We start from the raw sequence: 61,240 nt of genomic DNA on the forward strand, positions 1-61,240 counted from the left end.
CTCCCCACTTTCTGAAATGGATACATCAAAAAGAAATGGAGGGAGTACCTAACTAGATTAAATAAATAAAATTTTCCCTCAAAACAAAATAAAATTGTAAATTTTTTATTTTATAAGGAGCTAATGACATTGTTTCTAAGTTTATCAGTATCTCTTAAACTGATTTTTTTTTTAATATGGGAAAGTCGTGCACTTTAAACTAGATTAAACAACATTTTTAACTTTTTCATCAATCTTTTTTATTCAAGAATATTTATTTTTACATGATTATTATTATTCCGTACTTGATTATTTCCTAATGTAATTTCAATATAAAATTATGGCATTCACTTACTTTGAAAAGACATTGACGACAAACTATAATGAACTTTAATTATTAACTATGATTTTTTTTTACTATACTAGTACTCCAGTTTCAAAATGATCTTATAAGAAATTAGGCTCTGTACAGTTCACCTTATCATCACTTATTTCAGGAAAATAAGTTTATATAAGTTCAATTCAGTTGAGATAAGTTCCAAAAATAAGGGTTTGACAAGTACAATTTATAACTAAAATAAGTTTGTATAAGTTTTATAAGAGGTAGCAATCAGGTAGTTCATTCATTTTACTAATGGGTTATTCATATAAAGATATACGAATATTTGTAACTCGGGAAAAATTCTGAATGGTTTCGTTCGAGTGAGAAGACTTTTCGATTTGAGTATAAGTTAAAATATGTCCATTTGAATCAATTCAATTTCAGAACAATAAAAATTTTGGGAGCTAGTTTTTGTGGGAGACAAATAAAATTATTTTGGCTATATTTGATTTCGAATAGGTCAATTCTACCGAGCCACTTTCGTTTCGGCAAGCCATTTTCGTTTCCGTAATTTTGGGGTTACCCAAGTTTGAAGCTGTTCGCTTGTTACTCAGGTCGATTCTGGTCACTGGCCATCCGCCGGGAGTTTCGGGATTCATATTTTATAGTCATAAACGGGTAAGGGATTGAGTTATCCGGGTTCAATAATTTTTGGCAAGATCTACATACAACAACAATAATAATAATTGATACTTCAAATATCATTTATAATTATTAACCATAAATCACTTGTTATTTTAATATGAAAATATAAAAAAAATCAATATAATACTGTAAATAGATGTAAAATATATAATAATAAATAAAATATTAATAATGTAATAGTTATAATCATAATGGTAATAATAATCATATTAATTATTTTATTCATTGGAACTTATTAGACCAAATTGAAACTTAGTAGACCTTATTATAACTTATAAGACCATAATGGACCTTATTACTTATTGCAGGTTTAATCAGATCAGATCAGGAAAAATAAGTTCAGATCAGATCAGATCAGAAAAAATAAGTTCAGATCAGACCAGATCAGACCAGATTATTATTATTATTATTATTATTATTATTATTATTATTATTATTATTATTATTATTTATTATTATTATTTTTTTTATTATTATTATTATTATTATTATTATATATTTATATCATTTTTATTATATTTAATATTGTTTTGCTATTATTGCTTTAATAAAAAAGAATGTTGTTGTCGGTGCAATTAAAATCTATTACTTAAGAAATAAAAAAACATTAGCAAAACATTCAAATTCATCATGTCCAAATTAAAATCATTAAGTCCAGATCAGAAATGATATGATCAGGTCATGTCCATATCAGAACTGATTTTTATAGATCAGACCCATTTTATATCTAGACCAGAACTTATTGGATCAGATAATATCAAGATCATAACTGATCTGTACAGATCATGTCCAGATCATGTTCAAATCTGCAAAGATTTTGTCTACATCAGAATCGATCCTTACAGAACCAATATGTTCAGATCAAAACCGATTTGTACAGATCATGTCTAGATCAGAATCGATATGTCCAGATTATAACTGGTCTAGATATTGACTCTGTACAGATTATGTTCAGATCAGAATTGATCTGCAAAGATCATGTCCATATCAGAATTGACTTGTACAGATCATGACCAGATTAGAATTGGTCTGTACAGATCATGACCAGATCAGAACTGATCTGTAAAAATCATGTCCAGATCAGAACGGATCTGTACATATCATATCCAGAGAAGAACTGATCTATACAGATCATGTCCAGGTCAAAACTGAACTTTACATATCATGTCCAGATCAAAACTAAACTGTACAGATCATGTCCAGATCAGAACTGGTATGTACATATCATGTACAGATCATGTCCAGATCATAACTAATCATGTCCAGATCAGAACTGATATGTAGAAATCATGTCCAGATTAGAACCGATCTGTATAGATCATATCTAGATCATAACTTATATGTCTAGATCAAATCTATCTAGATCATGTCTAGGTCTATCTAATATAAGGAATAGTTAAATCAAGAGCAAAGTCAAATAAATAATAACAATATTATAAATTTGTGTAACATTTATTTTACGCGTAAGTCCCTTAATATTAATAAATGTAGATTTTTGTTTAAACTTAGTTATGAAGAATCAGATCAAATCAGATCAGATCTGAACAGATCAGATCAGATCAGAAAAAATAAGTTCAGATCAGATCAGAAAAAATAAGTTTAGAACATATCAGACCAGATCAGATCAGATCAGGAGAAATAAGGTGAACTAAACAGGGCCTTATAGGACCTTATTTGAGCTTGTTGAACTTATAAAACCCTAATGGAACTACTCCCTACGTCTCTTTTTGTTCTTTACGTTTTCCTTTTTGGGTGTCCCAAAATGTTCTTTACATTTCCTTTTATATTATCACATAAATGATTTAATATTCTATCAAAATTTGTGTCCAACTATTATATTAACCAATTAAATCAATTGGGTCATTTAATCCCTCACACTTTTCCAAAGGGACATTAATTTTTTCTCATTTTCCCAATATCAAAATTTATATAAGAGTGAAAACATTATAAATAAATGTAATTTTCCTCGTTTACAGGAAAAACTTAGAAGAATCTCAATGCACATTAATTATTCGTTAAAACGCGTGCAAAATACCAAATGTAAAAAACAAAAAGAGACTGAGGGAGTAGCTTATTTGAGCTTATTGAACTTATAGGACCTTATTTAATTTATGTGACCTAATTAGACTTTATCTAAACTTATCTAACTTTATTAGACATTAAACTATCTGATTTATGTTTTTTGTGTGATCATGTTCAATCAATCTCACATGTAAAAAATTATATGTATTTTACTCAATTAGATTTTTTTTTTTGTAAAAAATGTAGTTAGTAACAGTAAAAGAATTTAGTATCATCCGTGCGATGCACGATTCATAAACTAGTACTATATAAAAAGAAATGTACGTACCTATTAGAAAAAAGAAATTATTACACATAAAGAAAAGGTTATTTGTAAAAGAGACCTTTAAATTACAAATTTACAATTTCCAGGGAGAAATTCATAAGAAAAGAGGTTTGAAGCTAAGTGGAATTGTAAAAAGATATGGGTTGGAAAATGTGTTAATTTAGTTTTTTTTAAGATTATTATTATTGGCTTTTTTAAGACTTGCAGTGGAAGCAAAACTTTTACTTTATGAAATATTTATAACGTTTTTACAACTACTCATTTAAATACCGACTTTGCTTTATTTGTTGGACCATTTTTGTAATCTTGACATAAAATTGAAGTGGAAAAAGTTGAACGACTTTGTTTAAGTAATCTTTTTATAAACACATTCATTAGTATTAACCCACCCTTGATTGACTAAAGCTTAACAACTTTGTTTCATGCTTTGTTTAATTGACTTACTTTGATAATCTGTGTTTCAATTCCTTTCTCATTTGACTACTTTTACCTCTACAAGGTTAATTCTTATGATTGCTAGGTCTAGGGGTGTTTATGGTCCATCGAATGAATGTAATGTGAACCTTAAAAGTTTCAATTAATCGTTACAATGATTATGATAATTCTGTATTGTAACCTACAAAGACAACATCCACCAATGTTAACGTTAACATTGGTGGTTGTTGTCTTTGTGTACTCGTGGATATATACATTAGCCTCATATCAAACATCAATCGTATAACAAGATATCTGACTTTATGATGAGAATGCATAATTAACAATGCTACATTCCTTAGGATCAAACACTTAATTGTGAAAGAAGAAAATTATTCATCATGAAAGTCATCAACATCAATAATAATAAAAAAATACTCCTAGTTATTTTTCTTGTAGGCGAGGAAAGGGTCTCATCTAGACCTGGTTATCGGGCGGGGCGGGTCAGGGTCGGTGCGGGTCAAAAGAGGGTCGGGTATTGAAAGGGTCATTTTTAGCGGGTCGATAATGGGCGGGTCAAAAGCGGGTCGCGGGTCAATAGCGGGTCATTAGTGGGCGGGTCAATAAACGAGCAATGAAAAATGAAAAACAAAAGAGCCATGTGCAAGTACAAGTAAATACGAAGCTATACACGTAATTTTTTGTATCATTACTATTTTATTTTTCAAAATAATTGTAGTATAAGTTTGACCCTATAATGACCCTGTCCAATAAAGGCCCTGTCCAATAGGAGTCATGCCCAATAAAAGCCCTATTAACTTGACCCTAACCCTGTGTCCATTGGACTACCCTGTCCAATAACCAGGTCTAGTCTCATCCTTTTGACTCAACCTCTTTCAACCATTGTTACAGGGAGATAAATCAGTTAACTAATTCCATTTAATAACCGTAGCTATAAATCTATAGTCGTCTCAATTTCGACCATTTTTGGTTTGATTCTTATAATGAACTAATCTCCTTAATCATAGGTTACTACTTACTAGAATGTTCTATTAGTCCAAATTCACCTAATTAAAATTCTTTTCCCCTAAAAAAAATGTTGAACATAAACAACTTCGAATAGAATGGGATCGGAGCCTGGGAGGTGATAGTAAAGTACGTTATGTGCAAAGAATATTCATGTACGGAGTACTACGTAGTTACTCAATTCGTCTCTTTTTATTCTTTACGTTTTCTTTTTTGGGTATTTTAAAATGTTATTTACATTTCCTTTTATATTATCACATAAACGACTTAGTATTCTATCAAAATTTGAGTCCAATTATTATTTTAACCAATGGGTCATTTAATTTAATCTCTCACACTTTTCCATTGGGACATTAAAATTTTCTCATTTCACAATATCAGAATTTTGATAAAAGTGAAAACATAATAAATTAACGTAATTTATCTTGTTTAAATAAAAAAATTGAGGAATCTCGATGCAAATTAATTAATCGTTAAAACGCGTGAAAAATATCAAACGTAAAGAACAAAAAGAGACGGAGGGAGTAGTATATTGTTATGTGAAAATGACAATTAATTGCAGACAAATAACAAAAATAGACGAGCTTGTTTATATACATAAATAAATGAGTTGTTCATGAATTTAAATGAATCAACATATATATATGTTCTTGTAATAAACGAGTTTCAAAAGTTGTTCAAGTTCGACTCATTTATTATTAAAACGAATATGAAAGAACTTTAGTCGTGTCCAATCTCGAATAGCTTATTAAGAGTCTCGGCTCATTTACATTCCCGGACAATATATAGCATGTCCACCCAACCGTAGAACAAAGCCTGCTCCATTTGGAGTTGGAGTTGGAGTTGGAGCTAATTAAGCGCAGTTTCCTATCAACAGAACCGGCAAAAGAGTATGTGGAAAACAAAGCAAATGTAAAATTTCACTCATTTCCATCATCAAACACACCAAAAAGGAAAGAAAACTTTACTATTTTCTAATTTTCTACTTGGAGTAGTAAATAAAAAGTTAATAAGCATGTTAAGAAACAACAGTTTAACTGCATGCCTTATGTCCCCTTGTGATTCAGAGCCTTACTGTTTGTTTTTGTGCATTCTTTTTTATTTTTCTTGTCTAGTGCTCTTCAAGCACGCGTGATTTCATCTTCATCATTTCATTTTTTGACATTTTAAATAACCATTTTCACAATTTTTTAATTTTTTTTTGACAATTTTGGATAACCCAACTTATCTTTTGGCTCAAACAAATATGCACTTCCTAATTTGTTAATTGGTTTTTTTAGCCTTTTTATGAAAAGAAATTTTGAAATTATTATGTCACTTGAAACAAAGGAATCATGTCATATTGAATATTTTAAAATAAAAATTGGATGAAATTAAATTAAGTAGTGTAGTGTATATTACCAGTGAGGTTTTAATTTAATGGTTAAGATTGAGGTCTATATAATATGTTTCAGGTTTGATTTCCTCGCATAATAATTGTAATTTATATTCTCATTTGTGACTCATTCACAATAACAAATAATAAAAAAAAGAAAGATTTTTTTTTTTTGGGTGGGGGTGGGGAGGAGAGTAGTGTAGTGTATTGTTTAGTGCAAGGCGTGTTGATTACTTAAGGTTAATCTTCTTTTAATGAGCCACAAATTTTGGGATTCAGACCTTTAATCTCCTTTTAATCCGTGTGTCGTATCTATTAAAAAGGATGTTAAGAATAATAGTAGAGGCAAAAGTAAGTTGGTCTACTAATACATCCGTCCGATATTATTTGTCTTATTACTATTTCAAATTATACTATAAATATGTTAATAATTATAGACTACTCCGTATATATATGTGGCGCCATGGCGGTAGTAGGTGATTTTGCGGTGGTGGTGCACACGGCTTTGAGTCGGGCGAGAGAGGAAATTGGGTGGTTAAGGGTGTGAGTTACGACGGTAGTGGTGAATCCACGCTATTATTGAGTTTTCTCGAATGCATACTTAGCTTGAATTCGAATAACTAATGATGAACATGATTAATTGATACAATTTTTTATACTTTTACTTCCCCGAGTTTTCCTTTTTTGGCTTCTTGGTCGAGACTGTTTAGAAAATAAAGAAAAAAGGTCTTTCCAAAATTATTAATTTCAATAAGATCTTTTAAGAATATTAGTAAGAAAAGTCTTAAAACAAACAATAATCACAATTAAAAAGTGTCGTTAGTAAGTATTGTTTGGGATCAGGGTTTCTAATTGGGATTGCTTATGAAACGAGCTTAGAGTGGTAGACAATCACCTCTCGTGATGCAACATGAACTCTATTAATTAGAATTTATACAAACGGTGGATATATGAAATTTCATATGCACAATTATATCTTAAAAAGGAATTACGCTTATATTTATTTTAATCCATATTAATGTTTTTGTCGATATATGTAAATGGTTGATGTGTTTGGGGTGCACTTCAATAGTTCAACTAGGTTGCCTATCCAAAAGGCCAAAATTGAAAGAATGCTTGGAAAATGCCAAATTACCAAGAGACATATTTCTTTCCTAAATTATCGAAGGTATGATCTTGTATTGTAGTGAAAAAATTACAGAGTATTAAGGTAAAATAAAAATTGTACGAAACCGTTTGTGCGCAAAACTTGTTACGGAGTGTCGGAGTACACCGTACTTAAGAATGTGGATATGTTTGACTAATTTGAGTTATTTAAGAATGTGTCTTTATGGTAAAAAAAAAAAGTGTTATTCGTCTTTTCTGTGATAGTACTTCGACTTGACGACTTGACGTATTAAAAGGAGATAGAGAAAGATGTCCTAACTTAAACTTTTAAACATTTGAAGGCTTCAACTTTTTTTTTTAGTAACTCTAATACATACGGACTAGTTAACACTTTTTGGTTGGTATACAAAGTATTATAAATTCTTTTTGGTTAGTATATTATAAATTCTTATTTAAAATGATGTATAATAAATTTTGTATATCAAAGTAAAAGACAAATTAAAATGCTTAAAAGTTACTCTGATGTAATGTACGTAGTACAAGATATTTAATTTTTTAGTGATAAATTTTGTCTCTTTAATAAAAATATCCCTTTAAAATCATTAATATAAAGGTAACTAATAAAAGTTCATTTGATGTACACACTACTTAGGCTCTGTTCTGTTTGACTTATTCAGTTAAGTTCAGATAAATTACATAATTTCAAATAATATAAGTTCAGCAAAAATAAGTTTTTCTTCTTATATTTTCACACACAAATAAATTTATTTCAGACAAATTAAGTTTTTTTTCAGATAAAATAAATTTAGATAAATTCAGATAATATAAGTTCAATTTAAGTCCAATAGAATAGAGCCTTATTGTACGTTAGATGCATACAATTATTAATTTTCTTACCTTATACTCCCTCCATTTCATTTTGATATATCCATTTGGATACTGGTGTGGTTTTTAAGAAAATTTGAATATTGGTTTGTATGGGTATAAATGTAATGATTGGGTGTAAGAGAAATGATTGGGTGTAAGAGATTATAATAAATAAAGGAGTGAGAAAATAATAAAGAAATAAAGTAAGAGAGAGAAGTGATAATGATGGATGATAAAGGAGGTGAGAGAGTGGGTATATGGGGAAGGAAAAAGAATTAAATATTATGGGTGAGGAAAATTAGGTGGGAATATGGGTAGAATCTTTAGGTATTTTGGTAATTAGATAGAAATATAAGGGTATTTTAGGATAAAATGTATGTCCAAAAATAGAATGGATACAACAATATGAAACGCTTAAAATGGAAACGGATACAACAAAAAGAAACGGAGGGAGTACTTCGTAAAAAAATATATTGATAAGGATTATTAATTCTTTAACATCCTTGTTTCCTTGTTATCAACTCCATCAAAGAATCTGGTCTACTCCTTGAAAACTTCACAATGTTATCAATGTCTTTAAGATTCTTCTCCAGCAATGCGAGTTCTGAAAAATTGTGCACATTTACGGAAGAGTAAATAGGGAAGTAGATTGGATTGGTACTGTTGACCATTTATTATCAAAAGCAATATGAGCATTGATCCTTGTAACTGTCTGTAGTTATCTTTGATTTACTACTTTGATTGTACAAAACAATTACTCCGTACTTAGCATTAGGACTTCCCCTCATGCGCAGGGTTTCCTAAATTATTACTGTTACCTTGTTTTTTTTTTTTGTTTGTTTATATACAAGGAAATGAAGAGAAGAGAAAGGAAAGGGTTAAAGGTAAAGAGGCAGTGAGTCATGTCGTGTTTTCGTGTCAAGCCCACAAACCATACGCTTGAGCATGCCCGACCCACTTTTTTCTTGTCGGACCAGGTTTGCCGAAATTTCCAAAAAGACTCAAGCACGACCCAAGCCCACACGCCTGGTATCGGGTCGAGTATAAGCTCAATTTTACTCAATTTACGTGCTATGTCGTGACGGGTCATGTCGTGACGTTGCCACCTTATAGCGATATCTCCAAAAATGTAGCCCAAGCCCAATTACACGGCCAACACATCATGCTCATGTTATGCCGTACTTTTTCTGTGTCGTGTCTCTGGTCGAGCCAACCTAGTGTCATCTTTAGTTAAAGGACTTAAAGCTCTCTTGTTTGAATAAAGGGTAGAAAAGGAAAAGGAAGGAGGAGGAAGAGGTCCACTTTCCCATCAATCACAAAACAAGAAATACCTACGGCCCAACTTGGAAACCATTAATCCTTGCTGATATTGCAAGTTTATGGGCATCCAAGGTGGCTTGTCTATTTGCATACATAATTTTACAGAAATTAAATTTCTGTCCTAAGTAGGTTATATCATTAGTTATTCCAGAAATTTCTACTGGTGAAGCTTCTTTTCTCCTTAGGCAGTGTATAAGGACTTTGCAATAAACGGCATTCCTCCAAACACACCGTAAATAAACCGTATCACCTAAGTTTTTCTTCAATCTGAACCAGTTGCAGAAACAAAATGCTTCACTCTGGTCATTCCACGCAAAGTTTTTAATAGTCAAAAGACATGCAAGTCTTTATCATCCCATTTTCCCATTTTACAGTGAACTTTTACATAGAAAACTAGAAATTATTTGATATGGCAAAAGTATTTATACAACCAAGTACAGCAAGTCAAGGCAAGGGCACAAACATCACAGCTTAACAAAAATATATGAGCAAGGTGTGTTACATACTCTTAGATAATAATTCCTAATTACTCTCATAGATATGTATATGTTCCTATATTCAAAAAGAAGTAATATTACCATAACATCCTCAATTAGTTAATCGTGTTGAACCAATACTCAATAATCCAAAGAGAAAATCTAACTACAAATTCTATTAATTTCAAAAATTACTGCACTTTGCCAGGTTTTATACAAGCAACTTAATTACACACCAACTTTACAAGGATTCTTGATTTCTTGTTCATCGATATCAAGAGACTCACCACATACACAATGAAACCAACCTCTACATTTCATTCTCGATGGTATAAAAACACTGTGAACTGAACAAAAATGCCAGTGCATACACTTAAACTATCCATGAGAAAGGGTGAACATTTAATTCTTTACCATGCAGTATAGTTGGTGAAAGTCCGTCATGTAGAATTCTCTGATTCAGCATCATGTTTGTAATTGGCAGCTTCCACTGAAGGGGAATTATGTTCGATCTCTTTGCGTGATGTTTCCCATAGTTGCTGTTCTAATCCAAGTTTCCGTAACTCAACCAAACCACGTTCAACTGAAAGATAAGTGTTCCCGTCAAGACAGTTTATCAAATATTTTGGAAGAAAAAGATAGATTCCAAAACAACAAAAGATTTGAAACACTCTGTTTAAATAATTGTTAAAATATATCCAATCTAAATAGCCCACATCAATTGACCACTCAAGTTATTGAAGAGCGCAAACAAGCTAATTATAAGTAAATTTAGACGTACAAATTTATCTGATGAGGTGCTCCAAAACAACAATTATATACAATGATGTCCAACTCGGAAAGTATCTCAAGCACCTTCACATCATCATCAAACAACCTTTACAATAACTTCTTTTACAAGTAATATTGCAAATTTATAGGGTTTGCTTTACACAATCCGCAGTTGTTCTCATGGAGCACTGATCCCAAATCCCCAACGGGACAGGTAAGGAAACAACTTTAAGCTGATATAAATTTAGTTACCAATAATACCAATTAATTCAACTATCAAATGGATCAAGTTTCTAGAGTTATGCCTCTGTTTGGGGAAGGCATGACTACTTTGACAGCTGACACGGTTAAAATGGCTTGACAACTGACTTGGGAGCCCACTTTTGCACTAACAACGTGTAGATGAGGACGGTCATACTAATACTCAAAAAGTTCAGAGTGTTAACTTAAAGCTAATGAGAAGTACATCAACATCAGGTAGCAGTGATCAGTTGCGGAGCCATGCTTGGGCATCGAGTGTCATGTGACACACCATTCCCAAATTAAAATAAATAAAAAGACAGTTTGAGAAAAAACATTTGTAATGAATAGCGTGCCAAATATTAGATAATGTCACTTTAGTGCTAATTAAGCGCGAAGATAGCAAGAGAAGAATGGAGCCTTAAACAAAAAATTAATTGTTTTTTTATAATAAAGTTACCTGTTCAAAAGGTCAAGGTAAGGAGGGATTATTTTGGGAAGGGTAGGGTAATAGTTGGGATTATTCTGAATAAACAATATTCAAGTTCGGATTATTTTGAGAAGACCACTAATAGTTCGCAGTATTATTGTAAATTTTTTCAAATCAAAATTGTAGCTTTGAAAATATATTTGTGCTGCAAAAACGAAAAAGTGAACAATTTTGATGGTACACTCATTTTTTAATAAATATATATGGGACAAATTACGAACTAATAGTGTATTAAAGGATGTCCTACCAAGCTTAAATAATGGATCCGCCATTTGGGGTGTGGTTGGTAGACGTGGTTACACACCATCTAAAAAGTCTTGGAACCAGCTTATAGAAAACTGTGACTAGAACTTTCCCTTCAATAGATTTTTTTTTTTCTCAACTACCTTGTTCAACGTTTCCCTTTTATGGAAGTTTCTACTTTATTGCAATGTTTCCTTATTTGCACATGGTTTCTCTATCAACCCCTCATCACTTGGGTACCTCTATTTATTTCTCTCTATCTTTCTCCTCATCACATGGACTCCTAAAAGAGCATGCAACCCCTAATTTACCTTGTTCAACGTTTCCCTTTTATGGAAGTTGCAATGTTTCCTTATTTGCGCATGGTTTCTCTATCAACCCCTCATCACTTGGGTACCTCTATTTATTTCTCTCTATCTTTCTCCTCATCACATGGACTCCTAAAAGAGCATGCAACCCTAATTTACCTTGTTCAACGTTTCCCTTCTATGGAAGTTTCTAATTTATTGCAATGTTTCCTTATTTGCACATGGTTTCTCTATCAACCCCTCATCACTTGGGTACCTCTATTTATTTATCTCTATCTTTGCCCTCATCACATTGACTCCTAAAAGAGCATGCAACCCCTACATGTTGCAACGATAAATAAAAAAATGGAGGAAAAATCAAAAGTAAAATTCACTATAAATCTGGATCATTTGATATTCAAGACAATTTGACCACAGTTAATAAATTTAGAAGATTGGTATAAGAACAAATACCATCAACTGCATCCTGCAATGCTGGAGACTGACCACTTCGGCTGGTCCATAATTGAAGTCGCTCTTCAGCAATGTCCTCCTCAACCTGGTGATCTCTGGCTCTTTTCCAGAAATACGTCATCCAGGCCTAGAAAAAACAACAAAAATGTAAACTCTTCTGAGTGTCAAATCAATATCCAATTGCAAGTTGAAAATGAAATCTTGAACATGTACATAGAAGTGGGGCAGTAGAGAGGACGGGGGATTGATTACCTCCCTGTTTTTCCTATCCTATCATCAGCATACGTACTAAATAAATTGCCTATGTGGATGTGTGTGCTTTGATTAAAGTAACTATTCTAGGACAAGCAAACAAAATCTGACTTTCAATTACAAGTCAGTGTCAGCTGATTTAGTTTTCCTGTCATCCTATAGCCTACCTTGTCTTAGAGATCCATAGCTAAACAGGCCCCAAGTGAATCACACATCTGACTTTCACTACCAGTCAGCGTCAGCTGGTTTAGTTTTCCTGTCATCCTATAGCCTACCGTGTCCTAGAGATCCATAGCTAAAGATGCCAAATGAATTCACAAATTAAGACTACCTCCCATTTATAAAATTTCAGCCATGGTAATCCTCTTGCCTATAGTTACCCTTTTATCAAAGCCATTATACCTAGTTCTTTGTGATGCAACAACTGTTTCTTGGTTAATTTACCCCACCCCTGCCACTCAGGAACAGAAACTACCATCACACCTGCAGCATGCTCAGTGGGAACTGTCACCGTACAGTAAACCGAGCAGCAATCATATCTTGGCATCATTTTGCGAATCCCAGTTCCACAATATTAAAAGCATTCTAGTCCATGAAGATCCTCCAATGAAGGCCTGCCATCAACACCAGCGGGAAGGAACCTAAAATACCGTAAATCAGCACAGTCCTCCTGCAGTATCGTTTCAAGTTTTCAACCATCTAGCACATCCAGTGTAATAAATAGCCAACCGCAAACGTTCCTGCCTCGCACATACTATGACTAGTAACACTGCACTTCTAACAACAATGTTAGGCAGTCACACGCCAAAATCAGTTCAGTTCCCAATTCATTCTCAATAATATTAATCAACTAGAGGGAGCTACAGGTATTTCTGGCTGGGAATATCTAAATTAGCCCATGTCAATTGATTGGTTGGTTTAGCATGTCAAGGAAGCTTCAAAAGCAGGCAACAGGTCCACTTTGAGACCACCACAACTTGGGTCTATGTGCAATCCACATGGCCATATCAGGTCAGCTACTCAGCTTGAAGACATTCTGGGTGCAGTAGCCAGGAAGGTAAAACTGTGGGCATTAAACTGGATCATTTATGATTGATGTTCTAGCTTATTCCTTGCATATGAGATTGGTTCATATCTTTTGCTTCCCTGCATTACGTTTTAATGGATAAATCTTGCAGCAATAAACTTTATGATTCCATTCTCCAGGCTGTGATTCTTCATTTCCAGCCTCCCTCCTCCGCCACCCTGTCACTCTCCATAAACCAACTGCATCCTCCACTTCCCCTACACGGCTACACCTACTTTGAAACACAAATTCCAAGCTATTCCACACTTATCTCAGGACCACATTAGCGTTTATATCCCTGCCAAACTTTCCTATGCCTTATCAAAACAACCTTAACCTACCAATCCTTGTTCCAAACCACCACTGACCGACCACTGACACCATATCACTTTCCTCCCTCCCTCTATTCTCTGTCCTCCTGTGACACTGACATGCTTGGCAACCACTTCCCACCACCAGTACACTCAATTTCAAGGCACCCAAATTACACTGAACCACAGTATTAAGACTATGAAAGGTCAATTGGGCTGTAGGAGGAATCATTTTCAAGATTCTAGGAGGAGGGCAGATGTGAGTATTAGCAAATAATCTACCCCGCCTACAAGAACCAAGTGTAATGGGAGTAACCGAACATAAGGGGAGAAAATATCAATTTCTTTCCTTTTCTTGCTACTTATTCTCTCTCTTTCTCTTACCCCATCTTGAACCAAAGAACTCATGAAAAGGTATTCATATTCACATTATCTTTACTCTCGAATCAACCATCTCTTATCTAGGAGGCACTATAAAAATCTCAGTAGTCAAGCTGAGAAACCTGGTCCATTGTTATCAAGTGAAGTAGACCTTAATTTGTCCTGATAACTCAACCTAAATCCTCTTACTTTTTACCTGCCCAGGAACATCTAATAAAGTGGCTCAAGTTGATTAAAGTTCCATTTAATACGGGAAAGATATAGAAGGACAAAGTTTCAACAAAAAAATATCTATCCATTGTGTTGCAATATGTGTTTGCCTGCTGGGGTGTTACAAAATAAGGATGCAATTGAAGGACATCGGGTCATTAGCAATTGAATACTACCTCCGTTCTTTCTTACTTGACCTGTATTCCTTTTAGGAAGTTCATTTTTACTTGATCCATTTCCTGTTATGGCAAATTTTGTAATGCAAAATGCATTTTCACCCTTACTTAAACAACATTACTTCTTATACATTCACTCATTCACCCACCTTGCCCCTCATTTACTTTGCTTTTTCTTCTTCTTCATGGAGCCACCTGCCTTCCCTTCCTTTTTCATGGCAGCCACCGTACCTCAACCAACCCTAACATCTTCCCTTTCTCTATCCTCTCTCCCCTATCCCCCTCACTCCAACTTCTTCACCGTCACCATCACCTTACTGCCACTGCCACCGCCCTGCTCACGAGATTTACCAAAATCGAGGCCATGGTGGTTGAATTTTGCCGGAGGTTACAGATCCAAAACCACCATGGCCTTGATTTGTGAAAAAATAATGCCCTCTCTTCTATCTATTTTGAATCATTGCTGTCGTGATTGTTGTGCTTCATGAAAGAGTGGACAAGCGAGAACGAACTACATTTCAAATGGATGTTGTTGCCAGAACGCGGGGAGGAAAGAGGGAGGGGATGCGAGAAAGAGGGAGGGGAGAAGGAACAAAGCAGGAAATCGAAGAAAGCAGGGGAAGAAGGGAGAGGAGAAGGAAGCATGTGCTTCACCGGAAGCCAGCACGGCGGTGCTCAGGCGTAGGTAGGCGCAGACGCGCAGTGGAGAAGGCATCGTTGTTGCTATGGCGAGGAAGAAAGAGAGAGGAAGCTTAGGGTTTGTCAGTTTGGGGAAGGAGATGGGTAGGAGTTTTTGGTCTTTTGCTTTCTAAATTCATCTTCAATATGTGTGCCTATTTGGCTATTTCCAATGAGTCCAGTTAAAAAAAAAAGGAAATACAATTTTAGGTTCACATAAACATTCGGGAATTATCTCAAGATTTAAAAAGATGTATGATAGCTCCTTAAGTAAATCATATTGAGATGGCATTACTCAATATTCTATTTCCTTTCAAAGGTGACACCATTTAGTTTTCTATGAAAACATACCTCCTTGAAAAGAACATCATCTGATTCCTCTTGACTCAATTCTGCAGTAAAAACAAATTTGGCAAAGCACATAAAAGTTAAACACCAAGATATTAGAAATATGAATACATTATGAAGTTGGTTTAACCATGCATAAACCAGAAATACTATGGCTCAGCGCATCACTTTCCCAAAGCATAGGAAGGGTTGTAAAATATAAGGAATGTTTCCTGAAGTCTCTTTTTTAAGGGAATTTTCTTGCCAATTCTTAGTTACCTAAGTAACCTAATATTAACTGCGAACCATAGAAGCTATGAAACAGATGTTAGAAGTTAGAACTTTGAACTGACCAAATATTATGCGTAGTAGATAAGTTAATTCAATTAACAATTATTCCCATACTGTCTAAAATACTACAGATGTTAAAGCACAATAAGCAATCAATGAAATATTCCATTACCGAATGACTCCATAAACTTGGGATCACCAGCCACCTTGAAATCTGGAAAATAAACATTCAATGAAACCAAAATATAAATGTTCGGCTCTAAAACATAAATCATATTGATAAAATAAGGAAAAAGAGAAACAGACACAAGATAGAGAAGCTTATAGCAAATAGAGATACCAACCAAAAATTAAGCAAATAAGAAAGAGAGGAACACTTTGAGTAGGAACTTTATGTTCTTACAGAAAGCCAAAATAAAAATACTAACAACCTACAAGTCCACACGGAAAAGCATGTGGAGCAATAAGCCATACACTCAATAAACAGAAAGGTATTGAGCAAACCTCGAACTAAATTTGGGCGTCTTTTTTGTGCCATTGACAGTGCAACTGCATCCTCTATCTGAAGTGAAATACAGTTTTTGTTTCGCACATCAACCACAACAATGATCTAATTAAGAGAATTACAAAATCATAAGAGCACAAAGAAAATTGACATCAAAGACAAACCTTTAAGGAAGCCATTTCCCTTAAACCCATTTCTACTGAAAGCATAGTTTCAATGTTTCCCTCCCCAGTAAGATCACTGGGATCACGGCCAGACTTGTTCCATCTACTTGAATTACTCTCATCTGCAAAAGATGATTGACATATACCATTTGTCTGCTGATCATGAAGAAATTGCAAACAAATTTAACAGAAATGAGGACTAACAACTAGCCTTTGTTCAAGAAATCCTCCTTAGCCTTCTGTCCTGCAGATATGACAACTTCAAATGGAAGAGGAGCAAATCTAGACCAATGTTCATACTTGGATCCAGCTATATCAGCACAAATAACTGTGTGTAGCAACAAATCATTTGTCAACACTGATTACATTAGACTTTCTTATTATTCAGCAACCACCACACCTCCCCTTTCCCAACAGAAAAAACAAAACATGAGAACACAAAAAAAAAATCAGCAGACAAGCAATTGCTGGCACGCAATATTGTACCCAGCAGTACACAAACATTTGAAAGAAACCCAAAAATACGAAAACAAAAGCAGGCGCAAGATTAAATTGTAAGCTTGAATGCCCCCATATCATCCAACAATACTAAGACATTTTCTCCTTGTATAGAGGACACAAGAGGGGTCATACCATACTGCACAGCCAAGCCCCAATAACGGGCAAGCCAGCACCTCTTAAGAACAACTTCCTCCTACATGTCAGAAAAATCATGTCGGTTTTTGGTCATCATCTTGTAAACATGTACTGACCATAAATCAAAATTGAATATTACAAACCATCTCTTCCTGGGTCAAAACCATTCTCTTAGTCATAGTGCGCATTGCTTTTGCCTCAGACTCAGCTTCTTCGAGCTTCTCCATAGTGGTTGCAGCCTCCATCCTTAGATTCTAATAACATCAAGCATGAATATTTTGATTTATCATAATGTAAGTAAAGGTCTAAAGAAATATACTATATGAAGTCCAATGCAGCTATTGCTAAGTAGATTTAACCTCGATTTCAGAATGTAGGGTCTCCATTTCCTCTTTGCCTTCCCTACGTTGTTTTGCAGCCACGAGGGCAGCCTACCAAACAGATTGAAGACCCTCATATAAGAAACTTTAACAAAAATGAACTTTTAGACTAGTAGAACATGTGACAAGGAACTCATGCATAGTGATATAGCCTTATAAGACTTTCCAAATTAGAAATGAAAGAGAGTGCCTTTCTGACCAAATTCATTGGAGCTTATGCAACCTTATGTGAGTTTGGGAGAAATAGAAAGAGGAAAATCCTCTTAAATTGAGCTACGGTGGCTATTTTGCTGTATTTTATCACACGACTACAGGGATATTCACAGAATGTCTTTATTACTTATTAGAAGTACACAGGACTCAGAACTTGGAATTCTTTTCTGTAAAATCTTCCCAGTTCTTATCAAGACTTATGATCCATCCTCTATTTTTCTTAATTAATAAGATTGGTTTAAAATAATACAAGAATTTTCCAGCCCCACACCAATGGAAGAATTTGGTAAGTTAGAAAGTAAGAATATCAATACGATAGGAGAGCCTACACACACCTCTCTTTGACGTAATGCTGCTTCCTTCCTGCAAAGAACCATAATGAGGTTATGCAACAGGATCACTGAGACTGAGAGCGCAAAATTAGTGATGACGTTACCTGCTTAGCAATTTAGCTTCCAGAGATAAACCTTCCCCCATAGATGCAACCTATCAGTAGTTAGTAGTCAGTACAAAATATTCATATTCAAAATATAATCGCACTCAAACATAGTTAAGAAATACTCCATGATCCAGCTATAATTTAAATCACACAAGTCTACATATATAAAGATAACAGCAACCATATAGATTGACAAAATACCGTGATGGGAAATTCCCTATATGAAATTAAACCATGATCCAGTCATGCTATTGAACAATATTGGTTATCTATGACAATATTGCCCGAATAATACCGAAGATGTTAAAAAAGAATCCGCACAGATTGGATGTAAATACTACTAAAAAACAACTCATAGACTGCAGAAATCAAGATCAAATTTCATTATTAGACTCCAACTGCAAACGGAAGAATTGTACCTAGCCAAGGAAACGGACCTGTCTTTCAAGTTCTCTTGCTCTGGCCTCTGCTTCTTCACGTTTTCTCTCGGCTTCTCGAAGCTGTTATGGGTATATGGATTCTTACATTTTGAGCCGACAACAATAACGCACTTAAATAAATTTTCCCCTTCTAAGGGCAGAGAATATACCTGGTCAAGAACATTTTCATTCTCTTGTTGTAGCATATCCATCTGCAGTAAGAAGAAATATTATCTTAGACAGCATGTTTACACTATCACACTTCATAACAGTTACTGAAGCTGCACATATCAAGAAACTGAAAAATGAAAATCATTGCGAGTGTCACATACTTCGTCGAGAAGGGAAGCATCCTCTGAGCCACTTACTGGATCTCTCAAGTTGAGATGGCCTAAATCTGCAAACCTGGTTATTTCAAAACCAAATTCTTGAGCAATCTTTTAGCAAAAATATAAAAAACTTAACTTATCTTCCACAATCAAGATAAGGAACAACCACCATTATGCAATACTATATGCACTTTTCCTAGGGTCTATGTCTCTATGAGGTATAAATATGCACAGTTGTGACAGTTACCCAAAATGGTTACGAAAAGGGTTAAAGAACTGAAAAAATATACAGATTACAGAGAGAGGATGATAGAGTGGAAAACAACATGTTTATTAATACCAATAAGTTACTATCCTGGACTGAATTCAAGAAGATTGGGAAATGCTGTTGGATGACTGCCAATTTTTTCTACCCATGTACAGAAACTACAGACATCCTAAAGATAATGAAAATACCAGGTTAAATTTTAAAACTAATACAAGGATGTCAACAATATTAGCAGTCTCTACCGGGTTCCAAAACCCTAAAGTAATGCGAAGTATATTTTAGGTTTTAACTTTTAAGAATATAAAAAAGGCATTGACAATTGCTCATTCGTAATTTAGACTGTTTCCTTTTTTATTATTCGAAAGTTGTCTAGTTGAACTTATCCTTTAGGCATCAATAGTCTGTTTCGAAAGTATCAGGTGGAATACAAATCGTACTTGCCTTCATGAATGGAAGTAGGGAATCAGAGATCATGAAAAGCGGGAGTTGGAATGCCAAGGGCCATGCCTACAATTCCGATATTTTAATTCTGATTTAAGGGGTGCAAGATCGAAAAAGTGGAACTGAGAGTAACAAACTTCCTACGCACCAATTAATAACCCCCTGCGTTGACATCCATCATCACCACTTAACACCATCAGCACCTAAACTATTAACCATTGATCCCTTGCCAAAAGCTGTCTGGTAACATACGCATTGAAATTTGAAATGCCATTCAGCAATTCTGAAACACCAAATTAAGCAACATTCTGTAGCGCACATTGTAGTGAATCTTAACGTCTTCTAATTTTCTCTTTCCTCCAAATTATCCTATTTTTTGGAGGAAAAAAAGAAGTTATATTTTTATTAAGGGGCTTTCCCTTCCATTCCCATCAAATCACAACCAAACAAGAGAACCTAATAAAAATCATTTCCTTTCCTGCTACAATTTCCTTCACCAAAAAGGGTCTTGCAGTCTTTAGAAAAAAATACCAGTCGTCCAACATGGACTCCCACTGTTGAAACTTGAAAGTGTGCAGGAGTCCAGATGTATGTTGCCTTATCCCTCTAATTCGAAAATAGCGGTTTGTTTCTTAAAGAAAATATAAGTAACGAGGGAGTAGTAAAAGGAATATTAATGAAATTAAAAATATAATTCTGAGACAATGATCTCTTATCTGCTTAGTGCTTACCAGCTGATAATGTCTCTTTGATGATAGCGAGGGGCGCAATGCTATATTCTTGTTTTTGTGAGCCAATGGGGGAGCAAAGACGGAATACTTGTCTTCCTTGATACAACGTGTATAAGATTGAGGGACTTTGGTTATGTTTATTACTTTTAAACAATGCAGACTTAATAATTACTGTAGGATGGAGCACTAAAGGACAGAGACAGACAAGGAAAACCTCTCACGTACCTCTTATACACAGCAGAGGGAAATTAGAAGAAAAAGAGAGAAAAGAGAGAGAGTCTATTTTTAGACACATCAGATGTCATAAGTCATAACAGCTATCTGTTTGATTTGTCAGAGGTTCTTAGAGAAAGTAATTAGCTTCTTTTGGGGTATCAGTAAGCAATATTATATGAACATTACTAATAAATCGAACATATTTTGAGAGATTGATTAAATGCTGGTTATGGCGGTTGACTAGACATAGGTAGAAGACATTTGGAAGCCGATCAGTCATAACATGGTGCTTAGACATTAACCTCCGGAAACAACAAGATTTTAATTTCTGCAATGACGGTTGATGCTTCCCTTTTCCTAGTTATCACACACACAAACGTTTTCTTGATGATCCTCAGAGATGCAATGGACGAGTCTTTTACTTTCGGCGGTAAATCTGGGACTAAGGATAGAAAAGTGGGTTTTTAATATGTTGTGTCGAATGATTGAACTGTCAACTACTTTCCTTTCTTTTCCATTCACTTCCTTCCAATGAACTAGATTACCAAACATCGGAAATCAAACCTTTATTCCTTTCCCTTCTCTTCCTTTCTTTTCCCTTGTCTACCCTTCTCTTCTCTTCCCTTCCCTTCCCTTCCCTTCCCTTCCCTTCCTTTACTGATACTAAACCAAACAGACATAAACACCCACAGAGCATGTACCAGATTTCAAAAAGCTCTTCCTCCAACAGCTATTCAACATTTAAAACCAGCTCTGAACTTCATGATCAAATGGCAAGTTGGCGACTCACAACGAAAACTCTTATCTGTTAAAATACCCCCCAAACCATCTCTATCCCTCTATCCCTCTATCCCAAGAAAAAGGAGGCTGGGTGTGGTAGGTAATCTGACTACGAACAAGATTTATAAGTGGGATAAATTCTTTAATATTAAGTAGCATACCGGGTACATAATCATAAGCATTACTCTACTATTTCAAACGAGACTCCCTCTGAGGTAGAGTAGGGAGACAAATGTATATAGCCTCAGCCCTACAAACAGAAAGAAATTGCATCCTAACCCCTTAATTTGAAATGCATAGAGTGCCTGAAACTTCACAGAGAGTACAAAGAACAAGAAGTTCGTCGAATCTTTGTTATTTCATTTGCCATAAATAAAAACAGAAATGCAGTTAATACTGACTCATTCAGCTCCACTAGCAATTAACAATCAAAGAGCATTTAGTGCCCTAAGAAAACCTTCTTCAACAATGGAAAACTAGATGTATAGAACTATAGACTACAGATGACGTGAGGAACAATCCTCTGGAAGTGATCTGTTATTAGAATCTTGTCACCAGAACAGAATGAGACAAATGACAGAAAACTTTCAGCTTAAAGCTTCCGATAGGGAGCTTCACAGGAAGTAGCTTGATGGCATTGTATTTTCCCCTTGCTTCAAAAGTACTTTCATTGTCAAATATTCAGCACGATGTTTTGTAATTTTTCACTTTTTATACTTATACTTACTATACTTATTATAGAATACACATTGCCCTTGTGCTAGTATTGTATGTTAACACAAAGGAGATATTACTATAAAACATCAATTACAAGAGCCTTTTACCTTTTGTCTGCTCTTCCCTTGGGAAGGGGAAGTTCTACTGGCTGTATCGCAGAAGGTGTTTTTATCCCCACTTTAGAAGGTTGTACAACTGCAGGTTGTCGAATTGGCCGTCCAGCTGATGTCGAACGTACAGAATGAGTGTTGTGATCTACATAGTTCCTACCTAACTAATTCAAAGATGAAAAATATCTAATCAGTCCACTATTCGACAAAATCACATCACAAATGCATTACAACCAGCTAGCTCAGTTCACCACACTGGGTAATTTTTTCATAAAAATCTGTTACATCTCATTCACATTCAAATATGAAGTAAACAACTCCAAATTACATGAATGCAATTACACTTCAACTTCTAGTTTCTCACTCCTCTTTAGTTTAGCATATAGGTCGTCAAGATACAGATTGTATAGAACTACGACATATTCTATCAATGAATTCTCATAATGACCCCAAAAATCAGCAAAAAAGCTATTTCCTCAGTAGACAAACAAAAGTGAAATCAAGCCATCCACATCTGCTAACATACCCAAGACCTTGGATCAAACTCGTCTACAAAATTTACCAAAAACAAAAGGAGATGGGATTACCGCAGGAGAAGGGGCGCGGTTAGTAGGGCGGGCGAACCCATTAGTAGAATTCTTATTCGGAGGAACCAAAGACGGCGGAGCACCAAACCGCAACCCAAGATCAACATCACCGCCGTCGTCGTTATCGTCATCATCATCATCCGTAGCAGTTTGAGTAGCCATAACCTGCGCTAATCGGCGAGCGGCGGCTTTAGCGGCGACGTTCTGAGTTTTTCTAACAGTAGAGTAACCGGTGCCGAGGCGGGAGCTAGGGTGAGCGGGGGACATCGCCGGCGACACCGAGTCGTTGCTGCTTGAATTGGTGGAGTTGCTGCTCCACTGCCGTGTGTACACCGGACTCAGCGCTCTTCTCCGATCCATTACTTCCTCTCTCTAAGATTAATTAAAAGTTGAAATTGAAATTGAAATTGAAATTCAGCGTGAATTCAACTTCACTCCGAAGATATAGAGGCGGTTTGATATTTTATTTAATTGGGGCTAGATTGTAGGATTGGGTAAGAGTGGCAGATCTCTTGAATTCCGAGATAATCGGGAGGAGAGAGGGGAGAGAAAGTTGCCGGAAGGAGAGAATTCCGGTAGGAGGAGGAGTAGATTGTGTATTATTTGGGTGAAATTTAGATTTTGGCCGATGAATACGAGAACGAACTTTGTGTGCGCTGTGATTTGACGTGACGTGGATTTCTGTTGATTACCATGTCACCATTTCATTTTTTATTATTTATGAAAAATCCTTTTCTCATCGTATTATCCAGGTTTAGGTCACCCATTATCGAATCACATAAACTTTAAATCGGGTTATTATTATACTTGAATTATGTTCATACTAGTATCAAATAAGGACAGTTTTACAATGGCTACAACAATTTTGTAGCCACTATAATGTTTCAATCTTGACCGTGCATTTTTTAAATTAAATCTACACCGTTCATTCAAATTTTCATAACTTTAGATATAAAAGATGGAAAATAACGATTAATTTATAAAAATACTACGGAGTACTAAGTAATGAGTATTTCCTCTTTCCCCTTCCTCTCAATCGCCATTAATGCTGATGAAACCTTCAAACAATTTAGAACTAATAATTTACACGAAGCATAGAAACAAAAATAAAATTAAAGGAATAAAACTATAATGAGAGGCAATTTTTGAAGTTTTAGCAGCAATGCCGATGGCTATGGCATGTGGAAACTTGCAGATTATAGTCACATTTGATGATAATTAATATGCATTTACTCGAACAATTTAATCAAGGAATGAATATGGAAAATTAAACTGTTTCTTAAAACGGTTACTTTATTGCTTTAATTGATTTTATTTATTTTGTAAACATCTTGTGGTCAACCTTATCAACGGCTAAGATTATCCTTTATAATTGAAGGGTGTAAATTTGACAAAATTATGGTGGCTACCATTTTATTGTAGCCATTGAAAAACCTTCCATCAAATAAATCTACATTAGACCACATCACAATTTGATGTTCGGGTCAAATTTTGATAAGAAAATTTAATCAAATTATACCATAAAATTTCCATAAAATAAGTTCGAGTTGTATTGTTTGTTTGTTTCGAAAAGTAAGGTCATATAAGTTCGTACTATAAGTTTAAATATTTTGAGATAAGTTTAGCAAAAATAAATTCAAATAACTTCAAATAAATTAGTTCAAATAAGTTAATTTCGGTCAAAAACAAGTGAACCAAATAACTAAAACCTTTTAGATTGATGCATCGCAGTTTACTAGTCAATTATCTTATATGCCATATAAAATATTACTTTGAATTTTGAATCAATGTTTAATTTAGTCATTTCAAAATGTGAAAATGTTAAACATCATTGCTAACGTTGATATCACCCATCTTAATATCATTAATGCTGATTTTGAATCATTATAATAAATTAATTGACTATACCCTAATGTGGCTTCTTTCAGCCGAAAAACCAAACATAATACTAATCGTTTGTTAGTTCAATTGTGATTGGGACTGAACTTGTAGGGCAGACCGCGTAATTTCGATCCTCCGCAACAACAATTGGGAGGGGACTGTAACCTATCCACCAAAACTCGCCCTAAATTCGGATTAACCCTAAAGATAAATCGGATGATAGCACCAAAAAAAAAACACATAATAACTCATTACCTAGATCATTTTTTCCCTCACCCACCTCCTTTTCCCTCGTCTTCAATTCCATCCCCTTCCCCTTCCATTTCCCTCCGCAAATGCCAACTAAACAAATATTAACGGGAAACGTTTCTTCAACATTTATGCTATAAAGTACTACGTTACTAATAACTTGGCCATTAATATTGAGCCCAAATTCTTATACTCCGTATGAGACTGTCCTCACCATCAACTGATGGTGAGACCAGTTCACACTTACGAATTTAGGTATGTTACTTCTCTTACTTTAGACATGTTACTTTTTTTTTTTATAATTTTAGATGAGGTACTTTTTTTAGTTTAGGTATGTTACTTCTATAGTTTATACATGTTATTTTTTTATACGGAGTAGTTTTAGGGGAGATAACTTCTTAGTTTAGGTATGTTGCTTCTATAGTTTAGACATGTTACTTTTTTTATATATATAATTTTAGAGAAAGTATTTTTTTTTAGTTTAGGTATGTTACTTCTATAGCTTACACATGTTACTTTTTTTATACGGAGTAGTTTTAGGGGAGATACCTTCTTAGTTTAGGTATGTTACTTCTATAGTTTAGATATGTTACTTTTTAAAAAAAAAAAAAAATTTAGAGGAGGTAATTTTTTTAGTTTAGGTATGTTACTTCTATAGTTTAGACATGTTACTTTTTTTTATACGGAATAGTTTTAGGGGAGGTACATTTTTAGTTTAGGTATGTTACTTCTATAATTTAGACATGTTACTTTATATATATATATATATATATATATATATAATTTTAGATGAGGTGCTTTTTTAGTTTAGGTATATTACTTCTATAGTTTAGATCTGTTACTTTTTTTTTATAGTTTTAGGAGAGGTACGCTATTGGTTTCGCGCTCGTCACACCATCAAGTTGATAGTGTGACTGGTCTCACAGGAGACGCGCTGAATATTGAGTACCCCGTAGATTAGTAGAAGTGATCTAAAATTGGTTTCGAATAATAAACACAAAACGAGTAACATAAATATATTACAGTACTAGGGATGTCAATGGGGCGGGGCGGATGCGGATGTAGGTCCCTCCATCCCCATCCCCACCTAAAATTTTCATCCCCATCCCCGCCCCATTACCCATGGCGGGTACAAAATTCATCCCCATCCCCGCCCCAACGGGTGTAAGCTAAAATCCATCCCCGCCCCGCCACCCAACTGGGTATCCATCCCCGTCTTATCCCCGCTTCATACCTGCGCTAATACCCTCCTAATTTTTCTTATTTAGCAAACATTTGCCATATATACGGAGTAATCAAAGTTAACTATAGAAAAAAATATCTTATGACTAAAGTAACCTATATAATCGAAAAAAATACTCGTCATAACAAAAAAATCCAAACAAAAAACATAAAAATCTCATCAAAATTTATATTATCACCTAAAAATGCTAATAAATCCAAACTCACCCCATCACCCATGGTGGGTATGAAGCGGGGCAAGTGGGGATGGGGATGGGGCTGGGCGGGCGGGGATGGGGCGGATTCAACACAAAATCCACACCCGCCCCATCACCCATGACGAGTACGATTTGTATACCCATCCCCGCCCCTTCACCCGCCAAACCTACCTCCATCCCTGCCTACTTGGAACGGATGCGGGGCGATTCTCCCGCGATACCCGCCCCAGTGACATCCCTTATTTACACATACGTTTCATAATGAGCCAAGATACTGCTTTGAGTCAAGGTAACAACCTAACAGGTCAATTAATCTATCTAACTCTTTTAACATTATTTTTCATAACTTTTGCAATCGGTATTATTCAAATAATCATATCGTTGACCTTGTCAAACTTCTCATTTGTTTTAGAACTTACCGTAGATGCTTACAATTTCCATTATATACACCAAGCGTAATTTTACATCCTCTCATATAGGACGTCATTTTACACTAACATTTTGTTTGTTATCAATGAGGCACCTCAAGAAAATAGCTAAGGAAGTTTTGGGGTAAATAAGTTACAATTATTTACAAGGACAATAATAATTTTTTTTTAATACTTCCTCCATTCTTTATTAAATGACACAATTTTTTTTGTCACGTTTGCCAATGCAATATTTCAACCATTAATACCTTTTATTATCAATGGTTAAAAATTATAAAAGTTTGATATTATAAATCTATAGGATGAGACGATTATAACAAGACCCCACATAACTATATTTTTTGTTAAGTATAAATCACAATTGATGGTCAAAGTATATTATATGAATAGTGCCAAAAGTACAATTGTGTCATTTAAAAAAGAATGGAGGAAATAGGTAAGAAGAAGGGGCCCTAACTGAACCAACACCTAGCACAGGTTAACCAGCCCAACTCCGCAGGTCATCGCTTGAGCCACTCCCAAGCATTACGCAGTTGATGGGGCTCGAACTTGTGACCTCCGATCCAAGTCACAAGGTGAGTTCCCCACCAACTCCACCAACTTATGTTGATAAGGACAATAATAAATTACAAACGAGAAAGTAGCTAAGGAAGTATATATACATATTATACACATACCTTTAATCTTAACCATTAGGTCAAAACCTCATTGATAAGTAGCTAAGGAAGTGCGTATACATACCAAAGACGGAGGAGGACCGAATTGCAATCCAAGGTCCCATTCGTCATCATCAAAAATAACGTCGTCGAGTGGAGTTGGATTATTAGCAATAACCTGAGCCAAACGCCTTTGAGCAGCAGATTTTTCGACCACATTTCGTGTTCGTCTGGAGATAGCAAAGTCCGAGCTACCACGACGATGTCCTGAGCCTGACAATGGCATCGCCGTCACCGTCACCGTCACCGGGGACCACAACTCCTGATCATAGACATTTTTGGAGTTCATTCTTGTGGATAGTTGTACGGAGTTGTAGGAGAGAAAGAGGAAACGAAAGAGCTAGGTAATAGGTGTAGGTTTCGTGTTAGAACAATACTATTAGAGAATAGAGATGCTAACTAAGCAGAGGTAAGAATTGTTCGCCCACTTGACTAGGTATTCATTACATACATGATACATAAGAATTTTGCCTAACGCAATGTGCATATATATTGACTGTTCTATTTAATCATTAAGATCATTCTTCTTCTTTTCTTTTTTTTATTTTTTTTTATTTTTAGGGAATGATCTTATCATTCTACTAGTATTGAATTACATGAATACTAAAGAGGATTAAAGTATTTTGCGAATGAATTCAATAGCAATACAAATTAAACTATAGATATGATTGTGACATACGTGCTTTTAGTTTTACAAATAAGCACGGATTTCATTGTTAAATATCGCTCTAAATATTTGATGATATATACTACGTACAAAGTACTCGTAAAATATTATATTTCCTCCCTTTAATACGCAAGACAACATTTGACATTTTTTTTTACATTAATCAAATATTAACTTTGATCACATCTTAATATTAATTATTTTAAAGTATATATCAATTTAATTATTTAATTACTGTTGTTTTGATCTCAATGTATTTAACTTTTTATTCAATTTTTTTTTACTAATTTAATTATCATTGAAATTATTATATTCCGTCCCTTTATACAAGACAACATTTGACATTTTTTTTACATTAATCAAATATCAACTTTGATCACATTTTCATATTAATTATTTTAAAAGTATATATCAATTTAATTATTGTTGCTTTGATCTCAAGAATTATATAACTTTTTGTTCAATTTTCTTTACTATTTTATCATTGAAATTATTAATAGCCAAAGTTAATACTCATACGTAAATCATGTTAAAAAAGTTAAATGTCACATGTATTTAAGGAAAAAGTCGAATGTCGTTGTATTTAAGAAATGGAGAAAGTACCAGTAACACTAGTGGAAAAACAGTCATTTGCGTCGGTCATTTAAGCTCATTTGCATCGCAAATTGGTGCGACGCAACTGGCTGCGACGCAAATGAAAAAAGTCATTTGCGTCGCGCTTTTGGGCGACGCAAATAAGAGTCATTTGTGTCGCAGATTAGTTAACCTGCGACACAAATGACCTTTTTTTTAACATGCCAAAAAGTCATTTGCGTCGCAGTTTAACTAATCTGCGACGCAAATGACTTTTTGGCATGTTAAAAAAAAGGTCATTTGCGTCGCAGATTAGCTAAAGTGCGACGCAAATGACTTTTCAATATGTTAAAAAAAAGTCCTTTACGTCGCAGTTTAGCTAAAGTGCGACACAAATGACTTTAGATTTTGTTAAAAAAAATATGTTCCATTTTACTATATATGTATATATATATATAGTAAAATGGTCAACTCATTACAAGATAAGGCTTAAAACATAAGGACAATAACCATTATGAATCTTACAAATACGGGAATCTAATAATTTATATTAAGTACACAATTCAGACCAAAAGTAAAGTAAAATACTGAAGATCTCCTTGCTGAGAGATTATCTCCCACCCCTGCACCTCCACCAGCAAGTTCAGCTTGGTCTTGCCTCCTAAGCTCCTCTCCATAGAGCAGTCTTTGTGGGAACAGCTTCAGCCTCAGCAGACAAAAGCAAACAAGGCAGACATGTGAGAAGAAAAGTCAAGAGAGAGCATTAACGCATAACGGGAGCACATATAAGCTGTTCAGACAAAGCAACCACAAATGCAACGCACTACCCATGCATCTCACAACATTTATTTAACAATATGCATAACAAATAATGACAGGTACTTAATACACGCAGAATAAACAACACTGAGTATACGCAGAACAAGCAATTAACAAAAAAGAGAGGAAGATAAAGAAGAAGAAATTGCATCAGCGGGAGCCTGTGAGCAATTAGGATGAATTCGGCTGAGAAGCAGTTAGTGATTGAATCTGGGAAGCATTCTGCACAGAAGATGATGCAGGTAGCTGGGAAGTAGTTTGGGCATGTGTCATCAACGCACTTGATGCGGGAAGTTGTTGTTGTTGCTATTGTTGTTTCTGCTGCCGCTGCAACAATCTTTGTTGAATCTGCTGGTCTCTTTGAAGACGCATAAAGGCTGATGTTGATGCTCCTAGGATACTAGATTCTAGCAACGTCATCTGACATTGATGCTTTGAACTTTGTCCAGGCTGCACACAGAAAGAAATGTTATAAAAGAAGTTTGAGTGAAGCTAGACGGGGCAAAAACAATGCTACAACAATGCTACATTGACCATCAATCTACCAATATATAACATTAACCAATCTGACATTCTTCAAAGCCTTATCCAATCTGAAATAGAATTGATACACTATACCCATCAATCAACCCCCTTAAAAACATTCTTTGATTAAAGTATAAAGACAACAACATAATCAAAGCCCTCGTTTCACCCAAATCAACATAAAAAAACCACAAAGTTAGATTAACATGGAAATGAAGGTAAGAGGGGAAAAAATACCTCTGCAACGAGGCACTTAATGACGATAGGAAAAGGTAAATCGAGCAATAGAACACACCGGAAACTGAAAACCAGGCTTACTACTGAAAACCAGAACCTAGGGCAGGTCTTCCCTCTTCCTACCATTTTCGTTATAGCTTAAATTTTCAGAGAAAATTCAAAGATTGGAACGGGGTTGGTGAGAACATAACACCAAAAAAAAAGGATTCATTTTAGCTAGCTCCCCCTGTTACAACTCCTTGCAGATGAACCTTCCCATCATGTTCAATCTCACAGCTTAATTCACCTGCATAGGCGAGCTTTCAATATCAATAATACTACAATGTAACCCAGTCAACACACTTTCTCAGTTTTTTTGAACAAAAGTAAAACCAATGCACAAATTAAACAACCAACTTAATCATTTTTCAGCTTAATCATATGAAACAACTTAATCATATGCGGCTTCATCATTTTTCAACAACTTAATGGAGATCACCAATTAAACAACCAGTCAGTTTTAGATTCTAATTTTCTTGTTAATTAATCAAGTTCAGGACCATACAAAGACAGTTTGAGTACCTGACCATGAAGCTGAACCAATCGGATCTATTAGGCAACTCAAACCTAATTTAACACCTCCAATGACACAAATCATGGAAATAAATCAATCGAAGTATGAAGATTCAAACCTAATTTCTTGAAATCAAATCAAGCAACAATTAAATTACTGAAATCAAATTTCCAAATTTTATTTAAATTTTACTTAATTACCTTGAAATCCTGAGAAATTTCACGGACAATATGCTGGAATGGGAGCTCGCGGATGAAGAGGACACTTGCAGATTTCACTGTTTCGAAAACCTAGCTACATCCCTCTTTCTCTCTCCACTTTTTCTGCAATTTGAAGGCATGTACCGGTGTAACTCGGGACCAACTCGGTCTGAGTCGACTCAACAAAATGCCCCAAAAACTCAGCCCCACTTACACCGCACCTAAGATGAGTCGCCGCCGAGTCATCCACCTCAGAGCCGGAGTTTGCAGAGAACGCGGCTTGAAATCCGGCTGAAGAAGTCATCGGTTTCAGATCTGGGTTTGCCTCCTTCGTATTCGCTAAGCTTGAATTTTAAAACAAATTTGAGAGATTGAGATGATTTGGTGAGAGGAGACTTTGAAGGGAAAGCTCGATACTGATTCTGAAGGAGAGACAGAGAAGCTTTGGAGTTTTAACAATGGAGATCTGGAAAATTCGAGAGAGAAAGAGTTGTACAGGGGAGGCAGGAAATGTATGATAGAATATGAGAGAGAAAGGGAATAGGAGCAGGTAGTCTGCGTCGCACCAAATTAAAAACATTAAAGAAACCGAAATTTTACCACCTTTGCATCGCAGAATTACTAATCTGCGACGCAGATGATTCTTAGAGTCATCTGCGTCGCAGATTAGTAATTCTGCGACGTAAAAAAGGTAATATTTTGCGTCGCATTATTACTAATTTGCGACGCAAATGATTCTGGAGACATTTTAGAGTCATCTGCGTCGCAGATTAGTAATTCTGCGACGCAAATGAATAATTTTAATGCTTAGAACTGTCAATTGCGTCACATGTTTAAATGTGCGAGGCAAATGTGGTGATGCAAATGATTGTTTTTCCACTAGTGTAATAATCTAATACTTCCATAAATGTAAAAAGTATCACAAACTTTTAATTACAATTCGTGTAAAATAAATATTGTAAGTTTTTTTTACTAAAAATTATCTCTTCAAAATAAATATTGTAAGTTAGATGTAAATATATCTTAAGAGCACGTACATTGGTTGGCTATTCAAAAGAGTTCTTGGAGGGCTCTCCACTCTCTCTCTACCATTATCTCTCTACAAGATACACTCAATAATTCATTCCTAAAACACCCAAAATTGGTTGTTTCTTCAAATGAGCTCTCCAATATTTTTTTTACCATTTGGTGGTCCCATGTCAATTTTTCATTTATTTTATATATATCAAACAATGTTAATATTTATTGGCAATAACTAATAAGTTAAGTAATTATGATAGAAAATTTTAGGTTACTGCAATATTAACAATAGTTAGATATAATTTTCAACCAATGGGTTAAAAAGAAGAAGACAAAATAATTTTAGTTGCAAATAAATAGACCAATATTAGGCTTGTTAAATAGGGAAGGAAAAAAGAAAAAAGTGACCATTATTGTAAATTTTTCGTAAAAAAATATTAAACATATTAGTTTTTCATTAATTGAATCATAAATATTAAATGTAAACTACTTAATTGTATTTTTACCCAAAGTTACTATCTACTTTAAAAAAGTTACTCCTCAATTTTCAACAAGAACCAACTCTTGGAGGGCTCTTGGGCAAGAGCTATCTTGAGTAGCTCTCCATGAAGAGCTACTCAAGAGCCCCTCCAGAACCACTCAAGAGCCCCAATGTTGGCCAAGAGCTAGTTCTTGTTGGAGAACTACTTGGAGAGCCACTCCAAGAGCCTCAATGTACATGCTCTAACATGTTTTAAAAGTTACTCGATATAAGGTAAAAATTATTTTACTTTTTAGTGATTTTTTTTCCGGTTTTACTAAAAATTATCCCTTCAAAATCACTAATAATGTGTAAAGGTAATCATGTACTACGTAATATTTTTAAAAAGTTTATCCATCGAAATTACTATCAATTCAATCAAAACGTGTTAAAAGTTACAAAAGCTTGTTAAAAGTTACTTTGGTATATCTGTATAATAAATTAAAATGGTATGCTTTTAGAGTGCGACCTGCTGTCCTGCTGAAAAGTATGCCTTTGGAGTGAATTTTCAGTTTTTGATACTTGCTACTTAATGCTATTGGTCAATGACACCAGGATTCTCCATATACGTTGCTTCTCAATTCAAAGAATGACAAAGTCAATGGATAATAAAAATGGCAACCGTTGACATTTCATTCTACGTATCACTTTCTATCTACTCAAAGTTGACATGTTTAACTTTTGTTACTTATATTGATGAATTGTCTGGTAATAACAACTTGTCGTTGTAGTATAGTGGTAAGTATTCCCGCCTGTCACGCGGGTGACCCGGGTTCGATCCCCAGCAACGGCGTATTTTTAATTTTTCTTGTTTCAACATTTTTATTTTTGACAACAACAGAAATCATGTTTCAACATAATCAGAAATCATGCACAGTCCATTTTTCGGTTTTCCTATCGTGAAGTTCACATAAGAATACTCCGTATAAGATTTCCCACAATTTGTATACTATATGCCAAATAAATGAACATTGTCCAACCTGTCGTTGTAGTATAGTGGTAAGTATTCCCGCCTGTCACGCGGGTGACCCGGGTTCGATCCCCGGCAACGGCGTTTTTTAATTTTCCTGTTTCAACGGGATCAGAAATCGTGCACGACTCCATTTTTGCTATACCAATAATACTGGTGAAGTTCACAAAGATTTGCCAGTTAAAAAAATGAATTAAACAAGAAAGTGAACAAAGTACAAGCTGTCGTTGTAGTATAGTGGTAAGTATTCCCGCCTGTCACGCGGGTGACCCGGGTTCGATCCCCGGCAACGGCGCTTTTTATTTTTCCTATTTCAACATAATCAGAAATCATGCAATCCTTTTTTGCTACCAATGAAGTTTTACATAAGATTTGCCAATGTAATTAAGAACATTGTCCAAAAAAGTGGAAATAATTGATGTCATCATCACTTAAAATCAAAAAAATTGAACTACAAAACTCGAAAAGATAATCTTCAAACAATGAAGTCCAAAAATGGCAGCAGGGTGAATTGAATCAATTAATAAAAAAGGGGCTTGCAAAATTGGTACAAGAATTCATTCCCTAGCTAGGTGATTGACTGATTGAGAGAGCATAGTTTGGGGTCTATTTCTTCTCAAGAAGACTCTCAATAACGTCGGCGGCTTGTTGGATGGTTGATATATCTTGAGCTTTATCTTCATCCACATTGATACCGAACTCTTCCTCGAGGTTCATCACTATCTCAACCTGTCATTGCCCATAAATATCAAGTAAAAACTTAATATGGGCTTGAGCCAAGCTTCAGAAACTCGTGCTCAAGTTACGATCCTTAGCCAAGAAAATGCACAATCAATTCAAACGAAAATGATAAAGGTCGCAACATGCGACCTTTAAGCCGTGTCACGATGATGACATATCATGCTTATGAGTCGTGATTTAAATTGGAAACTAAAATATTTAACTTACGTAACCTATTATATATATTTCTAAAAAAAGGTAGGAAAATTTTAATATTATAATTTGTTTCCTTTTTATATCGATTACCTTATTTACATATTTTCATAGTAAAAATATTGCGTTGATAGTAAAAATATTGTGATGACGCAAACCTACGTGGCGCCTATATGTAGCAATTAGATTCCAACACGTAAAACTGTGACAACTAAATGTTGTCGCAACTTGCGACCTTTATAATCACCACAATTCAAATAACAAATCCTTGTTTTCATCAAGTGTTTATACGAAGTATATTTTAGTCATAAAACGTTGCAACTCTTTCTTTTTAATTATGTAACGAGCTTGTTCACAAGTTCATGTGTGACATTATAGCTGAACAAAACTATCCGAAAATTCAAAACCCGATTTGGTATCTGGTTCGAAAAAGTGTGTATCCAAATCGATATATTAGTTCGGTTATCAGGTACGGTTAAGTTTATATATAATGGATACTCGATCAAACGAATCAGACGGAAATCATATTTGTTATGGTTGTAAATCACAACGATATACAAGAGGGTATACAGAATATTTGATATACTACGATCGTAGCTATGGTGAAAGGAAATTTTTATTTGATTTGATTGTTATGTATTTGATGTATTTAAATCTTTATGTAAATGTCATATAACTTTTTTTATCAATGAATTAATTTGATTATCAAAATAAAAATAATGGGTATTCGATAACGATCCGATAAATATTTTTTAAAAGTTTTTCCAAACATAAATATATTCTTTTTCCAAAAAGTTAATTATCGATTTATAATTGAAGGAGTTGTAATTTAATTAGTAATGTCATTAAAATCATGTGCGGATGTTTTTTCTTAAGAGTTATCCATGTGCTAATTTTGGTATTTAGAGTATGGAATTACAAGAATCTAGTTATAAAGCCTAATTTTCCAATTGGATGATTTATACCGGATACCAAATTTCCGATCTGAAAGTTTAGGTGCCCGAAATTGTAGGTTCGGTCTTGGATACCATTTGAGTATTATTGGTTATCAGTTACCTACAAAGCTATCGGTTCGTCAGTTGGTGTACCAACCCATGGGTCACCCCTTTATGAATTACCTATGCTAAACCCGACTTACAAAGATCTTAGGCCAAATATCGACAAATAATTCTTTGAGAAAATGATAATTTCCTTAGAAAAAGTAAAATTATTCCTTGGAAGAATCATCTGTCAAATTCCGAGCTGGAGTGACTTAAAGAAGGTAGGGAGAAGGAATGTACCGTGTCCAATGAATCAGCACCGAGTTTACTAAACTCGGAATCAGCTGTGACCACAACATCAGCTCCTAAAGCCAGTTTCTCCTTTACAATGTCGCACACTTTGTCAATTGTTTCCTTCTTTGCCTGCCAAACCGTATTCAATTCATGGTTAATAAAAGTATTCACATGAATTATGTAAATGAACATTAAACAGGATGAGGAACATCAATTAACAGAGAACATACAGCAGAGATAAAGGATCGACGACGAGAAGTCCTGAGTGTTGGGAAACTGCTTTTGCCCCAATCCAAACACACTATACTTGAACATCTTCCATTCCCCTGCATATTCATTAAAGTGATGCATTATATATAATTGTTACTTTTTTTTGAATTTGGTATACCTTAAAAGAAGGTACATACTACTACGTACACGTTGTTGGAAATATCCATCCATAAGTTAGTTTTGCTTCAAAATAAATTGTGCGACTTGGGAGGAGGCTCTAGGCCACCGCACACGCGCGGGCCGGGCCGGGCGAGTGGCGCGGGTGTAGGTGGGCCCTTTTTGCTGCCGCTCAGTCTCGCATAACGGCTAGTTTGTCATATTTTGATTCTAATTGATTACCGAATTTATTTCCTTCCGAAATAATTCTTCCAGCTTATTTATTGTGGTTTTCTTCTTCACAAAAAGACACAGAAAAGTAATTGCTCTCGGAATTTTCCTCTCAAACAAAAATTTTCTGGTTCGTTTTTGGGCAACGTTCAATCTCGTTTTCAATCTATCTTTTTGTACTACACCAACGAGATAGATGTCGTGTAACTCTGGAGGTTGATTGTCAAGAGGTCGTGTGTACGTAACGGGGCAAATTCAACTTTAGGGTAGTGTTCATACACGTCACGACTTAGTTGAGATAAGTTTATTCGTTCATTACTAGTCATTGTTCCTACTCACGTTATACCTAGGTGTATTTACGATACACCCTATCACTTAAACAAACACTAGAAAAATGCACCTATATCATAATAGTACTACGTAGATGATTATGACAAGAATACGATTTATTTGTTTGATAATGGTAAGCACAAGATTGTAAAGTTGTCAAATTTTTATACCAAGTATGAAAGTTTTGATAAGACGTTAAAAGATTAAATTAATTCAAGTACTTTTTCATTAGAGCTAGCTAGATAAGCTAATTTAAGGGGTTGTTTGGTTAATCGTAGAACTTTCTACATGTATACGCATTTCCTATGAAGTGAATATTATTGTTTGGTTAAACATAGAAAGTAATTCACATGATAAGTTTCACTTACCTAGAGAAATCTATTGGTAAGCAACGTCTTAGGAAGTGTGACTTCTCATGTTTGTATCAACCTAACAATGCCTCTAATCTTACACTTCCTAGGAAGTCATAATTCCTATGGTTTTTCATGTTAACTAAACATAAGGTGCTTAAAGTAATTGGAAACAAAAAACGTAAGGCTCGTTCGATATCGTTTTTGTTTCTAGATTTCTATTTTTGTTAAACTAAAAATCAAAATATAAAAACCACTAAAAGTAGTTTCCAATTTTTGTTGTCAGTTTTCAAAATCAACATAATTACTATAGATATGACTATTTTTCAGTTCATAATTCAATCAAATCTTATATGCATTTCAAAATATAAAAAAAAACACAAACTGGCCGTGATATCAAACGAGCCATCGAAATCAACTTGATAAAGCTAACTAATTCTGGGCTTATTATGGCCATCAAAATCAACTTCAAATTGTTAACTAATTGTGGGCTTATCACCAAGCTAAGTACCCTTTTTTACTTAAAGAAGCACGAGATACATTAGCATTACATAAACTGAGGCTAATGGGAGCAGCTCCGAAAAGCGAGGCCGACTCAAAAATGAGCTTACCTTGGTCTCGATTGAAGAAGTCTCGTATTCGCGGAATAATAATAATAATAATAATAATAATAATAATAATAATAATCTACAACTACATATAAAAGAGAATTAGAAGTTTGGGGCTAAAGGGTAAATGTAGGGATGTCAGTGGGGCGGGTTTCGTGGGAGACCCGCCCCGCATCCGTCCCAAGTAGGCGGGGATGGAGGTAGGTTTGGCGGGTGATGGGGCGGGGATGGGTATAGAAATTGTACCCGCCATGGGTGATGGGGCGGGTGTGGATTTTGTGTTGAACCCGCCCCATCCCCGCCCGCCCCGCCCCATCCCCACTCGCCCCGCTTCATACCCGCCATGGGCGATGGGGTGAGTTTGTATTTATGTGCATGTTTAGGTGATAATATGAATTTATGTGAGAATTTTAAGTTTTTGTTTAGATTTTTTTTGTTATGACGGGTATTTTTTCGATTATATGTGTCTCTTTAGTCGTAAGGTTTTTTTTTTCTAAAGTTAACTTTCATTACTTCGTACATATGGAAAATGTTTGCTTAATAAGAAAAATTAGGCGGATATTGGCGTGGGTATGGGGCGGGGATAAGACGGGATGGATACCCAGTTGGGTGGTGGGGCGGGGATGGATTTTAGTTTATACCCGTTGGGGCGGGGATGGGGATGAATTTTGTACCCGCCATGGGTGATGGGGATGAAAATTTTAGGTGGGGATGGGGATGGAGGGACATACATCCGCATCCGCCCCGCCCCATTAACATCCCTAGGTAAATGAATAGTGGTGACTTTTGAAAAAAGACACATATGTCCCACTTTGCTTTTTTCTTTTTCCATCTTTTAATATTATCATGATATATGTTGTAAGTTGTAACACTAACCTTTGAAAAAAAATGTATATATATGTTGTAATACTATGTGATTGCCACGTGACCAAAAACATGGTCTACACTATCAAATTACGTCGACGTTCCAAAATTAATTCTCACTCCCTAACTTTTTTTTACAGGTTCTTATTTAAAGATTATGTAAAATAAATATAAAATTATCGTACGACGTAGTAAATATAGCTCAAAATGTTTAAAAGTTAACACGATAATGTAAAAGTTGTTTATTTGTTAGTGATCAATTTTGTCAACTTTATTTAAAACTAGATTTTAGCCCCTGCGACGCACGTATTCTATTAAATTGTTAAGTTCAAATAAAACTCTTATATATATATATCAACTGCTATATTTTACATATTATATTAGATTGTCCCTTTATAATCACTAATAATGTATAAAGGTAATTATGTAACCCTTTAAACATATATCCTTTTTTCATAAAACAAAAGTAATCAAACTACAAAAAGTTACCCAAAATTGGATACAAGTTACTCCGATATACAATAAATTTTCGGATGTATGCAAAACTTTTGAACTTTTTTGACTTTCTGGTTTTCAATTTTTTACCTTACCTAGCTATGTACTTATGTGTGATAAAAGCATGGTTTTAATTGTTCATGGCCATAAATATTTTTTTGGTCTGAACAACAAATGTTTACATAGTTCAATTCTAAAAGGTGAACAATTGGATGAATATTCATCTAACTTATTCAACCAATCTACAATTGTTACGTGCACATAAATGAGACAAAAGTAACAACTTTTTTTCATGTACATTTTAAAAACTACAACTCAAAAAATAAAATAAAATAATATAAAGATTTATTTTTCAAACTCTACAAATAGATATCCATTATTATATATATTCGACAATATTTATTTGAATAGGAAAAAGACAAGAAAAATATGAAAGAAATTTAATTTTTAAGTTCATTATTGATGAACAGTAGCATTTTGCCTAATAGTTTACTCCATAACTAAATTCCTTTCGATCTTTATACCCTCCATTTCTTTTACTTTATCCCACTTGTTGTTTTTGTTCGTCCTGAAAAGATTGTTCCATTGCAATAAATGCTCACGAGAACTACAACTTTATTATCAAGTAACATCCATTTGGTCCTTATCAGTTTTATCTCTTATCAATTTCATTCAACCAACTCTTAATAAAGCACTTTTGGTGCGTGGGTAAACAACAAGGGGCGAAGAGATTAATTTTTTTTCCTCATTTCCTATTGCAACTAGGTTACGTATGAATTTTTTATACCTTTTCTCAAAAGATTTTTTCCTTAATATAGGAAAGTTTTGTTTTAATTTTACAACAAAGGTTAAGAAATAATAAATAATAAATTGATTTTTTAGAGTTCCACCAATGGAAATTAGAATCTCAAATTAAGTCCCAAAACATAATATGACTCACCATCGGAGAAATAAAATCGTTTATGAAAGGCTATTGTACCTCAATTAGAGGCTTGTCAATTATTATGCTCTGATTGAGCTATTAATTATTCAAAGAAAATGATATGAAAGGATAGAGTGAGGACCATACATGAGTGAAATTATTAAAATGTAAAGGCATACAAAATGTGAAATATAACTCATACTTTGTATTAAAATGTGACAGTGTATAGTAGTTGTAACTCAATAAAATACAAAAGGAGTATTATTTTTGGAAAAAAAAAACATTACATAGGAGAATTGGGGAAAAAAAGAATATTTCCTTTTATATTTTAACATAAATGCATATTTCATTAATCTGTCAAAATTTACTCCAATTGATTATTTAATAAGTTAAATTCATTTTGGAATAAATTCATCACACTTTTCTCATTTAGTGGAAAAGTTTATAAAGTATTTTTATTGGTTGTTAAATTAATCACTCAAATTTCTTTTTAATAAGAATAAAATTATAACTTTAACCAAAAAGAAAAAATGTTAAATTTTGGATAAAAGCAAAAATATTATTAAAGAATGTAATTTTGATTGTTTAGTTAATAAAAATGATGAATCTTTACCGCGTTATTACTCTGTATGTAGTTGTTAAATCGTGTGAATTATACCAAAATTAAATTTTAAAAAAGAACGGAGGGAGTAATTAAGTGCGTTGCACGGTTTCAATTTTTTTGGTATGTAATTAAGTGCTCATTAGTTTAAGGGTAATACTTCGGTTTTGTTTTTATGCATCTCATAATTTTGCATTTCTGTGTATTGTTTTTAAAAATATATTTATGGGAGTGAGTGTGTGGTATTAATTTTCCTTATTTCATTCCATACATGAGTTTTTATTTATACTTTCATGTAATAATATTTAATTATTACTCCCTCCGTCTAATACCATTTAATTAAAAGCAACTTGTTTTTATAAATTGTAATTTGATTAAATTTTTTTTTTTACTCCCTCCGTATTTTAAAAAGAGATACACTTTGATCGGCACATAGTTTTAGGAGAGTGAGTTGAATTTATTAAAATAAGATGAGAGTGAGGTAGTGGGTGAATTATTTATTATAGTAATAAGATGATGTGAGTACGTGTGAGAACCAACAAAAAGAGAGAAATATTTATATAATTGAAAGTGAGACCAAAACATGTCAAAAAAGGAAAGTGTATATATTTTTAAAATACGGCCATTTAAGGAAAGTGTATCTCTTTTTAAAATACAGAGGGAGTACAAATTACTCTCTCCGTCTTTTTGTTCTTTACTTTTTTCTTTTTGGGTGTCCCAAAATGTTCTTTACATTTCCTTTTATATTATCACATAAATGCTTTAATATTCTATCAACATTTGTGTCAAAAATTATTTTATCCAATTAAATTCATTGGGTACTTAATCTCTCACACTTTCCATAGGACATTAAATCTTTTCCATTTAATTTTCCAAAGTTAGATTTTTAATAAAAGCGAAAACATTATAAAAAAATGTAATTTGTCTTGTTTAAATAAAAAAAAACATAGAGAAATCTCAATGCACATTAATTAGTCGTTAAATCGTGCACAAAATACCAAACGTAATGAACATTTTGGGACGGAAAGAATATTTACTTAAGTTAGTACTTTGTATTGTGTATAAGAGATAATTGAAGATGGGGTATGTAAAAGGTCAAGATTGCGGAAGAAAAAAAATAGGGGGAAGATTAGAGTAAGATGTATGTCAAGTTATTGGAAATGAGGTAAATGAAGGAGAAATATGAGAGAGAAGTTGTTTTATGTTTGACCAAAGGTCAAGAATACAGATGGTCTAAACAAAGTAGATATGATTGTATACATGAATAGTAATAATGTAAGTTAAGATCATCAACCTTACAATTACATCATATCCATATAATTAGACGGGGGGGGGGGGGTAAGGAGGGGAGGGAGGAGGAAGGTAGGGGGAGTTGTCTTTCCTACGGAGTACAAGACTATGCATATAAAATAAGGTTACAAACACGAGAAAATATTTAATTAAACTAATCAAGATTTATTCTATATTATCGAAAAAACTCTTTTAAAATAAACTTATATACAATTATTTCATTAGATTACTATTTAATCTTTATTAGTAATACGAAGTATATGCTTGTTACTATTACATTCTTCTCTATATATACTTGATTTTTTTCTCCATCGGTACTTCATTAATGTTTAAGATTTACTTCAACAATACAATTGCTACATATATGAAATTCGCTTAATTTTTCCAAACTCAACTTTTTTTTTACTTGATATTATTTTTTTTAAGGTGAAAAAAAATACAGAGCCTAATATGGAAGAACTCAAGGAAAGAACATTATTGTGTATTTAACTTAAAGAAAAATAAGTTTTATTTCGTAAATAGTTCAAATTAATTAGGTTTATAAAATATAAAAAATAACCATGTCAAGTTTAGGAAAATAAGTTTACTTAACGAAAAAGGGGATCCCTAAATTCATTCTTAACTACTATAAGTTTCAATAAGTTTCCATATATTATTAAGTTCGAATAGATAAATTAAAGTATTTTTAAATATAATGATAAAATATAATTAACCTTAACCTTACAAAAAAAACAAAACTTCAATCTGAGACAAGAAGTAATACAAGTTTTATTATTACCAATAATTTAGAAAAGATAAACTATAAACCACTCTAAAAACATGGAAAAAGAGTATTTAACACAAAAGAATAGAAGAAATACACATAGTATATTTTTCTTACAAAAATACCAAGTTGACTACCGCGTGCTACGCACGCGGTTGTTCAACTAGTAATAATAATAGTAATAATAATAATAATAATAATAATAATAATAATAATAATAGTAGTAGTAGTAGTAGTAAAGTTTTATGTAAATTTTTATGTATTTGTCCACAATAATGAAATTACAAATACTCGCAGCTTATGTGGTTATATATGAGAAAAGGTGATACTCCATAATAAGGTATTGAGTATAGATAGAAGTGACACGCAAATGAGGCACAAATCTTGGGACATGAGATTAATCTCGTAGGATTGATATACCACATGTCTAATGTTTAGTTAAACATACTGACTCCTCGGAACATAAAATCACCATGCAAGAAGGATGATAAGATACATTTCTATAAAGGACTCAGTGACTCACCTGGCTAAGTTTATGTAGAGACGAAGACGATGGTTGAACCCTAACTGTTGTCGTCGCGGACAAGGAAGCCATGGTAGTAAGAGAGAGAGAGAGAGAGAGTGAGAAGCTTATCCTGAGTAAGAATATTAAGTTGAGGATAATATAGCAAATACCAAATTTTAGCTTACAAAAATTATAGTAGGGACTATCAAAGAAAGGAAAGCAATGTGCTAAATGTAGTACGACGCCGTTTTTGGAGTTGGATGATTTAGGCTAAGACAGACTTTGAGTGGTGGACATTTGTTCTTTGTATCAAGGTCTATCTTGATGGACCAACGACTGCAATTTGCACTAGGACCCATCCATCATCCAACATATTCCAAAACACTATTCTTAAGGGTATAAGGTGTAAGATTCTCAGAGGTCTAACCGCAGGCGCTTGAATGTTATGAATATATATACTCCGTATGAGATAGAGTATAAAATTAATCTTGGGGCTTCAATCATCAGTTTAAGTTTTTGGTTGGGTTGGTTCTCTGATATGGTATTACAGCCAGCGTGACGCAAAGATCACAGGTTCAAATCTCATCCACCCCTCCTTTCAAAGTGGATTATTTCACGTTGGGTATGATAAAGTATAAAACTAATTTTGGGGCTTCAACCACCAGCTTAAGATTTTGGTTGAGTTGGTCCTCTGATAATATACTACTTCCTCCATTCCTTTTTGTTGTTCCCATTTCCTTTTTTGGCATTTCTTTTTGTTGTTCCCCTACTGAATCTTTACTATTTTTGGTCATAGTTTTTTACCAATTTACCCTAAGATTCCCCACTATTTACCAAAAAAACCCTAAGATTCTACCTTTTTTCCACCCTCTTTTTCCTCACCACCCTTATTTAATTAATTTTCCATCCCCCATAACCCCACCCCACTACCCGTCACTTGAACCCCCCTCCTCACATTTCTGATTTTTCTCTCTCTCTCTTCAACCTCCTTTCACTTTTCTCTCTCTCCTCCTTCCTTTCTCTGTTTCTCTTTCTGATACTCTCAAGAACATCAAAGATGTTCTTCATTTCCTCCTTCCTCCTCTCACTTTTTTCTCTATCTCTTTCCTCCTTCCTCTCTCAAGAACATCAAAGATGTTCTTCATTTCCTCCTTCCTCCTCTCACTTTTCTCTCTCTCTCTCTCTCCTCCTTCCTCTCTCACTTGTCTCTCTCCTCCTTCCTCTCTCTCCTATAATTGTGGTTGAAGCAGCAGTAATGGAGGAGAGAGGAATTGAAACACGGTACAGAGAAGAGAAGGATTAAAGGTTTTTTGAAAAAAAAATGAAATCCTTGTTTAGGTGGCAAGTGATGATGACGTGTCCAATATTTTAGGAGGGAAACCAATTTTAGGTTGTCAACGTTTTTAACGTTGACTTTGTGGCAGGTAACCGGTCATCTAAGCTTAATAATAGTAGTTGGGTCATAAAGGTTGGATTATTTAGAAATATCGTATAGGTAGGCTTAATTAAAGAAAACCGGGCAAAAATTGGATTAATAATTACAAATTTTCCTAAATAATAAGTAATAAATAATAAATAATAAATAATATTATATCTTTTGGGGAGCATAAATCAGATCCAGAAAAATATAACTAGCTATAATCAAGTAATTGCTATTATTTCCTTGTAAAGGTTGAAAGGTGTAGCAATTTCTTTTTCAATCAGGAAACTTCTACCTTACGTGTTGTATATGCCCAATTATAGGTCTTGTAGGCCACGTCTACTTCCATGTTTCTTCCGGTGTCTATGAATCTTTCATCTGAACTAAAATATAAGTGAGTATTTTAGTCAAATCGTGAATCGCTCGCCATTTCACAGTCAATGCTGATGAATCCTTCAATTTTTTTAAAACATCGTTATGAAAAGAAAACATTTGCAAATATATAACAACGATCTAGCAACTTTATCTAACAAACTAACAACTATGGAGCACTAATCATGTAAACAAGAGCTCTAGTAACATGCACCAGAACCTACTTGCTGTGTGTCAACATGAGCTCTTTGTAAACTATTGTACTGTACGCTTGCAACCCAACAATTACTGAATTAAATTTCAATGTATTAAAATTAATTATTAAATTATACACCCGAAAGTACCATGCATTTGATACTCTCAGATAAAACGCATATAAAATAAAACAATTTTATTTCCTTTTTGGTAACTTCACACTTAATTTCCAATTCTTTATTATATCTTACAGAGTATTTTTCTACGAACTCATGATTTAAGTGAGTTCGTAGAAACCTTTTTGGTAACTTCACACTTACTCTCCAATTCTTTATTATATCTTACAGAGTATTTTTCTACGAACTCATGATTTAAGTGAGTTCGTAGAAACCTTTTTGGTAACTTCACACTTACTCTCCAATTCTTTATTATATCTTACAGAGTATTTTTCTACGAACTCACCTCCGTTCTTTTTTAAATGACACAATTATTTAGACACGTTTGCCAATGAACGATTTCAAACATTAATATCTCTAATTGTGGATCGGAAATTTTTTTAAAAAGTTGATATTTAAATAATATTTACTGATACGAATCTAATAAGATCCCACACGACTATGTTTTTTCTTATGTATAAACCACGAAAGGAAGTCAAAGGTGTTTGTGTGAATAGTGTCTAAAACCCCATTGTGTCATATAAATAAGAATAGAGGAAGTAATAAAGAATTGGAGAGTAAGTGTGAAGTTACCAAAAATGAAAATGAAATTGTTTACACCCACCTAGTAATATTTTAGTCGGAAATCATTGGACTTTTACTTCTAAAATATTTTACGGATATTTCATGAAATGCCCCTGAGTTTTGATGTAATTCACCAAATGCCCATCAAGTTCCAATAATTCACCAAATACCCCTGACAAATCGAACAATATCATCAAATGCCCACACAGTTAACGGACGTTAACGCTCTGTTAGGGTAGTTTACTATATTGCCCTTATTTTGCTTTTGGGCACCATAACCCATCCCTACCCCTGGTTACCCATTCTACAGTTCAAAAAATTTGCGACCCTTAAACTGCTTCTCTCTCTCTCTCTCTCTCTCTCTCTCTTTCCCATGTTCTTCCTCATTCTTCCACCATAACTGCATCATCATTCACACAAAAAGCCTGGAAATTTTGGTGCACATTGAGTTGGAGAAGTCGTTTGCTGGGTTTTTGAACACACGCGAATTCTCAGAAAGGGGGTTTTTGCGAATTGCGTAAGGAAGCTGTAGAATTTCAAGTTCAAGTGTGAATTTCGCGTTCTTTGGTTACTCGCTCATCGATTAAGGTATGTAATGTGAATCGCTCAATTTTTTTTCGTTTTTACAAATTTAGGGTTTAGGATTTCTGGACATTTGATGTTGGAGATGACTTGTTTATTTGCGTTTTCATGAAATTAAGCATGTCAACTTAGTAATGGAAATTTTTGTTTTTTGTTGATGTTGTGTTGTGTGTTAGGATGTCCGCAATATGGTTGTTGCTGCACTATAAGTCACATGATTTTGATTTTAGGATTCTGGACACTAGTAGATGTCAATTGATTGACATTTTCCAAGATACATTTGTGGAATCATCTAAGCAGAATGTATTTTTGCCTGATAAGTTTAGGTTGTACACTGAGTCACCCAAAGGGAAGGTAGAATTGGTAGATGATAATGTGATGATGAGAATGTGGGGGTGGAATAGGGGGAAGGATACAGTGGAATTGTGGGTAGAGGAAACAGATTCTCCAGGGGTAGCTTTTAGGTCTGTTGTAGCCTTGATTGAGAGGCAAAGAAAGGAGGAAGAAAAAAGTTAAGGGAGAGACAGGAAGAGCTTTTGAGGATGCAAAGAGAGGCTGAAGAACAGAGGAGGGAAGAGGAAGAAAAGGAGAGGTTGAGGAGGGAAATGGAGGAACAACTTAGGTACACAGTTGCTATGGAGGTTCCAGTGGTGGATTGTGAGGATGATGGGATTGAGTATGTGAGGATTTATGACACACTAGATGCTGATGAGGTGTTTCCTGGGGTTTCTCGACCACAACCTGAACCAGAGCGAGAGTCCTCCCCTCCTAAGAAACCTTCCAAGGCCAAACCTAGGAAGAAACTCACCCCAAAAAAGAAAACACCAAAACCTGCCCCCCCCCCCCCCCATACCCCCCTGAAACCACAAACACACAAGAAACAACACCACAAACACCCCCACATCAAGCTGAACCAGAACCAGAAACAACCCAACAAACACAGGGAGCACCCCAGCCCACACAACCTGAACCAGAGCAAGCTGGACCTGAACCAGAGCAAGCTGGACCTGAACCAGAGCAAGCTGGACCTGAACCAGTTGTCCCAACCAAACCCAAAAAAACAGGAAGGGCTAGACCTGAGGGGTTTAGGGTGGGGAAACCCACACTGGTAAAAATGGGAAAGTTTGTGTCTAAAGCTAGTAGGGGAAACAAAAGGGCAGCTAGGACATGTAAGGGTAAGGGTGGTGATGTGATATTTGAGGGTGAGGATGATGAAGACAGTGAGGATTTTGATTTTGAGGAATCTGAGAGTGATGATGGTGATGTAGACAGTGATGATGAATCAGACATAGGGGATTGTTAGGTTATGATACATATGACAATTCATAAATCATGCGGAAAAACCATAAACCCAGGAAAACATATTATTTACACATAATCATTTAGCATAGATTAGATGCATACTCTTTGTTGCGTGCCTTCCCTAGCTGCGCCCGAACCGAACAAGAACAAGTCTTTAGGACTCCAAGTGTCGTCCCTCCGTAGATAGTCCACAGCACATCCGGATCCGCCTTAAGATTGACCAACTAGAATCGCCCTTAAGGTACTATTATTTTCGGCACTTTATAGGCAAATGTGTGACTGAATTTTTCTCTCAAAAACTCACTTTGAATACTTTGAAACTTGTGTTATAAATTGTGAGCCCTAGCCTCATATTTATAGCGGTATGGAAAGGGAATCGAAATCCTATTCAGATACAAATTAATCAAACCTAGAATCCTACAAGAACTCTAATTTAATTAATTTATCAAATAGAATTTAGGAATTTAATCATTAACCGAACTCTGCATGTTTTAGGAAACGTGCACGAACACAAACACTTGCACACACACGCACGGCAGCCACGATGGGCCCTATGCGTGCGCGCGAGCAGCAACCCACTCAGCGCCCGCGCGCGCTGCGCGTGCTGTGCGCGCTGTGCGCGCTGCGCGCTGCGCGCAGCCTGCTGGGCCTGGCCTTGCGCTGGGCCTGGCGTGGCTGTTTGTGCGGCGCGCTTGGCTTGCTGGGCGATGGCCTGGCTTCGTGCTGGGCCTCGTCCGGCAGGCCTCGTCCGATGCTTATTCGTACGATGCGCTTCCGATTAAATTTTCCGATTCCGGAATTCATTTCCGATACGAACAATATTTAATATTTCCGATTCCGGAATTAATTTCCGTTTCGAACAAATATTTAATATTTCCGTTTCCGAAATTATTTTCCGATTCCGGTAATATTTCCGATTCTGACAATATTTCCGTTTCCGGCAATATTTCCGATTCTGGCAATATTTCCATTTCCGATAATATTTTCCGACACGTACCATGTTTCCGTTTCCGGCAACATCTACGACTTGGATAATATTTATATTTCCGATACGATCCATATTTCCGTTTCCGGCAATATCATCGTTTCCGGAGTATTCATTCCTTGCCTGTGACGATCTTAGCTCCCACTGAAACCAAGATCCGTCGGTTCCGAATATTCATAGATGGAGTATTTAATGCTATTAAATACTTGATCCGTTTACGTACTATTTGTGTGACCCTACGGGTTCAGTCAAGAGTAAGCTGTGGATTAATATCATTAATTCCACTTGAACTAAAGCGGCCTCTAGCTAGGCATTCAGCTCACTTGATCTCACTGAATTATTAACTTGTTAATTAATACTGAACCGCATTTATTAGACTTAACATAGAATGCATACTTGGACCAAGGGCATTATTTCCTTCAGTCTCCCACTTGTCCTTAGGGACAAGTGTGCATTTCCTAATTCCTTTGTCGCTCGATGCTTGCTCTTGAACATAAGGTAAGAGTTGTCATCCTTATTATGTCCAGAGGTGTTCCTCGGTTTCAGAGTTCAACTGATCAAATAAACAGATAATCATAGCCTATGATTCATCCGAGCACGGCCATGCATTTCACAGTTTCTAGCTCTCCGAGTGGCCTTGTACAACTTTTAAGCATCTCATCCCGATTTATGGGAGGACAATCCCAATCTTGCGATCTTGAGATTAGACTTCGTTTGATAGGTGATTACCTGAGCGTTGCCTTTATAGCCTCCTTTTACGGTGCGACGGTTGGTCAACGTCAAAGCAACCAGTTCTCAAACAAGTAATCTCAAATCACTCAGGTATTGAGGATTTAGTGTCTAATAATTTAATGAAATTTACTTATGACAGACTTTCATCTCTTACAGTAAAGTTTCATAGGTCTCGTCCGATACTAGTCTTCCCAAAGTAAGTATCTATGCAAATGATTATGACATTGCCATGTCCACATAGTTCAAGAAACAGAACTACTAGTCATCTTGCATTCTAATCGTCTAACGTTTTCTATGCGTCCAATTTTATAGAAAACTCCGATTAGGGACCATTTTCAACCTTTGACATTCAAGTTCACTTGATAGACATTTCTTAGTCACAGGACTGGTCCTGACAGTCTATCTTGAATATATCGTCAAATTGAAGGGACTCATCATTTAATAAACCACAAATTAAATGGAAAAATGAATTCTTTTCATTTATTGTGAATGATTAACCAATAATGTTTTACAAAGATTTAAACTCTAAAACTTTAAAACATTAAACAGAGACATCAAAGCCATTCTCCAATATGCTTGATTCCCATAGCTGCAGTGTGCGAGTTGTGCTTCGCCTGCGGCAGAGGTTTAGTTAATGGATCTGATATGTTGTCATCAGTTCCAATTTTGCTTATCTCGACTTCTTTTCTTTCAACGAACTCTCGTAGAAGGTGAAATCTACGAAGTACATGCTTGACTCTCTGGTGGTGTCTAGGCTCTTTTGCCTGTGCAATAGCTCCGTTATTATCACAATACAGGGCTATTGGTCCTTTAATGGAGGGGACTACACCAAGTTCTCCTATGAACTTCCTTAGCCATATAGCTTCCTTTGCTGCTTCATGTGCAGCAATGTACTCCGCTTCAGTTGTAGAATCCGCAATGGTGCTTTGCTTAGCACTTTTCCAGCTTACTGCTCCTCCGTTGAGGCAGAAGACAAACCCAGACTGTGATCTGAAATCATCTTTGTCGGTTTGGAAACTTGCGTCCGTATAGCCTTTAACAATTAATTCATCATCTCCACCATAGACCAGGAAGTCATCTTTGTGCCTTTTCAGGTACTTCAGAATATTCTTGGCAGCAGTCCAATGCGCCTCTCCTGGGTCTGACTGGTATCTGCTCGTAGCACTGAGTGCGTACGCAACATCCGGGCGTGTACATATCATAGCATACATTATTGAACCAATCAATGATGCATATGGAATCCCATTCATTCGTCTACGCTCATCAAGTGTTTTTGGGCACTGAGTCTTGCTTAGAGTCATTCCATGAGACATGGGTAGGTAGCCTCGCTTGGAGTCCGCCATCTTGAACCTATCAAGCACCTTATTGATATAAGTGCTTTGACTAAGTCCAATCATCTTTTTAGATCTATCTCTGTAAATCTTGATGCCCAATATGTACTGTGCTTCTCCTAGATCCTTCATCGAAAAACATTTCCCAAGCCAAATCTTGACAGAGTTCAACATAGGAATGTCATTTCCGATAAGCAATATGTCGTCGACATATAATACTAGGAAAGCAATTTTGCTCCCACTGACCTTCTTGTATACACAAGATTCGTCCGCGTTCTTGATGAAACCAAAGTCACTGACTGCTTCATCAAAACGTATATTCCAGCTCCTGGATGCCTGCTTCAATCCGTAGATTGACTTCTTTAGCTTGCATACCTTTTTAGCATTCTTTGGATCCTCAAAACCTTCAGGCTGTGTCATAAACACAGTTTCTGTTAAAACGCCGTTTAAGAAAGCAGTTTTGACATCCATCTGCCATATTTCGTAATCGTAATATGCAGCGATTGCTAACATTATTCGAATAGACTTTAGCATTGCAACTGGTGAAAAGGTTTCATCGTAATCCACACCGTGGACTTGCCTGTAACCTTTTGCAACCAATCTAGCTTTGAAAACTTCAAGTTTCCCATCCTTGTCCTTTTTCAGTTTGAAAACCCATTTGCTTCCAATGGCTTGGTAGCCATCTGGCAAATCGACCAAATCCCATACTTGGTTTTCAGACATGGAGTCTAATTCAGATTGCATGGCTTCTTGCCATTGCTTGGAGCTAGGGCTCGTCATAGCTTGCTTGTAAGTCGCAGGTTCATCACTTTCAAGTAATAGAACGTCATAGCTCTCGTTCGTCAAAATACCTAAGTACCTTTCCGGTTGAGATCTATATCTTTGCGATCTACGCGGGGTAACATTTCTAGATTGACCATGATTCTTACCAGATTCTTCTAAAGATCTCTGAGTTTCATCCTGAATGTCATCTTGAGCATTCTCTAGAGTTTGTTGTTTGACTCGAATTTCTTCGAGGTCTACTTTTCTCCCACTTGTCATTTTGGAAATGTGATCCTTCTCCAAAAAGACACCATCTCGAGCAACAAACACTTTGTTCTCAGATGTATTGTAGAAGTAATACCCCTTTGTTTCCTTTGGATAGCCCACAAGGATACATTTGTCAGATTTTGGATGAAGTTTGTCTGAAATTAATCGTTTGACGTATACTTCACATCCCCAAATCTTAAGAAAAGACACATTTGGAGGCTTTCCAAACCATAATTCGTATGGAGTCTTTTCGACAGCTTTAGACGGAGCTCTATTTATAGTGAGTGCAGCTGTATTTAGTGCATTTCCCCAAAATTCTAATGGAAGTTCGGCCTGACCCATCATTGACCTGACCATGTCTAGCAAGGTTCTGTTCCTCCGTTCTGACACACCGTTCCATTGTGGTGTTCCAGGAGGAGTCAATTCTGATAGAATTCCACATTCTTTCAGATGGTCATCAAATTCATAGCTCAGATATTCACCGCCTCTATCAGACCGCAGTGCCTTAATCTTCTTGCCTAATTGATTCTCTACTTCACTCTGAAATTCCTTGAATTTGTCAAAGGATTCAGACTTATGCTTCATTAGGTAGACATAACCATACCTACTGAAGTCATCAGTGAAAGTGATAAAGTAGCTGAAACCACCTCTAGCATTTGTACTCATTGGTCCACATACATCTGTATGGATTAAACCCAATAGTTCATTTGCTCTTTCTCCAACTTTAGAGAAAGGTTGCTTTGTCATTTTGCCAAGTAAACATGATTCGCATTTACCATAATCCTCTAAGTCAAATGGTTCTAGAATTCCTTCTCTTTGAAGTCTTTCTAAGCGTTTCAAGTTTATATGGCCTAATCGACAATGCCACAGATAGGTGAGATCTGAATCATCCTTTTTGGCCTTTTTGGTATTTATGTTATATACTTGTTTGTCGTGATCTAATAAATAAAGTCCATTGACTAATCTAGCAGATCCATAAAACATCTCTTTAAAATAAAACGAACAACTATTGTCTTTTATTATAAAGGAAAATCCCTTAGCATCTAAGCAAGAAACTGAAATGATGTTTTTAGTAAGACTTGGAACATGGAAACATTCTTCCAGTTCCAAAACTAGCCCGGAGGGCAACGACAAATAGTAAGTTCCTACAGCTAATGCAGCAATCCGTGCTCCATTTCCCACTCGTAGGTCGACTTCACCCTTGCTTAACTTTCTACTTCTTCTTAGTCCCTGTGGATTGGAACATAAGTGTGAGCCACAACCTGTATCTAATACCCAAGAAGTTGAATTAGCAAGTATACAGTCTATAACGAAAATACCTGAAGATGGAACGACTGTTCCGTTCTTCTGATCTTCCTTTAGCTTCAAGCAATCTCTCTTCCAATGCCCCTTCTTCTTGCAGTAGAAGCATTCGGATTCAGAAGTGGGTTGACTGACCTTTCTCTTTGCAGATTTGGCGCCAGTTTGCTTAGTTGGGCTGGCTTTGTTGCCACCTTTCTTAGCATTCCTCTTCTTTCCAGATTTCTTGAACTTGCCCCCACGCACCATAAGCACATCCTGCTTATCACTTTTGAGCGTCTTTTCAGCGGTCTTCAGCATACCGTGAAGCTCAGTGAGCGTTTTGTCCAGACTATTCATACTGTAGTTCAGTTTGAACTGATCATACCCGCTATGAAGAGAATGGAGGATGGTGTCTATAGCCATTTCCTGAGAAAATTGCTGATCCAGCCGACTCATATTCTCAATGAGTCCAATCATTTTGAGAACATGTGGACTTACGGGCTCGCCTTTCTTAAGCTTGGTCTCAAGAATTTGCCTATGAGTCTCGAATCTTTCGACTCGAGCCAGATCTTGGAACATGTTCTTCAACTCACTGATGATTGTGAAAGCATCTGAGTTGATGAACGTTTTCTGCAGATCCGCACTCATGGTGGCGAGCATTAGACATTTCACATCCTTGTTGGCATCAATCCAACGATTGAGGGCTGCCTGAGTGACCCCGTCGCCTGCAGCTTCGGGCATCGCCTCATCTAGGACATACTCCTTTTCTTCCTGCATAAGAACTATTTGCAAGTTCCTTTGCCAGTCAAGGAAGTTTTTCCCGTTCAACTTCTCCTTTTCGAGAATTGATCGAATGTTGAATGAATTGTTGTTTGCCATATTAAAAACTACAATTGAAAAGAATAAACAAATAAATAACCATTCACAGTTTCTCTTAATAAACTTAAATTCTGGCATACATGCATAATTCAATGTTTATTAAGCATTTTATTCAAATTATGTGTTCCGGCAGGTGTGAATAAAATGATTCCAAGATCCTAAAATCATTGAAGAACTAAGCACAGTTTGTCGACTTAATCCTAGAACATCTTAGGTAAGCAAAAGCCTTTTGCTAATAGTCTAGAAACTATTCTTGGTTGATAGGTACGTCTAAGAACTTATTAGGTAAACCTATCGAATTTGCCACGACATAAAAGGACTCCTTACTTATATCGTTGAGTTTCACCAAAACTAACATGTACTCACAGTTATTTGTGTACCTTGCCCCTTTAGGACCAATAAGTAACACCTCGCTGAGCGAAAACTATTACTAGATTGATGTAAAGGATATCCAAGCAAGTGTATATTTTGGCATGGCACCTTTTAACTCAATTTTTAAGTTTGGAACTTAAGGCTCTTACTATGTTGGTTAGATTTTAAGTGAACTAAAATCCTTAATCATGCAACATAATCAAGCTTTTGATCTCATGCATTTTAAGACATATTTAAAACAATAAATAACTTAAAACATGCATAAGATATTTGTGATCTAGTATGGCCCGACTTCATCTTGAAGCTTTGACTTCAAAGTCCGTCTTGAAAATCTCCGTGGGAGGCACCATTTTCTTCAAATAGGATAAGCTATAACTAATTACAACTATTTGATGGTTCGCAGACCATATTTGAATTGAAAAATAACTTTGGTACTTTAGACCAATTACATTCAAATTAATGGTACGCAGACCATATTTTCTATCCTATTTGGGCCATACTAGTCACTTCATAACCTGCAAAACAGTACATATACAATATATACCATTCACCCATTCATTATCATGAATGGCCCACATAGCTGGTTAGTAAAACACATTATGCATCACGTAAACATTTGCAGCAATTAATCAAGGGCACCAATAATCTACCAATTATTCAGTCCTTATTAATTCTAATCAAGTTGTTTTAACCTTAAGGATTTGTAGACCTAATCAAGAGTTTATGACTAAAAAGCGCTCCCACTTAAACCAATAAATTCATATGCTTTACCAATTTTAAACATAAAAATGTATTTCTAGTCTAACCGGAAACATACAAATTTAATTAAAATTTAAAGCTCATATAAATTTATAATTGAATCCAAAAAGTTTAATTTAATTTCAGTCGCATTTAAATTAATTCATGATTTTAATTTTAGTAAAATAATTAGAATAAATAACATTTATTATAATTATAATATTCAAAATTAAAATCCAAGAAAATAATTTAAATTATTAATTTTAAAATTAATTAAAATTACGTGAACTGAAATTTTCAAATTAAACATTCAGAACGATCTAATCGTAACGCAAACACCCTACGCGTTGCATGCCCATGGGCCGCACGCACACAGCCATTGTTGGCCATGTGCGCGCAGCCCATGCGCTCGTCGCATAGCTGCTGCATCCCTATCGCAAGCCTCCGCACGCATTGGTGCTCGCTGCGCGCGCCAGCGCTCATCGCACGCGGGCTATCGCTCGCAGTGCGCGCGCGACATCGCTCGCTGGGCGCGCGACATCGCTCGCTGGGCGCGCGACATCGCTCGCTGGGCGGGCGACATCGCTCGCTGTGCGCGCGAGCAATGCTAGGCGCAGCGCTCGTGGCACGCGAGCTTGCGCTCGCTGCGCGCGAGGCTGCGCGCTCTTGTGCGAGGCAGCGTGCGTTGTGGCGCAGCTCGCTTGCTGCCCACACGCGACTGCCTTGGCTCGCCCTACGCCCATGCCCATTCGTCCATTGGTCGTGGCATACGACACAAGGCAGGGCTGCTGCCTTGTGCTCGTGCACTACGCCCTTGCTCATTGCATTCGTGCCGCACGGGCGACGAGCTCCCTTGCTCGTCGTCGCATGCCCGCATTATACAACACCCCTTAAGGGTAACACGAAGCGTCCATTGCTTCGTGCGTGCAAGTTATATGAACGAATCGCATAAAAATTTAAAATTTATATTTAAAATTAATGACAAATTAATAAATAATATTAATTTCATAATTTTAGGGCGAAAAAATCGAAAATTTATTATCCAATTGATTTCCGATTGTTATGGATTCAAGTCTAGGTCATAAAAATTTAAAATTTATCGTAAATTTACAATTTTTATGGTGGTTTTTAATCATAGGTTTCTAATTAAATTACAATTAATTATGAAAATCAAATTAATTCTAAATTATTCTAATTTTCAACAAATTAATCATAATTAATAATTAGATTGCATAATTAACAAGACTAGGCATTCAAACTTGTTAAACATATGCAGTAGGTCAATCAAAAATTCAAGATTTATCAACAAGAATCGCAAATATTTAATTTAACATCTTAAATTTACGAAATTTTGCATTCGAAAAACTAAAACCTTCGAAAAGTCATAGTTAGGCTTCGAATTTGAGAATTCTGGGTTCGGCAGAAAAATACTATTTTTGTCAAAATTTTAGAATGCCTTTTACATGCGGAATTGACACAAAAATCACTCAATTCGGATGAGTAACGAAGAAACTGCCGAAAAACTGCGTACGTATAATTAAATAAACGCAATTTGCAATTAATTAACAATTACGAAAATTAATCACCCCTTTTAATTCTTGCAAATTTGTAATATTTAACCATGTTCATGCAATTTAGATTATGAAAATAATAAGGGGCTCGTGATACCACTGTTAGGTTATGATACATATGACAATTCATAAATCATGCGGAAAAACCATAAACCCAGGAAAACATATTATTTACACATAATCATTTAGCATAGATTAGATGCATACTCTTTGTTGCGTGCCTTCCCTAGCTGCGCCCGAACCGAACAAGAACAAGTCTTTAGGACTCCAAGTGTCGTCCCTCCGTAGATAGTCCACAGCACGTCCGGATCCGCCTTAAGATTGACCAACTAGAATCGCCCTTAAGGTACTATTATTTTCGGCACTTTATAGGCAAATGTGTGACTGAATTTTTCTCTCAAAAACTCACTTTGAATACTTTGAAACTTGTGTTATAAATTGTGAGCCCTAGCCTCATATTTATAGCGGTATGGAAAGGGAATCGAAATCCTATTCAGATACAAATTAATCAAACCTAGAATCCTACAAGAACTCTAATTTAATTAATTTATCAAATAGAATTTAGGAATTTAATCATTAACCGAACTCTGCATGTTTTAGGAAACGTGCACGAACACAAACACTTGCACACACACGCACGGCAGCCACGATGGGCCCTATGCGTGCGCGCGAGCAGCAACCCACTCAGCGCCCGCGCGCGCTGCGCGTGCTGTGCGCGCTGCGCGCTGCGCGCAGCCTGCTGGGCCTGGCCTTGCGCTGGGCCTGGCGTGGCTGTTTGTGCGGCGCGCTTGGCTTGCTGGGCGATGGCCTGGCTTCGTGCTGGGCCTCGTCCGGCAGGCCTCGTCCGATGCTTATTCGTACGATGCGCTTCCGATTAAATTTTCCGATTCCGGAATTCATTTCCGATACGAACAATATTTAATATTTCCGATTCCGGAATTAATTTCCGTTTCGAACAAATATTTAATATTTCCGTTTCCGGAATTATTTTCCGATTCCGGTAATATTTCCGATTCTGACAATATTTCCGTTTCCGGCAATATTTCCGATTCTGGCAATATTTCCATTTCCGATAATATTTTCCGACACGTACCATGTTTCCGTTTCCGGCAACATCTACGACTTGGATAATATTTATATTTCCGATACGATCCATATTTCCGTTTCCGGCAATATCATCGTTTCCGGAGTATTCATTCCTTGCCTGTGACGATCTTAGCTCCCACTGAAACCAAGATCCGTCGGTTCCGAATATTCATAGATGGAGTATTTAATGCTATTAAATACTTGATCCGTTTACGTACTATTTGTGTGACCCTACGGGTTCAGTCAAGAGTAAGCTGTGGATTAATATCATTAATTCCACTTGAACTAAAGCGGCCTCTAGCTAGGCATTCAGCTCACTTGATCTCACTGAATTATTAACTTGTTAATTAATACTGAACCGCATTTATTAGACTTAACATAGAATGCATACTTGGACCAAGGGCATTATTTCCTTCAGGGATTTCATTGTTGAGGAGGAGGAGTTGGCAAGTATGGGGGATGACATCCATGATATGTCATTTGAGGACTGTCTAGATGGGAGCTCAAAAAGGGACAAGAATTACAAGAATGGGAAGGTATATGTTGAGCAGCCCTATGGTTCTATTAAGCTTGAACCATGGTTGATATTTACAGATAGGGAGGCCTTTCTGGATGTCCTAAGAGACTACTGCATACAGGAGGGGTTTGGGTTGAGTGTTGAGAAGGCAGACAGTAGAAGATACACTGCTGTTTGTGCAGTGGAGGGTTGTGATTGGAGGATACATGCCTCAAAATGGTGGATAAGTTTAGTTGGGCAATCAAATCATTGACTGGGGAGCACAGACAGTGTGGTAGGCTTGAGGTTAACCCCATAGTGACCACCAAATGGTTGGTGGGGAAGTTGTTGCCAGAGATTGAGGCAAACTTAGATATCCTTGTCTTAACATTGAAGAAGATGACTCAACAGAAGTATAGGATACAAGTAAAAACAAGGCTGTTCTACAAGGTTAAAGCATTGGCTAAGGAGGTTATTAATGGGATTTTTAGTGAGTCCTATGCACTGCTACCTAGGTATGCAGAGATGATAAAGGAGACTAACCCTGAGTGTTATGCACTGATCACATGGCATAGTGATCATGGGGATGTGCAACCAAAGTTCAAGGCTTGCTTTTTTTCCTTTGGTGCACAAGTAAAGGGATTTCTTAAGGGGTGTAGGCCAATAATAGGAATTGATGGAGCCCACCTTAGTGGGTTTTTCAAGGGGATTCTTCTGTCAGCCTTGGGGATTGATGGCAACAATGAGATCTTCTTGTTGGCTTATGGGGTTGTTGACACTGAAAGTCAAGAGAGCTGGAACTATTTTATGAGGAACCTCAGGGCACTGTTTGAGAGAGAAGGCTGCAGCAGGGATGACTGGACATTCATCAGTGACAGAATGAGGGTAAGATCTTACCTTTTATCTCTTATTCATGTTTCTATAATTCACCAAATACCCCTAAGTTTAAAGTTATTTCACCAAATACCCCTGAGTTTAAAGTTATTTCATCAAATACCCCTTAGTTTAAAGTTATTTCACCAAATACCCCTAAGTTTAAATAACTTCAGTACATTGTTTCATCAAATACCCTTCACTCTAAATGTTTACTTTGCCTTGCCTTGTAATTTCAGGGGGTGGATTTAGCTGTTCATGAAAACTTCCCAAGGGCTACTAGAAGGTGTTGTGCTCAGCATCTGTACATGAATTGCAAGAATGGAGGTTGGAGTGGAGAACTTTTCCACAAGCTCTTCTGGATAGCTGCAAATGCCTACAACCCCTATGTTTATAACAAGGCAATAGAGAAGATCACTGAGTTTGATCCAAATGCAACAAAGTACCTGGACACATGTACTGAGCAGTGGTCAAGACATCAGTTTGATCCACTAGTGTGTTGTGATCATAACACAACTAATTATGTGGAATCATTCAATGCTCTCACCAAGCCATACAGGGATTTACCTTTGTTGTCACTATTTGAAGGTAAAGTCTTCTATTTTACTTCTCATTTGCTATTTCTGTCAAAGTTTCAGTGACTGTTCTTATATTAACTTCTTATGTGTTTATTTGCAGCCATAAGGGAGTGGGCCATGGAGAGAATTGGGGTCAGGTTTGATAAGGCAGCAAACATGGAGCCTAACCACTTAACAGACTATGCCAAACATGAAATGGAGTTGAGAAGTGCTGAATCCAGATTTCGTTACTCTACTGCATGTGGTGGTGGGGAGCTTGAGGTGAAGGATGGCAATGTGAAGTTCCCAGTCAAGCTACACAACAGAACCTGTGGGTGTGGAGTATGGCAGGTGTCAGGTATGCCCTGCAAACATGGCTTAAGGGTCATCTACAACCAGAGACTTGACCCTGTGGACTTTGTTTCCACTTATTTCAAGGGTGCTGCTTATAAACAGGCATATGCAGAGCATATGCACCCAATGGCTGACCCTACTCAGTGGCCTGGATCCACACTGCCCACCATTAAACCTCCTGGGATCAAGAGGAGTGCTGGAAGACCACAAAAAAAGAGAAGGAGGGGTGCCATGGAAGCTAGAAAGAGGAAGAGGAACACTTCAGTTAAGTGCAGCAAATGCAAGGAAATGGACCACAATGCAAGGACCTGCAAGTCTGGTGCAGGCACTTCCAAGGCACCACCAAAACAGAGAGCTGCAACAAATAAGAGGAAAACAACCTCTGATGGTGCAAGCACTTCCAAGGCAGCACCAAAGGGCAAGAAATCCAAGCAAGCTTGAGGGGGGAAATCATCTGTTAGCACATAAGATTTTTTGGGTAGTTTTTTGCACAAATGTTTTGATCTTGCAAATATTGAATGTTTTGTAATGTAAGTTGGTGCAAAGTTTTGTAGTTGAAGCTAAGAACAACATTAAAGTTAGTTGGTGCAATGATTTGTACTTGAAGTTAAACAGAATTGCTTCCCATTTAGGTATTTTGTGCATATTTTGCAACAACAGTAATTAATGAAATGTGATATTATTTCTCATTAATTGTGTTTACTTCATGATTACAAACAGTAGGATTACAAACATCAATATCCCCATTTGTATTACAACGTTAACTACTTTTTGTTGATGTTTTAGCTTTTTCTTCATTTGCTTCAATTCCTCTTCCATCTTATGGCTTCCCCTGTTTTCAGCACTTTCTCCTTCGTCTAAGCTTACCCTTTGTTGTCCTTGCTGCCCCCTGTTTTCTTGCTCAACTACTCCCTTGCACCATCTTAGATTGTTGCAAGGGTCACAC

General features: G+C 35.7%; 3 protein-coding genes, 1 long non-coding RNA gene and 3 other non-coding genes across 8 annotated transcripts; 4 read left to right on the forward strand and 3 right to left on the reverse strand.

The window, feature by feature from the left end:
* Positions 1-10,083: 10,083 nt before the first annotated feature.
* Positions 10,084-28,191, reverse strand: LOC110784629 (coiled-coil domain-containing protein SCD2). Of its 2 annotated transcripts, none has more exons than XM_021989084.2 (17): positions 27,809-28,191; positions 22,481-22,647; positions 19,224-19,296; positions 19,062-19,103; positions 18,910-18,972; positions 18,470-18,519; positions 18,369-18,396; positions 17,800-17,871; positions 17,584-17,694; positions 17,438-17,498; positions 17,016-17,132; positions 16,805-16,926; positions 16,640-16,697; positions 16,308-16,349; positions 15,869-15,909; positions 12,444-12,570; positions 10,084-10,521 (listed from the first exon to the last, which is right to left on the reverse strand). In XM_021989084.2, the coding sequence occupies exons 1-17, from the start codon at positions 28,070-28,072 to the stop codon at positions 10,379-10,381; spliced, it is 1,581 nt and encodes a 526-aa protein (XP_021844776.1). In that variant the 5' UTR covers positions 28,073-28,191; the 3' UTR covers positions 10,084-10,378. The 2 variants fall into 2 exon arrangements, with proteins under 2 accessions (XP_021844776.1, XP_021844775.1); XM_021989083.2 differs by lacking the exon at positions 27,809-28,191 and adding an exon at positions 23,071-24,114.
* Positions 28,192-29,506: 1,315 nt separating this feature from the next.
* Positions 29,507-31,923, reverse strand: LOC110784630 (uncharacterized). The gene is made up of 3 exons (XR_002532328.2): positions 31,358-31,923; positions 30,605-30,890; positions 29,507-30,292 (listed from the first exon to the last, which is right to left on the reverse strand). It is a non-coding gene; the product is annotated as an uncharacterized lncRNA (long non-coding RNA).
* Positions 31,924-33,618: 1,695 nt separating this feature from the next.
* TRNAD-GUC (transfer RNA aspartic acid (anticodon GUC)) lies at positions 33,619-33,690 on the forward strand. Its single transcript has one exon. It is a non-coding gene; the product is annotated as a tRNA-Asp (tRNA).
* Positions 33,691-33,879: 189 nt separating this feature from the next.
* On the forward strand, positions 33,880-33,951 carry TRNAD-GUC (transfer RNA aspartic acid (anticodon GUC)). The gene has a single exon. It is a non-coding gene; the product is annotated as a tRNA-Asp (tRNA).
* A 139-nt stretch (positions 33,952-34,090) lies between these two features.
* On the forward strand, positions 34,091-34,162 carry TRNAD-GUC (transfer RNA aspartic acid (anticodon GUC)). Its single transcript has one exon. It is a non-coding gene; the product is annotated as a tRNA-Asp (tRNA).
* On the reverse strand, positions 34,092-43,808 carry LOC110784631 (acyl carrier protein 1, chloroplastic-like). Its single transcript, NM_001426357.1, has 4 exons — positions 43,418-43,808; positions 36,305-36,400; positions 36,081-36,203; positions 34,092-34,596 (listed from the first exon to the last, which is right to left on the reverse strand). The coding sequence occupies exons 1-4, from the start codon at positions 43,487-43,489 to the stop codon at positions 34,474-34,476; spliced, it is 414 nt and encodes a 137-aa protein (NP_001413286.1). The 5' UTR covers positions 43,490-43,808; the 3' UTR covers positions 34,092-34,473.
* Positions 43,809-58,466: 14,658 nt separating this feature from the next.
* On the forward strand, positions 58,467-60,735 carry LOC110784567 (uncharacterized). Its single transcript, XM_021989025.2, has 4 exons — positions 58,467-58,703; positions 58,802-59,395; positions 59,623-59,971; positions 60,062-60,735. Exons 1-4 carry the CDS (start codon positions 58,467-58,469, stop codon positions 60,733-60,735), a joined length of 1,854 nt encoding a protein of 617 aa, XP_021844717.2.
* Positions 60,736-61,240: the final 505 nt, after the last annotated feature.

Source organism: Spinacia oleracea, chromosome 5, assembly GCF_020520425.1.
Source record: "Spinacia oleracea cultivar Varoflay chromosome 5, BTI_SOV_V1, whole genome shotgun sequence".
In the NCBI taxonomy this organism is placed as follows: domain Eukaryota; kingdom Viridiplantae; phylum Streptophyta; class Magnoliopsida; order Caryophyllales; family Amaranthaceae; genus Spinacia; species Spinacia oleracea.

Coding starts and splice junctions, on each gene's coding strand:
- LOC110784631 (NM_001426357.1), bottom strand. CDS start 43,489: ATGGCTTCCTTGTCCGCGACGACAACAGTTAGGGTTCAACCATCGTCT. Junction 36,204..36,304: donor GTCGATCCTTTATCTCTGCT/GTATGTTCTCTG, acceptor ACGGTTTGGCAG/GCAAAGAAGGAAACAATTGA. Junction 34,597..36,080: donor GTGCTGATTCATTGGACACG/GTACATTCCTTC, acceptor GGGCAATGACAG/GTTGAGATAGTGATGAACCT.
- LOC110784567 (XM_021989025.2), top strand. CDS start 58,467: ATGGGGGATGACATCCATGATATGTCATTTGAGGACTGTCTAGATGGG. Junction 58,704..58,801: donor ACAGTAGAAGATACACTGCT/GTTTGTGCAGTG, acceptor GAGCACAGACAG/TGTGGTAGGCTTGAGGTTAA. Junction 59,396..59,622: donor TCATCAGTGACAGAATGAGG/GTAAGATCTTAC, acceptor TTGTAATTTCAG/GGGGTGGATTTAGCTGTTCA.
- LOC110784629 (XM_021989083.2), bottom strand. CDS start 23,430: ATGGATCGGAGAAGAGCGCTGAGTCCGGTGTACACACGGCAGTGGAGC. Junction 19,104..19,223: donor ATGCTTCCCTTCTCGACGAA/GTATGTGACACT, acceptor TTCTTACTGCAG/ATGGATATGCTACAACAAGA. Junction 12,571..15,868: donor ATGATGTTCTTTTCAAGGAG/GTATGTTTTCAT, acceptor TGTTTTTTCTAG/GCCTGGATGACGTATTTCTG.